Source organism: Salvelinus alpinus, chromosome 4 (assembly GCF_045679555.1).
Source record: "Salvelinus alpinus chromosome 4, SLU_Salpinus.1, whole genome shotgun sequence".
Classification (NCBI taxonomy): Eukaryota; Metazoa; Chordata; class Actinopteri; order Salmoniformes; family Salmonidae; genus Salvelinus; species Salvelinus alpinus.
The window spans coordinates 83,306,463-83,378,551 of NC_092089.1; the positions used below are offsets into that span (position 1 = coordinate 83,306,463).

At 40.4% G+C, this 72,089-nt stretch overlaps 1 protein-coding gene and 1 pseudogene across 1 annotated transcript; one reads left to right on the forward strand and one right to left on the reverse strand.

Annotated features, from left to right (window-relative positions):
• The first annotated feature begins 25,549 nt into the window (after positions 1 to 25,549).
• LOC139574561 (NXPE family member 3-like) lies at positions 25,550 to 58,913 on the forward strand (annotated as a pseudogene).
• Positions 58,914 to 63,386: 4,473 nt separating this feature from the next.
• LOC139572654 (integrin alpha-6-like) lies at positions 63,387 to 65,547 on the reverse strand. The gene is made up of 5 exons (XM_071395332.1): positions 65,496 to 65,547; positions 64,949 to 65,216; positions 64,417 to 64,536; positions 63,730 to 63,946; positions 63,387 to 63,426 (listed from the first exon to the last, which is right to left on the reverse strand). The coding sequence occupies exons 1-5, from the start codon at positions 65,538 to 65,540 to the stop codon at positions 63,387 to 63,389; spliced, it is 690 nt and encodes a 229-aa protein (XP_071251433.1). The 5' UTR covers positions 65,541 to 65,547.
• Between the last annotated feature and the right edge of the window lie 6,542 nt (positions 65,548 to 72,089).

The window sequence follows — 72,089 nt, forward strand, 5'->3', positions numbered from 1 at the left end:
TTCAGGTTATCAGTGGTAACAGACATAAAATATTCAGACTTGGCCTTCCTGAGAAGAAAAGAACACTTGTTTCTTAACTGCCTAAAAATAAGCCAATCAGCATCAGAACAAGATTTCCTTGCTTTAGCCCAGGCTAGATTACGGTTGTGAATAATACAAGACAGCTCAGAAGAAAACCATGGATTATCCCACCCTTTAACCCTGAACCTGCGGAATGGTGCATGTTTGTTTACTATTTGGAAAAAACCATCATGAAAGAATATCCAGGCAGTTTCCACATCAGGGATAAGCTCAATCTTGCTCCAGTCAAAATAAAACAAATCATGAAAGAAAGCCTGCTCATTAAAACACTTCAAATTTCTCTTACGAATAAAACGTGGATTTGTCTTTGGAACCTTAGTATTTCTAACAGCAACAACAGCACAATGGTCACTTAAATCATTACAAAAAACACCAACCGCAGAATATTTATGTGGAACATTTGTCAATATCAAATCAATCAGGGTAGATTTATCTGGGCATTTAAGATTTGGGCGAGTGGGTGAATTAATCAACTGGGTAAGATTCATAGAATTACAAAACATGTTTAAATCATCAGACACCGGCTTTAACCAACACCAGTTGAGATCACCAATCAAGATCATTTCACTGTAAAGAAGTTTAGACATAAGGTGCGTCAAAGAAGAAAATGCATCACCGAGAGCAGAGGGGGGTCTATAACAGCCAATCACAGTTATAGAGAGAGCCTTTGAAACCTCAATATTCAAAGCAAGAAATTCCAACTGTCTACAAATAGTTTCAGACTTTGCCACACTTACATGGAATTTAGATTTTACATATATAGCCACACCCCCACCTTTCTTAACCCGATCAGTGCGATAAACATTGTAACCACTTATACAAATATCCTTATCAAAAACAGACTTGCTGAGCCAGGTTTCAGAAAACATAATTACATCAGCATCAGTTGATTTAGCCCAAATCCTAACCCCATCAATTTTTGACAACAGGCTGCGTACATTTAAATGAAAAATACCAAAACCAGATCTTGATTTAAAATCAGAGGGGGTTTGGAGACATTGCATATCAGGGCCAGGGTTAAGTTGCACGTTACCTGATATCAACAACAGAAGAATAACTAGGCACCTCTGTTTAATAACCTTGCACGGCTTCTCTTTTTTAAGAGACCTACTGCAAGGGAATTCTACAAGTGAGTTTCCAGACAATACAAAACAGTCATTTAAAACCATTAGACTTTGGTAGTGACACAAATTCGTACTGTTCACATCATGCCACAAATGCATCAGCACTTGGACGAGTGGACCGAGTGAAAAAGAGCGAGTTCCTGCAGACAAAATGTCTAATGGACGCGAGAGTACATTGTCAGATGTACTCACCCTGCGACAATGTTCGTTTTCTCCAGAGTTCAGTAAAGTCAGTGCACAAAGCAATACCACGTAAATTGTCAGTTTCTCTGACAAAAAAAACAAGAGGCCAACGAAGGTAAGTGGAGAGAGGGACAGCGTGTATGTGAATCAATGTGAGTGTTTGCGCGTGTGAGTAGAGGGGTGGGGATGGGCGGGTGAGCTGCCACGCAGCCAGGCGAAGAGCAAAGAGCAGCTTGGCAAGACACTGGGACGAGAGAGTGGAGTTAGGGCTGACTACCGAGTGCACACAACAGAAGTTACGCAACCATAAATAAATAGATTATTAGTAGGTTAAAATGTACTAGTCACAAACAAACGACTTGACATGCTGCCATCTTGGATTTTGGAATCCTTGTTCTCACTTAGATATGTACTAAGTGAGAACAAGACTCACTCCAAGATTTATTCTATGTCCGTGAAGCTGGCCCTACAACTCTCAAGTTATTAACAGGTTTGCTATAATTGTCTTGTTTGTCAAAGTCTCTAACAGCCATGACATAGCTGTGCGTCTTGTGGCTACCCACACAGGCAGCGAAGACAGGCCTGTAGTGAGTAAACAGCTCAGAGGTCTGTCCAAAGTGCAGAGATGGCCCGCCACAACCTACGCCAACGAGCTAAACCACTGTGAACCGGCTCACCACTTGTCAAGCGTGGGCGTGCAAAACATGCCAGCAACACTGCTGCAACACAGAAGAGCAAAAGTATAATGTAATGGCCAGCAAGGTTTGACTCATATTGACTGGTCCTTATGACTGTTGATGAACACATGCATGCAGGTATACACACATTCGTACAAATGCACACATTCTTTTATTTAGATAAATAACAAAGGAAATGTTACAAAGCCCTACAGATCATTACAGATGCTTGGTCATACAGTCCACATGAGTCAAGTTCATGTTCTCTTCTGTACAGGGTTGGGGAGTAACTGATTACATGTCAAAATGGGTAAATGTAATCGGTTATGTTACAACCAAAAATATTGTAATCAGATTACAGATACTTTTAAAAACAAGATGATTACTTCTTGGATTACTTTAAAATTCATAAATGTTCAGATTTTTGCGAAAAATTAATTACACCTTTCTGTTTTCTCAATAACATTCAATTCAGCATTGAAAAAAGTTAATATTTGTTCCAACTGAGTGAGTCTGACCACAAGTCAGAGACCAATATGATGACACACTAAGTACGTTTGATGGATCCGTTTTGCCTTCTTTTCAAAGCCTCCTAAAGGGGAAAGTAATCCAAAAGTGAAGGAAAGTAATTCGATTAAATTACTGAGATTAGAAATGTAATTAATAAAATATTTAATCAGTTGTCTTCCTCAAATGAAGGGGATGATGACAAACTCTTTGCAAGAGGGAGATAATCTCATTTAATTTGTCCTCAACTCGCAGCACAGTCATTACATACAGGGTAAGTGGAGTTCACCGTGAGTTAGCCTGACCCCGAGCAAGTTAGTTCTGAAGGATTTGTTGCAATAGAAATTTACCTGGATAAAAGGTGAGCAATTTCGTTTGACTGGCTATCCTGAGATGAACTCAGAGTTGACCAAAGATACCCCGCTAACTCCTCAAACCTGCTTCGTAAGATACCCCTCAGTGGTGGTGTGACCCCTTTGTTACTGTTTTAACTGCATATTTACACTTTAAACAAAACGTACAACCTTGGAACATGCTTGGCACGCACACACGCTTACACACAAACACACAGGTCTACACACCAACAGCAAACATACAGACACGCACATGCATGATCAGTCTCACTCATACCAATGTGTACCTACTTTCACAAAAATACCAGCACATGGGTACACACACAGAGAGACACTTATTTCCATCCTGCACACTCCATCACTTACTCCCATACTGTCACACCCTGATCGGTTTCACCAGTCTTTGTGATTGTCTCCACCTCCCTCCAGGTGTCGCCCATCTTCCCCATTATCGTCTGTGTATTTATACCTGTGTTCTCGGTTCGTCTGTTGCCAGTTAGTTTTGTTTCGTCAAGCCTACCAGCGTTTTCCCTCTTTTCCTATCTCTCGATTTGTTTCTGTTTTCTAGTTTTTTTAGGGCTACTCTAGTCATATAGGGACTAACTATAGTAATATAGGGCTAAATGTAGTCATATAGGGCTAACTGTAGTCATATAGGGTGTCGTGGAAAATTTCAAGATTATGTTATAATGCTTGTATTGCATTATAATGGTTGTTTTATTCGACAGAATAGAGTATTCTGTTAACTATTGTGTGTGTGTTCCACTGAGGATGGGCCTCTATGAGATAGCACTGACAGAGGAGATTTACGATGTCTTTGGGTGATAAAATCTAAAGAGCATTCCAGATAACATGAGGTAATGTTTTTGTGCTATGAAGTACCAGGAATGAGATTAGAACCTCGTTTTAGGGACCAAACTGAACGATAATTTATAGCGAATGCTATCTGGCTATGGGATACTCCTCTCTCTCAAGTAAAAGTCTTTCTTTGTGAACAGTTCCTAAGATCTGTGGTTCGTCATGAAAGTTGAGAGGGGTGTATCTTGGCTATAAAAGATCTTTGTACTTTTCTGTTGACACTTTCAATGGTTCATTAGAGATAGCGCATCATTGAAAGTCAAAGGCTATTGCAAAGCTCTTATTATTAAAGATGTAGTTTAAGTATAACTCTGACTGGTGTGTGAAGTTTGTAACTCTCCTCATTTGGTAAAGCAGAAATATGCCACCACAAGGGCTAACTGTAGTCATATAGGGCTAATCTAGTCATATAAGGACTAACTATAGTTGTATAGGACTAACTATGGTCATATAGGGCTACTCTAGTCATATAAGTCTAACTATAGTCATATAAGGGCTACCGAATGGCGCAGCGGTCTAAGGCACAGCACCTTAGTGCTTGAGGCATCACTACAGACACCCTGGTTCGATTCCAGGCCGTTTCACAGCCGGCAGTGATTGGGAGTCCCATAGGGCGGTGCATAATTGGCCCAGCGTCGTCGGAAAATAATTTGTTCTCAACTGACTTTCCTAGTTAAACAAAGGTTAAATAAAAGAAATTATACAAAAATTATTATTAGGTCTGCTGTTCTCTAGTGGGGAGGTTAAACAGGCCTGGGTAGTACATCTGATGGTCTCTAGTGGGGAGGTCAAACAGGTCTGGGTAATAGATCTGATGGTCTCTAGTGGGGAGGTCAAACAGGCCTGGGTAATAGATCTGCTGGTCTCTAGTGGGGAGGTCAAACAGGCCTGGGTAATAGATCTGCTGGTCTCTAGTGGGGAGGTTAAACAGGCCTTGGTAATAGATCTGCTGGTTTCTAGTGGGGAGGTCAAACAGGCCTGGGTAATAGATCTGCTGGTCTCTAGTGAGGAGGTCAAGCAGGCCTGGGTAATAGATCTGCTGGTCTCTAGTGAGGAGGTCAAGCAGGCCTGGGTAATAGATCTGCTGGTCTCTAGTGGGGAGGTCAAACAGGCCTGGGTAATAGATCTGCTGGTCTCTAGTGAGGAGGTCAAGCAGGCCTGGGTAATAGACCTGCTGCTCCTAAACATTATATAACATGTTAATGTATATACAGAACATACGGTACCACCTAGTTATATACAGGGCATATGGTACCACCTAGTTAATGTATATACAGGACATACGGAACCACCCAGTTAATGTATATACAGGACATATGGTACCACCTAGTTAATGTATATACAGGAAATACGGTAACACCTAGGTAATGTATATACAGGACATACGGTACCACCTAGTTAATGTATATACAGGACATACGGTACCACCTAGTTAATGTATACACAGGGCATACGGTACCACCTAGTTAATGTATACACAGGGCATACTACCACAGGAGGTTGCTGGCAACTTCATTGTGGAGGACGGGCTCGTGGTAATGGCTGGAGTAGAATGAGTGGAACGGTATCAAATACAAGGAAACCTGGAACCATGTGTTTGATGCCATTCCACTCACTCCGTTCCAGCCATTATTATTAGCCATCCTCCCCTCAGCAGCCTCCTGTGGAAACACTGCATGTGATGTTGTCTTTGTGGCCTCAGATACAAACTCTTTAATTAAACAACTTATTCACATTTGAATCAATATTGTAGTCTACCTGTGTGCATTACCAGATAAGTACTAGGCATATCTTGAACTACAGCAGAAGAGTTTAACGATAGCTAGTAACAAACACCCACTCCATCATGTTGGGACTAATACTACTTGTTCTACTGAGTACAACAAACCATTTTATGTTTCACCTGTTCAATTTAAGTATTCATATTCAGATGAAACCTGAGAATAATCTCTCTGTACGGCAGATGACTGATTGACTAGTCTATTTTTTGCTACACTAGTTTGGAGCATTACTGGTACCTCCTCCCCTTGATGGGCGGAGCTAAAGACTGACATTAATAAGACTTTGCCAACTTCATTTAGGGGTGGGTCAGGACTCTCTCACTCCGTTTGTGACTGACTATCAGTATGGATTCTTTCTTGTATACTGTAACCCTTTTCCATTCCCCTACACTGAGGGGAGGTGATTGAGTTGAGGCTAGTTCGGGGTTGAGATTCTGTGAAATAAAGGCAGGGCTTTAGTGTTTTGACCTAGTTGGTTACTTATTTTTAAATTCACAAAAAAATATATAATTATTATATGTTTTGATAAATATATCAATATATTCACTTCTTTGGACCTTTTTTATACATATTGGTTTAATACCAGCTGTGTTTCATGTTGGGTTAATACCAGTTGTGTTTCACGTTGGGTTAATACCAGTTGTGTTTCACGTTGGGATAATACCAGTTGTGTTTCACGTTGGGTTAATACCAGTTGTGTTTCATATTGGGTTAACACCAGTTGTGTTTCATGTTGGGTTAATACCAGTTGTGTTTCACGTTGGGATAATACCAGTTGTGTTTCACGTTGGGTTAATACCAGTTGTGTTTCATATTGGGTTAATACCAGTTGTGTTTCACGTTGGGATAATACCAGTTGTGTTTCACGTTGGGATAATACCAGTTGTGTTTTTCATGTTTTTAAATGTTTTTCATATTACATTTTCAAATCCATTAAAGGTTATGTTCACAGAAATACTAAAAGTTTCTATGAGACAGTAGGACACATATTGGTTGGAAAATACTTAATAATAATTACTGGCTCGTTATTAATCACATAGAGTTGTTTTCAAGGGTTATCATGAGCTATGTAGTAGAGTCATTGACAAATTTCACCCTCAAATTGGAATTGATCCATTTCACAATGTAAATATACCTGTTCTCCCCTTAATCCATTATGTCTTCCTCCCCGACAGGCATCTACTGCTTCAAAAGAAAACAAACAATAAATCAAACAAAGCTTCGCTGTCTAAAGAAAACCTCTTATCTCCAAAACAGAAACTTGTCAGGAAACGGGAAAAATTACCATGTTTCAAGAAGTGTAAAATAATTTACATTGGCAAAAATGGAGTTACAAGGTTTTCATCAGACAGGGATGAAAGACAAGATACATCTCCATAGCAATTCAAAACTACTGTATCTTCAGGGTAGCAAAAGTTATCTTGCATATTTTCGTAATTGTATTGCTTACTTTTGCAATTGTCGCAGACTTGCTCTTTACTTCTGGTGCAGGCAAGGAAGATGATCCCAATCCCACACAACACCAACGCCACTGCCAAACCAACAACAACCGCTACCATAGCCTTTTCTGAAACAAAGATAAATATGAATGTCATGAAGTATCTATCATCATTTTTATCCAAGAAAAATGTATTGGCTTAGGTTAATGTATTGGCACTATAAATGAATGATTAGGCCTACAGATGTAAGATCTTAATTTGATCACACTTATGTTAATAAGAATTTTACTGTACATCAGGAAATGCGACTTGTAGTGCTTTGAGTTTTCTGAAGGATTCTAAAGTTTGTAATTTACACTTTGAAATTTCAGACTTAATTTGCCCTGACCAAAAAATGTATCAACCCCCACAAAAACGTCCATTAATTATATCCACAGTTCATGCTGCTGAAGGATTATTTTCCTGTTTTAGAAAAATGGCTCAAATGAAGATCCTACATCTGTACACTTTAATTCAAATGATTCTACCTGACTCATTGCATTTCGTGTCAGTGGCCATGTCCAATTTTGTTCCATTGCCCAACAGGATCTCACCACATGTGGCCACAGCACAGTAGTAAGTCCCAGCATCAGAGGGGCCGAGGTTGTTCTTAGAGAGGCTGTAGACACAGCTCTGTGTAGGAGAGGGAGTCTCAGGGCTCTTCTCACACTCATCACTCCTGTTCCCAGGGGTGTAAATGACTCCTGGATGGGATTCTCCTGATCCGGCTCTGAACCAGTACACACTGTGTTCTCCTGTACAGGTCTCAGAGAGTACTGTACACTGCAGAGTCACATTTTCTCCTGGGTGGAATGGGTCAGACATTGGCCGCTGTACCACGGTCTTGTAATCAGACTTCTGGTGATTCTTACCTAAATGGAACATTTATTGTTTCATATAAATCAATCTGAAACAAAACTTTCAAAAATGAACATGAATGTTAAACCACACAGACACATAGAAAACATATGAAGACGTAAGAACCCTGAACAAAAAATAATGGGCATTAATATCTTCTCATTACCTTTTAATACTAAAAAAGTCCCATTGATCAAGTTTACTTCATAGTCTGTCCTACTTGCGCAATAGTAAATAGCTTCATCCATTGGTTCCATCTTTGGGATTGTAAGACGATATATCCCGTCAGCTTCAGCCCTCTCCACATTGAGATGTGAATTGTTAAATTCCTTGTACAGTTCAGGCCTGGGCTGAAATTTCTGCATCCTTGCAACAACTTGAGGGATTTCCCCTGTTATTTGCTTAAACCAGAACATGTTTCCTTCATTGTATACTTGCTTTGAGAAAACACAGTAGAGAGTCACTGGGTCACCAATTTGAACCCCCTGAACTTGAATATGCTGCTGCACATTGTTGCATTTTGTCACATCTAAAATTGCAAAACAGATAGAAAAGTTTAGGTTAATCAGAAGAACTAGGACTGAAGGACTGACGAAAGCTCAACAGTATCAGAAACCCCATAAAGACAATTTCCCCCTCCAATTCTTACATTGTGAACAGAATCACATTACGGTTAGACAAGTCAAGGTAGGACTTACAAAACTTACATATTGTACTGAATAATACCACAACAACCCCGATTCTGATCATCGTTGTGTGTAGCTCCAACTTCAGGTTAGTCCTCTGACCGGATAAACACTTGAAATAAGTATGTACCAATATGCAGGTCTGAAGTCAAAGACCAACCTGATAGGCTGGTGTAAAAAACACAATACTTCCTGTTACATTTCCGAACTAGCAACAGTGTTTTTGGTTACCCAAACCCCTGCAGTTTTTCATTTAGGCCACTATTCTGTTATTTGCTAAAGTTGTGTCACTTTTCAATGTTTCTATTATATAGACGCCTGCAACTCTTTCCTGAAGTGCTTTACAAGAGGGTAATGTCAAATAGGCTTCATTGCTATTTGTACAGCTTTCAGATAATGTTATGCCAAAGGTAGTCACTGCCAATAGTTATGTGAAGGGGAATAGCCAACAAACAGTTCTCAAAGTTCTGAGCTCATTGTACCTTTATTGTACAGGTAATATAATAATCATGATGGCACAACATCAACTCTAATGTTATCTTTTGTTAGAAATTACACCTAGTTAAAGGTAATTGTCTACCAACGATACCTATGTATTAACCTGGTGGTTACATAGACAGGTAGAGTGTAAGTACAGCAATGGTACACATGTTACAGAGATCCTACCCTACAAACAGGATAGCATAGGACAGTGCTATTCTACTCCAGACCTTTAGGGTCAAGGAATAGCTGCATTAGCTGCTTTAGGACCAGGTCAAGGAAAGATTAAGGCCACAATTCAATTATCATATAAAAGGGCTCCACTCAGAATATTTATTAATAACTGCAGTATATACTGAGGATATAGTGGCCCAACAACATAACAAACCAAGACCTGTGAATGAAGAAGAAAGAGGTCATCATCAGTCTGAGGAGAAGAAAATGGAGATCACTCAGGATCACTCAGGAACGACATAATACACATAACAAGACAAGCGCTGGGCTACAACCCACAAGGAGAAATAAACAGACCAAAAACCAACTAGAGATGCTCCACTCTACATGAACTGAATAAAACAGGGGTCACCTGACAAGAGGCAAAAGCCCTCGCAGAGAAAAGAGGGAGGTGGAGAGCCATGGTGGATGCCTTAGCTTAAGACCCTGGGACTGAACACCTCCCTTTGCAACTGGATCCTGGACTTCCTGACGGGCCAACCCCAGCTGGTGAGGGTATGTATCATCTCCTCTGCCACGCTGACCCTCAACACGGGGGCCCCACAGTGGGGTCGGTGCATTGTCCCCTCCTGTACTCCCTGTTCACCAACAACTGCATGACCACTCACAACTCCAACACCATCATCAAGTTTGCTGACGACACGACGGTGGTAGGTCTGATCACAGACGACGATGAGGCAGCCTATAAGGAGGAGGTCAGAGACCTGGCAGTGTGGTGCCAGGACAACAACCTATCCCTCAACGTCAGCAAGACTAAGGAGCTGATCGTGGACTCCAGGAAACGGAGGGCCGAGCACTCACACATCCACTTTGACAGGGCTGTAGTGGAGCGGGTCGAGAGGTTCATGTTCCTCGGTGTCCACATCACTAAGGAATTAACCTGGTCCACACACACCAACGTCATCTGAGCGCAACGTATGTTTGTTGTTGAACGATGTTGAAACGCCAAAAGTTGAAAGCTGGACGAGAGACCTTGGTTTATTGTTTTAGTAAAGCTGTGTGTTTTTATATACTTTTTCTACTCTTTGCAAGTAGCAAACCTACACAAACTACTGGGGAATCCACGCCTACTAACTTTTTATTTTTCTTCCACCCCAGTAGCGGGACACCGATCTGGTCTGGTGGAAGTGTCGCTGCCGTGTCGGCTCTCCATTGCCGACTGGCCAGTGCTCAGCAGGGTTCCATCCTTGAAGGGGTCTCCCCCTTCCCTGGAGATCGGAGCTATTCTCGACCCAACCAACCAGCCATGGAGATACGTCACTCGCCGTGGAAGTCGAAGAAAGTGTTCTCTGGCAACGGGAGTCTCCTTGGAGATGTTGAGGCTGGACCTGACACAGACCAGAAATGGCTTTGCTTCCCTGGATCCAGAGGTTCTGGCGCCTTCTTCCTTGGGGGCTTCCGATTCAAGATCGGATCCGGAGGTACCTGTGTCTTCGTCTCCGGTTCTGTCTCCCTCTCTGGTGGCTTGTACCTCAGGTTCAGATCAATCAATCAATCAAATGTATTTATAAAGCCCTTCTTACATCAGCTGTTGTCACAAAGTGCTGTACAGAAACCCAGCCTAAAACCCCAAACAGCAAGCAATGCAGGTGTAGAAGCACGGTGGCTTGGAAAAACTTCCTAGAAAGGCCAGAACCTAGGAATAAACCTAGAGAGGAACCAGGCTATGAGGGGTGGCCAGTCCTCTTCTGGCTGTGCCGGGTGGAGATTATAACAGAACATGGCCAAGATGTTCAAATGTTCATAGATGACCAGCAGGGTCAAATAATAATAATCACTGTGTTGTCGAGGGTGCAACAGGTCAGCACCTCAAGAGTAAATGTCAGTTGGCTTTTCATAGCCGATCTTTCAGAGTATCTCAGGTTGCATGTCAGGTAGCATGACAGGTAGCATGTCCGGTGAACAGGTCAGGGTTCCGTAGCCGCAGGCAGAACAGTTGAAACTGGAGCAGCAGCACAGCCAGGTGAACTGGGGACAGCAAGGAATCATCAGGCCAGGTAGTCCTGAGGCATGGTCCGAGGGCTCAGGTCCTCCTCCGAGAGAGAAAGAAAGATCCTCGGAGCTCCCACCTTCATCAGACCACGAGGCTGCCTGAGAGACCGGCCCATTCAACATCACCAGCTGTCATCATAGGCAACTCTATGGTGAGAAACATTTCCTTCCCAAGGCAAAAACCCAGTGCTACCGAGAAGCACGAGTACAGGACGTCACAATGCTACAACAATTGACGGGAGCTGACACTGTCGTAGTCCATGTGGGGTCATACGACATCAGGAAGGCTAGCTCAGAACATCTGAAAATGGATTTTAAAGAACTGATTTTAGCATTGAAAGACAATCATTTCAGGTACCATCGTTGGGCCGTGGGTGTGAAAGATTCAGCAGGCTACTGACATTACACATCTGGCTACAAGATTACTGTACCTCTGCTGAAGTCACTTTTATAGATAACTTTGACACCTTCTGGAAACAGAAGATACTCTACAGGAATGACAGAGACCATCCAAATCATCTTGGCTCCTGGTCTCTGTCCACGCATTTCAGGGCTGCATTGAAACAATGACTTATCAATGACCCAAGACCAGCTCAGTTAATCCCTACCATTGTGACAATGAGTCATCATAATGTTGCATCAAATGTATATTATCCTAGGGGCGTTGGCAGACACAATGTAAGTAACTTAATTTATGTCTCCCGAATTGCCCTTAATTCCTTTGATCCTACAGCTATTGTATGCAGTAATCATGAGTAATCATGAGCCTATGAACCAGAGTTATACTGTTAACACTGAGGCGGTGTGAAGGAAGACCAATTTGTGCAGCTCACCCTGCACTATCAGCTCCAATACAAATGACATGAGCAAGTCTACTTCTGATAAGCTTCCCAGTAAAGCATTCAAAACAATCAAGCCACCCACAAGTGCTAAAAAAATTGCCCACATTAACATATGCAGGCTGAGAAACAAGGTCCACGAAATCACATGCATGTAACAGATGACATTCATATTCTGACTATCTCTGAAACTCACCTTCATAATACCTTTGATGATACAGTGATAGCAATACATGGTTTTAACATCTACCGAAAATACAGAAATGCCAACGGGGGCGGTGTTGTGGTCTATATATATTCAGAACCACATTCCTGTAAAGCTTAGAGTCGATCTAATGTTAAATACTGTTGGAGTAATATGGCTACAGGTTCATCTGCCTCACCTAAAGCCCATTCTTGTGGGAAGCTACTATAGACCACCAAGTGTTGACAGTCAGTATCTGGATAATATGTGTGAAATGCTTGATAATGTATGTGATATCAACATAGAAGTATATTTTCTGGTGGATTTAAATTTTGACTGGCTCTCATCAAGCTGCCCACTCAAGAAAAAACTTCAAACTGTAACCATTGCCTGCAACCTGGTTCAGGTTGTCAGTTAACCTACTAGGGTATTTACAAACAGCACAGGAATGAAATCACCGACATGTATTGATCACATCTTCACTAATGCTGTAGAAATTTGCTTTAAAGCAGTATCCAAATCCATAGGATGTAGTGATCACAATATAATAGCCATATCTAGAAAAACCAAAGTTCCAAAGGTTGGGCCTAATATAATGTATAAGAGGTCATACAATACGTTTTGTAGTGAATATTTTGATTCATATGTTGATGATGGTCTGTGGTGTGTAATGAAGAGCAACCAGATGCAGCACTTTACACATTTATGAAATTGCTTATTACAGTTACTAATAAGCACAAACCCATTAAGAAAATGACTGTAAAAACTGTTAAATCTCCTTGGATTGATAAGGAATTGATGGTTGAGAGGGATGAGACAAAAGGTATGGCAAATAAGTCTGGCAGTCCAACTGATTGGCAAACGTACAGCAAATTAAGAAATCATGTGACTAAACTAAATAAAAACAAAGATAAACTATGAAACAAAAATAAAGGATATAAAGAATGATAGTTAGAAGCTTTGGTGCACCATAAATGACATTTTCGGAACAAAAGCCAACTCGGCTTCATCATTCATTGAATCAGATGGCTCATTCATCACAAAACCAACTAATATTGCCAACTACTTTGATGACTTTTTCATTGGCAAGATAAGCAAACTTAGCGATGCCATGCCAGCAACAAACGCTGACACTACACATCCAAGTATATCTGACCTAATTATGAAAGACAAGATTTGTTCTTTTGAATTCCATAAAGTTAGTGTGGAAGAGGTGAAAAAAACATTGTTGTCTTTCAACAATGACAAGCCACCGGGGTTTGACAATCTGGATGGAAAATTACTGAAGATAATAGTGGACGATATTGCCACTCCAATTTGCCACATCTTCAATCTAAGCCTACTAGAATGTGTGTGCCCTCAGGCCTGGAGGGAAGCTAAAGTAATTTAGCTACTCAAGAATAGTAAAGCCCCCTTTACTGGCTCAAATAGCCGACCAATCAGCCTGTTACCAACCCTTAGTAAACTTCTGGGACAAAATGGTGTTTGACCAGATACAATGCTCTTTCACAGTTAACAAATTGACAACAGACTTTGAGCACGCTTATAGGGAAGGACACTTAACAAGCACAGTACTTACACAAATGACTGATGATTGGCTGAGAGAAATTGATGATAAAATTATTGTGGGGGCTGTCTTAGACTTCAGTGCAGCTTTTGACAATATCGATCATAGTCTGCTGCTGGAAAAACGTATGTGTTATGGCTTTACACCCCCTGCTATAATGTGGATAAATAGTTACTTGTCTAACAGAACACAGAGGGTGTTCTTTAATGGAAGCCTCCCAAACATATTCCAGGTAGAATCAGGAATTCCCCAGGGTAGCTATTTAGGCCCCTTACCTTTTTCAATCTTTACTAACAAAATTCCACTGGCTTTGAGTAAGGCCAGTGTGCCTATGTATGCGGATGACTCAACACTATACACGTCAGCTACTACAGCGACTGAAATGACTGCAACACTTAACAAAGAGCTGCAGTTAGTTTCGGAATGGGTAGCAAGGAATAAGCTAGTCTTAAATATTTCCAAAAATAAAAGCATTGTATTTGGGACAAATAATTCACTAAACCCTAAACCTCAACTACGTCTCGTATTGAATAATGTGGAAATTGAGCAAGTTGAGGTGACTAAACTGCTTGTAGTAACCCTGGATTGTAAACTGTCATGGTCAAAACATAATGATACAACAGTAGCTAAGATGGGGAGAAGTCTGTCCATAATAAAGCGCTGCTCTGCCTTCTTAACAACACTATCAACAAGACAGGTCCTACAGGCACTAGTTTTGACTTACTTAGACTGCTGTTCAGTTGTGTGGTCAGGTGCCACAAGGAGGGACTTGGAAAAATTGCAGTTGGCTCAGAACATTGCAGCACGGCTGCATTGCAAAATGCAATGCAGCATATTTCAACATACAGGCATCTTGATACTGTGAATAATCACACTACTTTTACTCAAGTAGTATTTTACCGGGTGACTTTCACTTGAGTCATTTTCTATTAAGGTATCTTTACTTAAGTATGACAATTGTGTACTTTTTCGACCACTGTACGAATGTAATGCCATGCCACATTTCTGGACAATATTTATGAGACAACTTTACTGTGTTTACCTGGCTGCTTGATTCTCTAGTTGAGTTGTCATGTCCGATATATGTCCAAGAAGCACCCTCTGTTTCCATGGATGACTAAAGACTCCCAAAGGGAAATTTGCCTAACAATTGTAGATACTCCTGAACAATTTCCAATGCTAAACAGTTCACCTTTACAATGCAGATGACACAACAGTGGTAGGCCTGATCACCGACAACAATGAAACAGCCTATAGGGAGGAGGTCAGAGACCTGGCCATAGACCTGGCCATAGACCTGGCCATGTGATGTCAGGACAACAACCTCTCCCTCAATGTGATCAAGACAAATGAGATGATTGTGGACTACAGGAAAAGGAGGACAGAGCACGCCCCCATTCTCATCGACGGGGCTGCAGTGGAGCAGGTTGAGAGCTTCAAGTTCCTTGGTGTCCACATCACCAACAAACTATCATGGTCCAAACACACTAAGACAGTTGTGAAGAGGGCACAACAAAGCCTATTCCCCTTCAGGAGAGTGAAAAGATTTGGCATAGGTCCTCAGATCCTCAAAAGTTTCTACAGCTGCACCATTGAGAGCATCCTGACTGGTTGCATCACTACCTGGTATGGCAACTGCTTGGCCTCCGACCGCTTGGCACTACAGTGTATGGCCCAGTACCTCACTGGGGCCAATCTTCCTGCCATCCAGGACCTCTATACCAGGCGGAGGAAGGCCCTAAAAATTGGTCATGGACTGTTCTCTCTCCTACCGCACGGCAGGCAGTACTGGAGCGCCAAGTCTAGGTCCAAAAGGCTTCTTAACAGCTTATTTAGAAAGTCTTTAGGGGCTCCGGAGTGGTGCAGGGGTCTAAGACTCATCACTGCAGTACCTGGTTCAAATACAGGCTGCATCACATCCAGGAATCACGTAGGGCGGTGCGCAGTTGGTTGGGGTAGGCCGTAATTGCAAATACAAATTTTTCTTAACTGACATGCCTAGTTAAATAAAATACACTGCTCAAAAAAAATAAAGGGAACACTTAAACAACACAATGTAACTCCAAGTCAATCACACTTCTGTAAAATCAAACTGTCCACTTAGGAAGCAACACTGATTGACAATAAATTTCACATGCTGTTGTGCAAATGGAATAGACAAAAGGTGGAAATTATAGGCAATTAGCAAGACACCCCCAATAAAGGAGTGGTTCTGCAGGTGGTGACCACAGACCACTTCTCAGTTCCTATGCTTCCTGGCTGATGTTTTGGTCACTTTTGAATGCTGGCGGTGCTTTCACTCTAGTGGTAGCATGAGACGGAGTCTACAACCCACACAAGTGGCTCAGATAGTGCAGCTCATCCAGGATGGCATATCAATGCGAGCTGTGGCAAGAAGGTTTGCTGTGTCTGTCAGCGTAGTGTCCAGTTCATGGAGGCGCTACCAGGAGACAGGCCAGTACATCAGGAGATGTGGAGGAGGCCGTAGGAGGGCAACAACCCAGCAGCAGGACCGCTACCTCCGCCTTTGTGCAAGGAGGAGCACTGCCAGAGCCCTGCAAAATGACCTCCAGCAGGCCACAAATGTGCATGTGTCTGCTCAAACGGTCAGAAACAGACTCCATGAGGGTGGTATGAGGTCCCGACGTCCACAGGTGGGGGTTGTGCTTAAAGCCCAACACCATGCAGGACGTTTGGCATTTGCCAGAGAACACCAAGATTGGAAAATTCGCCACTGGCGCCCTGTGCTCTTCACAGATGAAAGCAGGTTCACACTGAGCACATGTGACAGACGTGACAGAGTCTGGAGACGCAGTGGAGAACGTTCTGCTGCCTGCAACATCCTCCAGCATGACTGGTTTGGTGGTGGGTCAGTCATGGTGTGGGGTGGCATTTCTTTGGGGGGCCGCACAGCCCTCCATGTGCTCGCCAGAGGTAGCCTGACTGCCATTAGGTACCGAGATGAGATCCTCAGACCCCTTGTGAGACCATATGCTGGTGCGGTTGGCCCTGGGTTCCTCCTAATGCAAGACAATGCTAGACCTCATGTGGCTGGAGTGTGTCAGCAGTTCCTGCAAGAGGAAGGCATTGATGCTATGGACTGGCCCGCCCGTTCCCCAGACCTGAATCCAATTGAGCACATCTGGGACATCATGTCTCGCTCCATCCACCAATGCCATGTTGCACCACAGACTGTCCAGGAGTTGGCGGATGCTTTAGTCCAGGTCTGGGAGGAGATCCCTCAGGAGACCATCCGCCACCTCATCAGGAGCATGCCCAGGCGTTGTAGGGAGGTCATACAGGCACGTGGAGGCCACACACACTACTGAGCCTCATTTTGACTTGTTTTAAGGACATTACATCAAAGTTGGATCAGCCTGTAGTGTGGTTTTCCACTTTAATTTTGAGTGTGACTCCAAATCCAGACCTCCATGGGTTGATAAATTTGATTTCCATTGATAATTTTTGTGTGATTTTGTTGTCAGCACATTCAACTATGTAAAGAAAAAAGTATTTAATAAGAATATTTCATTCATTCAGATCTAGGATGTGTTATTTTAGTGTTCCCTTTATTTTTTTGAGCAGTGTATATATATATATATATATATATTTTTAAAGCAACTGTACTTGTCAATGTGTCAATTATGTAGGTTACATGACCTAAATGTTTACGGAGTTACTTGACAATATGACCAAGGCCAGTACACTACCAAGATAGATGCACAATATTTTGTGACCTACCGGCTCGATTCGGTCTTATGTAGCAACATTTGAAATTGTGTTTTTTACATTGGATAAAAGTAGAGACAGAGTTAGAAAATTGCAGAGGTGTGGACTCGAGTCACATGACTTGGACTCGAGTCAGACTCGAGTCACAAATATGATGACTTGCAACTCAACTTTGACTTTAACACCAATGACTCATGACTTGACTTGGATTTGAGCCTTATGACTCGACCTGACTTGATACCCTCCCCAAGCCCAAATATGAAAAATTATGCTATTAAAAAGTGTGCAGCACATCAACTCTCATTTAACGGATTACAGTTTGAATCGAACAGCAGCCAATCAAATTGTGCCAGCTGTAACGCTCGTCGGAAGAAGACCAAGGTGCAGCATGGTACTTGTTCATGCTTCTTTTATAAAAAAACGAACACCAAACAAATCAACAAAAGCCCAACGAATGTAACGTCTTGAAGGCTACACAGAGCTAACAAAAACAACATCCCACAACCTAAGGTGGCAAAACATGCTGCCTAAGTATGATCCCCAATCAGAGACAACGATAGACAGCTGTCCCTGATTGAGAACCATACCCGGCCAAAACATAGAAACACAAATCATAGAAATAAAGAACATAGAATGCCCACCCAAATCACACCCTGACCAAACCAAATAGAGACATAAAAAGGCTCTCTAAGGTCAGGGCGTGACAGTACCCCCTCCAAAGGTGCGGACTCCGGCCAGAAAACCTGAACCTATAGGGGAGGGTCTGGGTGGGCATCTATCTGCGGTGGCGGCTCTGGAGCGGGACGTAGACCCTGCTCCACCTCTGGCTCACCCCACTTTGGTGGCGCCTCTGGTGCGGGAACCCTCGCACCAGAGGCGCCAAATAAAGGGAAGGTAATCAAGGTGATGATGAAGTCCAGGTGTGGGTAATGATGGGGAGCAGGTGTGCATAATAATGGCTGCCAGGGCCAATAACATTGTGGATAATGTTCAGATTTACACAATCTCATGTGTACAACATCTAAAGATCTGCATCCCTATACTGAGAGCTTTGACATTTTTAAAATGACAGAAACTCAGCAAAAAAAGAAACGTCCCTTTTTCAGGACCATGTCTTTCAAAGATAATTCGTAAAAATTCAAATAATTTCACAGATCATTGTAAAGGTTTTAAACACTGTTTCCCATGCTTGTTCAATGAAACATAAACAAATAATGAACATGCACCTGTGGAACGGTCGTTAAGACACTAAAAACTTACAGACGGTAGGCAATTAAGGTCACAGTTATGAAAACTTAGGACACTAAAGAGGCCTTTCTACTGACTCTGAAAAACACCAAAAGAAAGATGCCCAGGGTCCCTGCTCATCTGCATGAACGTGCCTTAGGCATGCTGCAAGGAGGCATGAGGACTGCAGATGTGGCCATGGCAATAAATTGCAATGTCAGTACTGTGAGACCCCAAAGACAGTGCTACAGGGAGACAGGACAGACAGCTGAACGTCCTCGCAGTGGCAGACCATGTGTAAAAACACCTGCACAGGATCGGTACATCCGAACATCACACCTGCGGGACAGGCACAGGATGGCAACAACAACTGCCCGAGTCACACCAGGAACGCATAATCCCTCCATCAGTGCTCAGACTGTCCACAATAGGCTGAGAGAGGCTGGACTGAGGGCTTATAGGTCTGTTGTAAGGCAGGCCCTCACCAGACATCTCCGGCAACAACATCGCCTATGGGCACAAACCCACCGTCGTTTATCGTCGAAGGAATGAGCGTTACACCGAGGCCTGTACTCTGGAGCGGGATCGATTTGGAGGTGGAGGGTCCGTCATGGTCTGGGGCGGTGTGTCACAGCATCATCGGACTGAGCTTGTTGTCATTGCAGGCAATCTCAACTCTGTGTGTTACAGGGAAGACATCCTCCTCCCTCATGTGGTACCCTTCCTACAGGCTCATCCTGACATGACCCTCCAGCATGACAATGCCACCAGTCATACTGCTCGTTCTGTGCGTGATTTCCTGCAATACAGGAATGTCAGTGTTCTGCCATGGCCAGCAAAGAGCCTGGATCTCAATTGCATTGAGCACGTCTGGGACCTGTGTGATCGGAGGGTGAGGGCTAGGGTCAATGTCCGGGAACTTGCAGGTGCTTTGGTGGAAGAGTGGGGTAACACCTCACAGCAAGAACTGGCAAATCTGGTGCAGTCCATGAGGAGGAGATGCACTGCAGTACTTACTTCTTATGGCTGCAAGCCCTAAGTCGGGCTCAATATGACAAAAGCCAGTCCAAGTGCAGGGCGCGAAATTCAAAAGATATTTTTTATAAATATTTAACTTTCACACATTACACATTAACAAGTCCAATACAGCAAATGAAAGATAAACATCTTGTGAATCCAGCCAACATGTCCGATTTTTTAAATGTTTTACAGCGAAAACACCACGTATATTTATGTTAGCTCACCACCAAATACAAAAAAGCACAGACATTTCTTTCACAGCACAGGTAGCTTGCACAAAACCGACCAAATAGAGATAGAATTAGTCACTAACCAAGAAACAACTTCATCAGATGACAGTCTTATAACATGTTATACAATAAATCTATGTTTTGTTTGAAATATTTCAGGTATAAATCATAGTTTTACATTGCAGCTACAATCAGAAATAGCACCGAAGCAGCTAGAACAATTACAGAGACCAACGTGAAATACCTAAATACTCATCATAAAACATTTATGAAAAATACATGGTGTACAGCAAATGAAAGACAAACATCTTGTGAATCCAGCCAATATTTCAGATTTTTTAAGTGTTTTACAGCTAAAACACAATATAGCATTATATTAGCTTACCACAATAGCCAAAAACACAACCCATTTATCAGCAAAAGTTAGCGATCGCAAAAAAACAGCAAAAGATATATAATTTTTCACTAACCTGGACAAACTTCATCAGATGACAGTCCTATAACATCAGGTTATACAATACACTTATGTTTTGTTCGAAAATGTGCTTATTTAGAGCTGAAATCCGTGGTTATACATTGTGAAAACGTAGCACCTTTTTTCCAGAATCTCCGGATATATTTCTGACACTCACCTATTCTGACCAAATAACTTATCATAAACTTTACTAAAAAATACTTGTTGTACAGCAAATGATAGATACACTAGTTCTTAATGCAATCGCCGTGTTAGAATTCTAAAAATAACTTTAGTACGACATACAGCTTACGTTATAGCGAGACAGCGCCCAAAATCTGGGCGGAATATACGTCTAAACATTTTCGACAGAAATATGAAATAACATCATAAATGGGTCCTACTTTTGGTGAGCTTCCATCAGAATCTTGTACAAGGGGTCCTTTGTCCAGAACAATCGTTGTTTGGATTTAGAATGTCCTCTTCGTCTGTAGATTTAGCAACCAAAGCTAGCAAAGTGGCGCGAAGCTGTCCATCATCACCAAACGCAGAGAACGGAACACGCCAAAACTCCCGAAAAAATGTCAATAATCTGATAAAACTATATTGAAAAAACATACTTTACGATGATATTGTCCCATTTATCAAATAAAATCAAAGCCGGAGATAGTAGCCGTCTATAACGAAAGCTTTTCAGAAGTCAATGCTGATGTCCTACCCGCGCCTTCCTGAACAAAGGAAATTGGGGTCATGTCATTCCAAGACCTCTCTTTTGACCTCAGATCAAGCTATACACTCCATTTCTTCTCTCACTGCCTATTGACATCTAGTGGAAGGCGTATGAAGTGCATGTATACTAATAGATTTCAAGTAAATTAATAGGGAGGCCCTGGAAGAGAGCCTCGATTTCAGATTTTTCACTTTCTGACAGGAAGTTTGCTGCAAAATGAGTTCTGTTTTACTCACAGATATAATTCAAACGGTTTTAGAAACTTGAGAGTGTTTTCTATCCAATAGTAATAATAATATGCATATTGTACGAGCAAGAATTGAGTAGGAGGCCGTTTGAAATGGGCACCTTTCATCCAAGCTACTCAATACTGCCCCTGCAGCCATAAGAAGTTAATGCAGCTGGTGGCCACACCAGATACTGACGGTTACTTTTGATGTTAACCCCCCCTTTGTTCAGGGACACATTATTCCATTTCTGATAGTCACATGTCTGTGGAATTGGTTCAGTTTATGTCTCAGTTGTTGAATCTTGTTATGTTCATACAAATATTTACATATGTTAAGTTTCCTGAAAATAAATGCAGTTGACAGTTAGAGGACATTTCTTTTTTTGCTGAGTTTATAATTTGATTGCAAAAAACCTGAAACTGTTATCTGTTATGTTAGCAAAAATATTGTAATCAGATTTCAGATACTTTTGAAAAACAAGATGATTACTTATTGGATTATTTTAAAGGCCCAACTCAGTCAAAAACGTGATTGTCTGTGTTTTATATTTATTTCCACACTATGAGGTTGGAATAATACTGTGAAATTGTGAAAACTATGATAATACTCTTTTAGTGTAAGAGCTGTTTGAAAGGACCACCTGAAATGTCAGCCTGTTGTGGTGGGATGGAGTGTTGGCCTGTCTGGTGACGTCACCAGGCAAGAAGAAAGAGAGCTCCTAACCCCTCTACCAATAACAGCTAGTTTTCCCACTCAGATCACTCCCAGACAGTCCTAGCAAAACTCTAACTTGAGAAAGTTCTCTTTGCTAAGAAGCTATTTTTGTATTTTTTTTTCTCGATGATTTTAATTGAAAACAATCATAGTAAGGTACTTAATTGTTACCCAGAAATCATTTGATAATGAGATTAAAACGGCTGCATTGGACCTTTTTAAATTCAGCTATAGTCATAGGGTGGATAGCTGTAGGCTGGTACACTCTTTTTGGGTGGGGAGAGTTGGGTGAAAGCCATTATAGGAGACAATCATAAATGACTGACCATTCAGCACCGTCTACGAGTGCGTCAAGAGGGTAGTTCTGTGGAGTTGCGCTTGTTGTAAGGTGGCCTATGACCTTTACGTCAGTAAGTACAATATATTTTCAAAATAATACCTGGTGAGTAAATGAGACTTTGGAGAGTGTATGGAGAATATTATTTCATATCCGTTTTGTAGGTTAGGCTACTAGACTTAATGAAAAATTGTAACATTTAACGTATTGTCTGGAGAGTTTTTCCTAAAATTAATTCGATTATTTACACTCTGCTTATTCATTGAAGAAGGTATTATAACGGTTTCGGCTTATTATTAACCACCCAGATGAATCAATTATCAAAATACGCATTAGCCTAATTTTACATGGAATAATATAAATCAGTAGGCCTACCTCGTATATATTTTTGATACCTACAATTTTCATTATTTGTTGGTCTTATTAATCTAAAAATTTAAAATAGTCTATATTAGACATGTTTCCATTGACACAAGTTTATTCGACAAAAGCAATGTCGCAAAAAAAAATATTACGACGTCTAATAGAAGCGGCAGATACAGGAGAAACCTTCTAAAGATCGGAAACCTTTTTATTCGTTCCACAGGGGTGGATATTTGTTTTGTAGAACTTTCTTTATTGCGACAAATGATGGTGGAAACGGTGTTTTTCGAAAAAATGGTCATTGCCGAATCATTTTGAAGGTAGCTACAGTGGGCACGTTATGTCACCGTGTAACTGTAACGTTCCACTTCACATGTAATCTTAAATGCATACTGCTTGCAAAATAAACATTCAACTATACAAATAATGTTAATTTGCAGGACAATGATTGTCCTAACTTTCAATAATGCCTGAATTGCTTCGCCTTACTTTTGTGGTTGGCTGGCAAGTTTAACCATCCAATTGTTTCGATCTACAGGAGTGCACGTTTCACCATGGCACGGACCGTGGCGATACGTTGGCACATTATAATTATTAGAATATGGCAAACATGACTAAATTCTTGCATTATATCCGTTCGGGCTTTTACGGGCTACCGGAGACATAAAACTGCGCAATTGGCCTAAATGGGTAATGGAAACACTTCAATCACCTCATTATTTTTCGACACTATAGTTTTTGCTAATATAAGGGCTCTGAAAGTGTTACAATTGTAATCAATCAAGAGCGTTGAAATCCTACCTTGAAAGAACTGTCTCGTCTGTAATGATATCAGAGCTGTACAGAGCACATCAATCAATCAGCCACTGAAATAGCCGCCTAGCTAACATTTCAATTATTTTCAATCACCATATTTGTCACTTTGGTCCTACATAGGCCTATATGTTCACCTGCAATTTAATTGATGAATGAATTATCTGTCTTTTATTGAACCGATAAAAGATAGCTATTGCGACACACGATGTTTAAACGGAAATGTACCATAGCTGGCTGGCAATTGTCGAATTTATTTTCTCTATGCAGCTTTTCTAAATGTCGTCAAAACAAATCACTGGACAAGTTCATGGAAACTTAGCAAATTACTTTCCTTTTCCGAGTATGTAGACTACTCGGTCCTTTCCTTTTTATGTACCAGATTGTCGAGATGTGTTCCCCTCATTTTGTTTCCCATGCAGGAAATAGTATGTTTTGAGTAATTTAAGTACATTATTGTAAAATAACAATTATGGTGGTTTAGTCTTCACTAAAGCCGTGTCATTATCAGACCTATATGAATATTAGGTTAATGTATCTAATGCATCATTATGTTTTTATTATTATTATTGTAATTATAATTATTTACTTCAGTAGGCCTATATGGATTATCAATCATAGTTGTTCAGCCCATATACAAAAGAGCATAAGAGCCTACAGTGACAGTTTTGAAGTTATTTCGTACACTTTGTATTTTGGTCATCAATAAGGAGAAACACCACTCTTGGATTGAAAACTCATTTTAATAAGAACAAACTCTCTGATCGCACTAAACACCTTTTGATTATTTGCTGACTATTTATGATGCTCTAGTTTGATTTAAGGACAGCTTTTGACTGTCAGAAGTAGGAAGCATTGGCTGTAACAAACTTCAAAGCGTCACGTGCTATTCACACAGCTGTTAAACGTCCCATAGTTGTTGCAAGATTGCAGTCTTCAGAGGGACCTACTGCTCTGTTTACTGTATTTTACAGGAAAGTTTAATTATGTTTAGATATAATCCATATAGCCGGTTTTCAAGCAAATCCAGCATAAAGTGTTTGAACATCATCTGTCATTATGACATGGTGGTTGCCTACTAGAAAGCAAGTTTGAATGAGTCTTTTTGAAGCAAATGCATTACAGCTATGCTGGAGTGGCAAGGACATATCCCAACATGCACCAGCTGCAGCACAGCCTGCCCAAGAGGCTACATTTACAGAGGCTTCATTCTTTGCTACAGGTAGAAGTGACTGAGTATTTATTCCTGTCAACAATGTTGGGGAGTAACTGATTACACGTACGTATAATAAGATAGCAAAAAACCTGAAACTGTAATCACTTACTATACCAGCAAAAATATTGTAATCAGGTGACGGATACTTTTGAAAAAATAGATTATTACTTTTTGGATTATTTTAAAGGCCCAGTGCAGTCAAAAACGTGATTTGTCTGTGTGTTAATTTTATTTCCACACTATGAGGTTGGAATAATACTGTGAAATTGTGAAAATTATGATAATAATACCCTTTTAGTGTAAGAGCTGTTTGAAAGGACCACCTGAAATGTCAGCCTGTTGTGGTGGGATGGAGTGTTGGCCTGCCTGGTGACGTCACCAGGCAATAAGAAAGAGCGCTCCAAACCTCTCTGCCAATAACAGCTAGTTTCCCCACTCAGACCACTCACAGACAGTCCGAGCAACATTTTAACTTGAGAAATTGCTCTTTGCTAAGAAGCTGTTTTTATGTTTTTTTATCGACGATTTTAATTTGAAAAGAATCACAGTATGGTACTTAACAATTTAATTTTTACCCAGAATTGATTTGATAATGAGATTAAAACGGCTGCATTGGACCTTTTTAAATTCAGCTACAGTCATAGGGTGGATAGCTGTAGGCTGGTACACTCTTTTTGGGTGGGGAGAGATGGTCGAAAGCCATTATAGGAGACAATCATAAATGTCTGACCATTCAGCACCGTCTACGAGTGCGTCAAGAGGGTAGTTCTGTGGAGTTGCGCTTGTTGTAAGGTAGCCTATGACCTTTACGTCAGTAAGTACAATATATTTTCAAAATAATACCTGGTGAGTAAATGAGACTTTGGAGAGTGTATGGAGAATATTATTTCATATCCGTTTTGTAGGTTAGGCTACTAGACTTAATGAAAAATTGTAACATTTAACGTATTGTCTGGAGAGTTTTTCCTAAAATTAATTCGATTATTTACACTCTGCTTATTCATTGAAGAAGGTATTGTAACGGTTTCGGCTTATTATTAACCACCCAGATGAATCAATTATCAAAATACGCATTAGCCTAATTTTACATGGAATAATATAAATCAGTAGGCCTACCTCGTATATATTTTTGATACCTACAATTTTCATTATTTGTTGGTCTTATTAATCTAAAAATTGAAAATAGTCTATATTAGACATGTTTCCATTGACACAAGTTTATTCGACAAAAGCAATGTCGCAAAAAAATGTATTACGACGTCTAATTGAAGCGGCAGATACAGGAGAAACCTTCTAAAGATAGGAAACCTTTTTATTCGTTCCACAGGGGTGGATATTTGTTTTGTAGAACTTTCTTTATTGCGACAAATGATGGTGGAAACGGTGTTTTTCGAATAAATGGTCATTGCCGAATCATTTTGAAGGTAGCTACGTTGGGCATGTTATTTCCCCGTTTAACTGTAACGTTCCACTTAACATTTAATTTTAAACGCCTACTGCTTGCAAAATAAACATTCAACTATACAAATAATGTTTATTTGCAGGACAATGATTGTCCTAACTTTCAATACTGCCTGAATTGCTTCGCCTTACTTTTGTGGTTGGCTGGCAAGTTTAACCATCCAATTGTTTCGATCTACAGGAGTGCACGTTTCACCATGGCACGGACCGTGGCGATACGTTGGCACATTATAATTATTAGAATATGGCAAACATGACTAAATTCTTGCATTATATCCGTTCGGGCTTTTACGGGCTACCGGAGACATAAAACTGCGCAATTGGCCTAAATGAGTAATGGAAACACTTCAATCACCTCATTATTTTTCGACACTATAGTTTTTGCTAATATAAGGGCTCTGAAAGTGTTACAATTGTAATCAATCAAGAGCGTTGAAATCCTACCTTGAAAGAACTGTCTCGTCTGTAATGATATCAGAGCTGTACAGAGCACATCAATCAATCAGCCACTGAAATAGCCGCCTAGCTAACATTTCAATTATTTTCAATCACCATATTTGTCACTTTGGTCCTACATAGGCCTATATGTTCACCTGCAATTTAATTGATGAATGAATTATCTGTCTTTTATTGAACCGATAAAAGATAGCTATTGCGACACACGATGTTTAAACGGAAATGTACCATAGCTGGCTGGCAATTGTCGAATTTATTTTCTCTATGCTGCTTTTCTAAATGTCGTCAAAACAAATCACTGGACAAGTTCATGGAAACTTAGCAAATTACTTTCCTTTTCCGAGTATGTAGACTACTCGGTCCTTTCCTTTTTATGTACCAGATTGTCGAGATGTGTTCCCCTCATCTTGTTTCCCATGCAGGAAATAGTATGTTTTGAGTAATTTAAGTACATTATTGTAAAATAACAATTATGGTGGTTTAGTCTTCACTAAAGCCGTGTCATTATCAGACCTATATGAATATTAGGTTAATGTATCTAATGCATCATGTTTTCATTATTATTATTGTAATTATAATTATTTACTTCAGTAGGCCTATATGGATTATCAATCATAGTTGTTCAGCCCATATACAAAAGAGCATAAGAGCCTACAGTGACAGTTTTGAAGTTATTTCGTACACTTTGTATTTTGGTCATCAATAAGGAGAAACACCACTCTTGGATTGAAAACTCATTTTAATAAGAACAAACTCTCTGATCGCACTAAACACCTTTTGATTATTTGCTGACTATTTATGATGCTCTAGTTTGATTTAAGGACAGCTTTTGACTGTCAGAAGTAGGAAGCATTGGCTCTAACAAATGTCAAAGCGTCATGTGCTATTCATGCTGTTGTTAAAGCCCCATAGTTGTTGCAAGATTGCAGTCTTCAGAGGGACCTACTGCTCTGTTTACTGTATTTTACAGGAACGTTTAATTATGTTTAGATACAATCCATATAGCCTGTATTCAAGCACATCAAGCATAAAGTGTTTGAACATCATCTGTCATTATGACATGGTGGCTGCCTACTAGAAAGCAAGTTTGAACGAGTCTTTTTGAAGTGAAAATGCATTACAGCTATGCTGGAGTGGCAAGGACATATCCCAACATGCACCAGCTGCAGCACAGCCTGCCCAATAGGCTACATTTACAGAGACCTCATTACTTGCTTCAGGTAGAAGTGTCTGAGTATTTATTCCTGTCAACAGTGTTGGGGAGTAACTGATTTCACTTACGTATAATTTGATTGCAAAAAAACAGAAACTGTAATCAAGTACTTTACCAACAAAAAGATTGTAATCAGGTGACGTATACTTTTGAAAAAATAGATGATTAATTCTTGGATTACTTTAAAAGCCCAGTGCATCAAAAACTTGATTTGTCTGTGTTATGTACACCACTGTCAGGACCCGGTGCGAGAAACAGTCACTAATAATCGTCAGAACCCAGAAGATGAGGCAGACACAGCAGTACTAGAGATGGTGGTTTAATTAAAGAACAAAATCTTCAGGCAGAGAAACTAAATCCACAATGTCCAAAAATAAAGCCAAGAGGCACAAAATGGAAATCCTCCAAAATACAAAAGAAACTCCACAAAGTGGTAAAAAACAGCAGGGAAAAACAAACCTCAAAAGACTACTCAAATAATACACAAGAACTAAACCAGAGAACCTCTGGAAAATCCAACAAGAGAAATATCTGTATAAAACAAGGCTCGGGCTGGGGCTGGGTGCTAACTTACAAACACTGAGCAAGGAACTGAGGAACACACAGGGTTTAAATACTAACAAGGGAATGACCTACAGGTGCAAACAATAATTAGAGCAAGAAAAACAAACGGTACAAAAAAGGTGCAATGGGGACATCTAGTGACCAAAACCCGAACAGTCTTGGCCAAAACCTGACACACCACCATTCAAAAGTTTTGGGTCACTTAGAAATGTCCTTGTTTTTGAAAGAAAATAACGTTTTTTGTCCATTAAAATAACATCAAATTGATTGGAAATACAGTGTAGACATTGTTAATGTTGTAAATGACTATTGTAGCTGGAAACAACAGATTTTTTATGGAATATCTACATAGGCGTACAGAGGCCCATTATCAACAAACATCAATCACTCCTGTGTTCCAATGGCACATTGTGTTAGCTAATCCAAGTTTATCATTTTAAAAGGCTAATTGATCATTAGAAAACCCTTTTTGAAATTATGTTATCACAGCTGAAAACTGTTATCCTGATTAAAGAAGCAATACAACTGGCCTTCTTTAGACTAGTTGAGTATCTGGAGCATCAGCATTTGTGGGTTCGATTACAGGCTCAAAATAGCCAGAAACAAAGAACTTTCTTCTGAAACTCGTCAGTCTACTCTTGTTCTGAGAAATGAAGGCTATTCCATGCGAGAAATTGCCAAAAAACTGAAGATCTCGTACAATGCTGTGTACTACTCCCTTCACAGATCTATGACATATCTATAACTCACATTTCTATGTGCATTTTGTTGGGTCGCCCAAAAATGTACATATCGCAGCTTTAACGTATATAGTTTGATAACAAATGCCTCACAAGTCCTCAACTGGCAGCTTCATTAAATAGTACCCGAAAAACACTAGTCTCAACATCAACAGTGAAGAGGCGACTCCGGGATGCTGGCCTTCTAGGCAGAGTTGCAAAGATAAAGCAATATCTTAGACTGGCCAATAAAAATAAAATATTAAGATGGGCAAAAGAACACAGACACTGGACAGAGGAACTCTGCCTAGATTTGCTTGTTGTAGTCAGTGAATTGAAAATGTGCTTAGAGTTTTAAGGAAGAGGCATTTTGATGATCTGTTTAGTTTTTTTGTGCTTATGTAAAAGATGTCACCCTGCTTGCTTAGCGAGTACCGCTTCCTCCTTATTTGGCTCACACCGAGGCTCAACCCAGGACCTCTGGCTTGCTGGCACATGTGACCGCGTCTTACCAGTCGGCGCCACCGTAAAGTTCACAATTTATTTGTCACATGTGCCGAACACCTACAGGTGTAGGTAGTGTCATGACGTTGGCCTGTGGGTAAGGTTTATGACCCCCCCCATAAATACCTTTCTCCCTTCCCTCTCTCTTGACTCTAGGGGGACTCTTGAATAGCCTTTGTTAAACAGAGAGTCTGGGAACATCAAACAAGTAGAGGGAAAGGAACCTTATTTCGGTTATAGAACCAGTTGAAAATATGCATTGGTACTTAGTGAATATGTCAGTTCGGTTGTCATCTGAGACATTATGACTGATGACAGGACGACCTAAACTGTATCTGGGAAAGTCTACACATTATAGTTATCAGATTTACATGGAATTGTTGTGCAATTCAAATGTTTAAATATAAAATTATTGATGAAAAGATGAAATGTAATTTTAGCTTCCAAATGAGAGATTTTGGTTTTCATAAGGTTAGGGCTCTGCTCAATCAGTGGCCCGCCCCTGTGAAGAGACATGGGTTATAAAGTATGAAACACACCCTTCTCCCTCCACTATATAAGCCCTTGACGAAAATGAACCTCCTGTTCTGGGTACATTAGGATGACGATCCGATGTCAGAAGGATTCAGATAATAACAACAGAACGAAGCCAACCTCGGCGTGAGCTTTGGTTGCGAATGGTATGAACTTTGAACTCTTATTCGCTACAGAATGGATACCTCCTAGCCGTTGAGTTAGCAGCGGCCGCTGTAAATGTGGGCTAGGAAAGGACGGACAGAGTATCCCGTCTACCACACAACGACGACACTACAACGTTTCCCGTTCACCACCAGAGACACTCTTCAAAGGACAAAGGACTCTGTTGAGCAACACGGCCTTCCATCTACCACCAACCTATTGAAGCGCAGCTCAGAGTAAATATTTATTGCATTTTCATTTTCCAAATGGGCGGTAATTTAGAATGCATAAGATTCTGTATTTACGATAGAGTAGCTGCCTACGGCCCGATAGAGACATCGCTTCTCCCTTTGTTCTTCAGTCTTCCCGCTCTTTCACTCAAACCCAGGGCCCTTTTCTTTGTGTAACCAGCTGTCATATCTGTTCCGTCCGCTAGGGACGTTTTCCTTTATGACATAATTTGTAGTCAAGGTTTGATTCATTCTGTGTATACTGTATGTAATTCTGTGTGATTAGTTAGGTATTTAGTAAATAAATATTTAAACCCAATTTTGTATTGCTGATTCAACTTGTTAGCCAGGGTTCGTGAAGAAGAACTTTCAGATGAGACTGAAATAAGGTGACGATTAATATTGACTGCTATTGATGTAAAATATTACTAGGTAATACTAATATTACTACATGTTCTACTACATTGTTCACACTGCGTGCCTTAATGCTCAAATCAGTTTGGTTTTTCAAAACCGTTTTGGAATACTGACTGTCTAAACAGCAAGTTACGTGACCAAGTCAGACTTGTGTGTGTTCAGATAGTCATTTGCTAACATGGCTACGCTATTTGTCATAGTAACGACTGGTGTGTGTTCGGTAGTGTAGGCTGATTGGTGGTGGTGCTTGTGCTTCCTATCACTCAGAAGTTATGTAGCAAGCTAAGGTGACAACAATGCCAGCCATGGACGTTTCCCAGTTGCTTTGAATGTTCAAAATCATAGTGTAAGAACGCTTTTAAAGACTCAAACGATAAGATAATCCAACTTTCCAAATGTGTTCTTTTTTGGCTAGCCACAGCAGTCAACTAGCCAGCTTTCTAAATGTTTAGCTCATATCAAATTTGATTGGTTGCATACACATATTTTGCAGATGTTATCGCAGGTGCAGCGAAATGCTTATGTTTCTGGCCCCAACTGTGCAGTAATACCTAAAAACACTAAATGCATAAATACCAAATAAAGAAATTAAAAAATATCAGAACGAGCAATGTCAGAATCCACCACATTCACAAAAATGGATCGTTCCTACAGACAGTGAGTCATGTGGCCGTGGCTTTCTATATAAAGCAGGCAGACAGGCATCGAGGCATTAAGTTACTGTTCGATTGAACGTTAGAATGGGCAAAACAAGTGACCTAAGCGACTGAGTCTGGTATGATCATTGGTGCCAGGCGCACCAGATCCAGTATCTCAGAAACGTCCGCCCTCCTGGGCTTATCACGCAGGGCAGTGTTCAGTCAGTGGCAGTCCTATGGGCAAAAACAGCTCATTGATGAGAGAGGTCAAAGCAGAATGGCAAGAATCATGCAAGCTAACAGACGGGCCACAAACAGACAAATAACAGCGCAGTGCAACAGTGGTGTGTAGAACGGCAACTCGGAACGCATAACTCGTCGATCCTTGTCATTGATGGGCAATTGCAGCAGACGACCACGACAGGTTCCACTCCTATCAGCTAAAAACCAAAAGAAGCGGCTCCATTGGGCACGCGATCACCAACACTTGACAATTGAGGAGTGGAAAAACATTGCCTTGAACATGCCAGCTAGTTAAATTTACTTGAGTGGCCTGCAAGTCCCCAGACCTCAACTCAATCTAACATCTTTGGGATGAGATGGAACGGGCTGTTCTCAGCATGAATGTACCGCTGTCCAATCTGGACCAACATCCCTGTGGAATGCTTACGAACGCTTCCTGTGGAACACCTTGTAGAATGCCCCTAAGAGTTCAGGCTGTTCTGGAGGCAAAGGGGTGTCCTGGTACCAAATAAACTGGCCACTGAGTGTATATGTACTGTATATAATGGTGTGAAATAGACAGTACAGACAGTATATGAATAAAAAAAGGTGTGTACAGCAGTAGTTATATAGGACGAGCCTTTATGAGCCTACATAAAGCTCTCCCCCTAAAGCAGAGTCCCAACACTTTACCACTGCTACACATGGCAATCAGCGGAGCCTTGTCTGGCAGTGAAACAGTTCATTCAGCCTCATTTACTGCCTTTTAAAAACATAGCTGATTTTTTTTTTGCTTAACTAGGCAAGCCAGTTAATTTAGAACAAATTCTTAATTACAATGGCTGCCTACCCTGGCCAAACCCGGACGACGCTGGGCCAATTGTGCACCACCCTATGGAACTCCCAATCACGGCCGGTTGTGATTAAGCCTGGAATCGAACCAGGGTCTGTAGTGTCTTTACTATCAAATGAGGAGAGACAAACTTATCACACAAGTCAGAGTTATACTTAAACTACATCTTTAATAATAAGTGCTTTGCAATAGCAATGACTCACCATTTTCTAATGATCCGTTGAGAGTGACAGCACACTGGCTACTGAGATCTTTTATAGCAAAGATCCACCCCCTAGTCAACATAACACACCACAGATATTAGGAACAGTTCACAAAGTGAGACTTTATAAATGAGAAAGGAGTATCCCGTAGGCAGATAGCATTCGCTATAAACTATCGTTCAGTTTGGCCCCCGAAGACGAGGTTACTATCTCGTTCCTGGTACTTCATAGCACAAAAACACCAACTCATCCAATGGCATAAATCAATTGTCAACTCTAGATACTCCCATCTCAAGTAAAACCCCTTCTAGACCCCACTCCTGGACAAGCTCACTGAGGGGAGTGAGTCTCTAGGTCATACACCATCCCAGGATAAGTGCAACATCAGAGAGGACATACAATGGTTCCAGACACTGCTATACACCTCCCCCCAATGCCAAAGGAGGGAGTGACATGCGCACAGACATTGTGGAGACAAGTAATTGGTTCCCCATTAATCACGCCATCCCTTCACATGGTCTAAGAATAGGTAAAGACACATTCACATATGAAGACAATGTTCCATCCTGTCCTCTTTCCTTTCTGAAATTCTGCATAGCACCAGGGACATGTGAAAGACAAGCCTGACCTTCCCTCAGCTGGGGCTCAGTCACTTGGGGCCCAGAGAGAGGAGAGAAGTGCAACTGCCAACACCAGAGTCCAAAGGGATACATTCTAATAACAAGTATATCACATAAGCATATTATGCCGATAAGACATCTTAATTATCTATGTTACCCAACTAATTCTGATTCATCCGCCACAGTAGTGATGCCTCTAGAACTGAGATGCTACTCAGGAGCCCAAATATATGAAATGGCTGACTTGCTTAACCTGTCTAGGATTGGGAACCCCTCGCCAACGGCCAATGAAATTGCAGGGCGCCAAATTCAATCAACAGAAATCTCATAATTCAATTTTCTCAAACATACAAGTATTAGACACCATTTTAAAGATAAACTTCTCGTTAATCCAACCACAGTGTCCGATATCAAAAAAGCTTTTCGGCGAAAGCAGAACATATCATTATGTTAGGTCAGCAACTAGTCACAGAAAGCATACAGCGATTTTCCAAGCAAAGAGAGGAGTCACAAAAAGCAGAAATATTGATAAAATGAATCACTAACCTTTGATATTCGTCATCAGATGACACTCCTGGGACAACATGTTACACAATACATGTATGTTTTGTTCGATCAAGTTCATATTTATATCCAAAAACCTCAGTTTACATTTGGCTTTGCCTCCAAAACATCCCGTGAATTTGCACAGAGCCACATCAAATCACAGAAATACTCATAATAAACATTGATAAAAGATACAAGTGTTATTCAGAGATTTAAAGATATGCTTCTCCTTAATGCAACCGCTGTGTCAGATTTGTCTTCAGAAAAGCAAATGGAACGGGAGCTACCTCTCATGTAAATGCACATGGTCTGCTCGTGGCTGCTGGCAGACCTCTGACTCATTCCCCTCTCATTCGGCCCCACTTCACAGTAGAAGCATCAGACAAGGTTCTAAAGACTGTTGACATCTAGTGGAAGCCTTAGGAAGTGCACGATGACCCATATCCCACTGTATATTCAATAAGGGCTGAGTTGAAAAACTACAAACCTCAGATTTCTCACTTCCTCGTTGGATTTTTTCTCAGGTTTTTGCCTGCCATATGAGTTCTGTTATACTCACAGACATCATTCAAACAGTTTTAGAAACTTCAGAGTGTTTTCTATCCAATACTACTAATAATATGCATATATTAGCATCTGGGACTGAGTAGGAGGCAGTTTACTCTGGGCACGATTTTCATCCAAACGTGAAAATTCTGCCCCCTATCCATTAAACAAATGTGGGTTCTACTAACAATTGAGCTGTACAAATTATGGCATAAGGGGACAACGAGCGGACAAGAGGCAATCTATAATTCTGATTAAGAAAATAATGAGCGAGCTAGAATGGACGTAGTCAATATAACTATTTGTTCAGCACTTTTGAAATGTACAGCGACATAATTCTCCCTGTACACCAAGTCAGAACCGTAGGATAAATAAAGGGGGCAAATAGCAGACAATGAAAGCTCATACAATATTCAATGATGACATTTTGGCTATTGGCTAAATGTGCACCACCAAGTCAGAACAGTAGGCTAAGTTATGAGGGGAAAAGGGACCAAATTATTAGGGTGAGGCACATGGGGTACTAACAGCTTACTACACAACATACACTTAGTATTACTTTCTTAGCTACAGTATACATATCTCCCTGGCGTATTACACAATTTATGCAGCAGTGTCAATACATTTTTGTACTCATCTTATTGTGCTGTATTTACTTGAACAGGAAGGTGGAGCGGCGGTCCTTCGTGTGCAAATTTTGTCATCAACCTTAGTCATCAAAGTCTGGCATTCTCTGGATTTACGGTTCTTTCATGACAACTTGGAACTCGAATTCCGAGTTGGATGACCTTTCAAAATGTATTTTCCCAGTCGGAGCTCGTTTTTTTCAGAGTTCCTAGTTGTCTTGAACTTACTAAAGTCTAAGATTTCAGAGTTTCCAGGTGTTTTGAACGCAGCAGAAGTCATGCTGGGTTGACAGAATGGCCAATGTTGAATGTTTATCCTTTTAAAACCTCTCTGGGATATTCGGAACAGTAAAGTCCCACCCAGCCAACAGCCAGTGAAAGTGCAGGGCGCCAAATTCAAAACAACAAAAATCTCATAATTAAAATTCCTCAAGCATACAAGTATTTTACACCATTTTAAAGATAGAATTCTCATTAATCCAGCCACGGCGTGTCTGATTTCAAAAAGGCTTTACAGTGAAAGCACCACAAACGATTATGTTAGGTCACCACCAAATCACAGAAAAACACAGCCGTTTTTCCAGCCGAAGAGAGGAGTCACAAAAAGCAGAAATATAGATAAAATTAATCACTAACCTTTGATGATCTTCATCAGATGACACTCATAGGACTTCATGTTACACAATACATGCATGTTTTGTTCGGTAAAGTTCATATTTATATCCAAAAATCTCATTTTACATTGGCGTGTTATCTTCAGTAGTTCCAAAACATGCAGTGATTTTGCAGAGAGCCACATCAATTCACAGAAATACTCATAATAAACATTGATAAAAGTTCTCCTTAATGCAACCGCTGTGTCAGACTTCAAAAAAACTTTACGGAAAAAGCACCCCATGCAATAATCTGAGTACGGCGCTCAGAGACCAAAACAGCCAAAGAGATGTTGTGTCGTCAACATTAGTCAGAAATAGCATTATAAATATTCACTTACCTTTGATGATCTTCATCAGAATGCACTCCCAGGAATCCCAGTTCCACAGTAAAGGTTTGATTTGTTCGATAAAGTTCATAATTTATGTCAAAATATCTTCCTTTGTTATTGCATTTGGTAAACAAATCCAAACGCGCGTGCAAGTCCAGCCGAAAGGTCGGACGAAAAGTCAAAAAAGTTCCGTTACAGTCCGTAGAAACATGTCAAACTAAGTATAGAATCAATCTTTAGGATGTTTTTAACATAAATCTTCAATAATATTCCAACCCGGAGAATTCCTTTGTCTGTAGAAAAGCAATGCAGCGTGAGCTACCTCTCACATGACCGCGCGTCACGAGCTCAAAGCATTCTGCCAGACCTCTGACTCATTCCCCTCTCATTCGCCCCCACTTCACAGTAGAAGCCTCAAACAAAGTTCTAAAGACTGTTGACATCTAGTGAAAGCATTAGGAAGTGCAACCTGACCAATATCCCACTGTATCTTCAATAGGGAATGAGTTGAAACTCAACCAACCTCAGATTTCCCACTTCCTGGTTGGATTTTTTCTCAGGTTTTCGCTGCCATATGAGTTCTGTTATACTCACAGACATCATTCAAACAGTTTTAAAAACTTCAGAGTGTTTTCTATCCAATACTACTAATAATATGCATGTATTAGCAACTGGGACTGAGTAGCAGGCAGTTTACTATGGGCACCTTATTCATCCAAGCTACTCAATACTGCCCCACTGTCACCAAGAAGTTAAGCTTGGAAAAGAGACCCTTAAACTCAGACTTGGTCCACACACCCACACCACTGAATAGCAGGCTAGTTATTGCTTTTCAATGCTTGCAGTTAGCCACTGATTCCTTCCAAACCACTCATTGTTGAATTTGCAATTTCCAACTTGTTGTGTAATGTTTATGTCCAATGACTGATGAGCACCGATACGTTTTATCTATAATTTCTCTTCATAATTTTTCTTCATATGACAAGGATTGAAAAGGATTTGCCAGTAGATTGTCGAATTGATTCATAATGATGACTGCTACTGTAGCTTGCTAGCTAAGATTTTGAAAATATGATGTTGACATGATCAATGACCTTGAGCCTTCTTGGATGGGCACTTCTAATGTAACTCTATGACAGCATCCAAGGGGTGCAATTTTCAAGCTCTCCAAACTCTCAAGCTTGCAATATGCAATTTTCAATCTTCAAGCTCTCAAGCTTTTCCAGTGACGCAGTGTCCCCGTGAGTGACAGAACACTGAGCCAATCACGGCACAACTAGAGAACATTACTAACCCCTACGCTCAGTATTTTACACTCGCTGCCCCACCACCACAGAAAGCACTGAGCTAGGCTGAAACACCTGCATTTTGGAGCTGCCTTACTCAGGAAAACAAAAGAGACCATGTTTGTATGTGGCTTTATAAACTTTTTTTTGTTCATTGTTTGCAAACTAATATGTGAAACGTATTAATGCCAAAATAAATATTTGTTATTATTATTATTATTTTTTAGCTAAACAGGTGGGGCTCTGCCTGCCCTGAATGACAGGTCGCCACTGGCACTTACCTATTTTAATTACAATGTTATCTACACTGAGTTTCCATGACATGGACTGGCCAGATGAATCCAGTTGAAAGCTATTGTCCCTTACTGATGTCACCTGTTAAATCTTCAGTAACTGTAGAGGAGAGGAGACAGTTTAAAGAAGGATTTTTAAGCCTTGAGACAATTGAGTCATAGATTGTGCATGTGTGCCATTCAGAGTGTGAATGGGCAAGACAAAATATTTTAGTGCCTGTGAAGGGGGTATGGTAGTAGATGCCAAGCGCACCAGTTTGAGTGTGTCAAGACCTGCAATGCTGCTGGGTTTTTCACGCTCAACAGTTTATTGTGTGTATCAAGAATGGTTCACCACCCAAAGGATATCCAGAAAACTGTGGGAAGCATTGGAGTCAACCTGGGATAGCATCCATGTGGAACGCTTTCGACACCTTGTAGAGTTATTGCCCCAACAAATTGAAGCTGTTCTGAAGGCAAAGGGGGGTGCAACTCCATATTAGGAAGGTGTTCCTAATGTTTTGTACACTTAGTGTATGTTTATAATTCTTACCGGTTCAGTGTACCCATTCTTTTCTGTGCCGCCATCTCATCATCAACTGTTTTCTCCCAGAGGATGTCGATGTTGTTGCCAGAATGTTGAATGGGTTTGGTTAAAAAATACAGTTGAAGTCGGAAGTTTACATACATCTTGGCCAAATACATTTAAAATCAGTTTTTCACAATTCATGACATTTAATCCTAGTAAAGATTCCCTGTCTTAGGTCAGTTAATGATCACCACTTTATTTTAAGAATGTGAAATGTCAGAATAATTGTAGAGAGAATGATTTATTTCAGCTTTTATTTCTTTCATCACATTCCCAGTGGGTCAGAAGTTTACATACACTCAATTAGTATTTGGTAGCATTGCCTTTAAATTGTTTAACTTGGGTCAAACGTTTCGGGTAGCCATCCACAAGCTTCCCACAATAAGTTGGGTGAATTTTGGACCATTCCTCCTGACAGAGCTGGTGTAACTGAGTCAGGTTTGTAGGCCTCCTTGCTCACACATGCTTTTTCAATTCTGCCCACAAATTTTCTATAGAATTGAGGTCAGGGCTTTGTGATGGCCACTCCAATACCTTGACTTTGTTGTCCTTGACTTTGTTGTCCACTAGCGGGACGCCTATCCCTAAGAAGTTTTAATTCTGTGTTCCCGGTCCAAAATGACCGCCCCATTATAGCTGATTATAAAACCATAATAATACATATTATATGACCTAATATTGTGTTAGATATTTTCATCAACTTACGTTCTTGTGAACATTGCAAATTTTGAACTTCTATTTGCTATTTATGGCCTGTAGGCCTCATTGACCTGAGCGCATACAACTCGTTTTTGAGTAAAAAAAGCATAATGTATGGATTCATTTGACTTTAACAAATACTCAGATGAAACATATTGTGCTATTTATCACAGACTACTTTGTGTTTAACAAGGACTACAAAGTTTAACAAGGACATTTGTTTTGAAACCATTTCACATTTGTAAATAGTGGCACAAAATAACATCTGTTGTGTTCCCGGTCAAAACTGACAGGTATGATTTTATTAGTAAAGAAAGGACATAGGCCCAAAACTACAGATGAAAACTTTACTATTTTACAAAATGAATGTCTGCACACATTAAAGAACAACAGTAACAATAACAGTATTACTAACAATAACAAAAACATTAACATGTTCCCAATCTGTAAATCAATGGTGGTTACATTTTGTGTGTTCTCATGCACATGTTGAAAAATACGTGGTGATTGTTGCATGTGCCTTGCAAATATATGCACTGCATTTATGGTACATAATGCTCGTTTTGACATCTCTTGGTGCACACAGATTCCACCTCTTCCTTTTGTTTCTTCTGTCTCTTGCGGCCATAGATCTTGCTTCTGGCCCTTGTATATCTCTCACCAATTCAGCAGAGGATGGTGTTGGAGGAAGGTTTTGGCACCTTTGAATGAGGGGTACCACCATGGTTTTCCCCAACTCTTCTAGGAATAGTCTCCCCTTGAAGAATTTCCCCTGCTTCCAGCTTGGATTCACCTCCATCCACACCACAAACGCGTTGTAGACTGACACATCTAGAATGTTGAAGAACACCTCCATGGGCCAACGTGCCGGGATCCTCTTACAAGAGTATGTGCCAGTAACCTGCAAAAGTGCATCAATCAGTAAATTAAAAAATGAGTACGTACAAGTGATACTTCATGTCTTGCATAATAACGTGAAAAATTGCATCAAAGCGTTGTTTAAATTTATCACATCTAAAACATATTTACATATTCAAATTAATAGAATTGACTCCATATTGTTCACAAATTCAATGAGCATTTCACCAAACAACAACATGTCTTATTTTTATGGTGCTGATAAAACATGAAAACATTTTTTTTTACCTTCTCCCTGGTACTCACAGCGGCATCCCTGTGCAGAGTTGTCATCAGGAGCACATTCTTATTTTTCTATGGGCAGTAGGACACAAGAGTGTGTGTATCTGTGAAGGCAAATTTAGAGGAAAAACGATCCCTGTCCTTGGTAGTGAGTAATGCAGGAGGCAACGCAGGCTTGTTCCTTCTGACCGTCCCGAACATGGTCATTTATTTTTGGAGCAGTTCCTGATCAAGAGCATATGAGGTGAAGAAAGTGTCACGTGATGTTGTTCCCCTGGAGATGTGCAGTCATTTCCAGGACCACCCGCTTCGCCTGGTTCCTTTCGGGAACACCGTCAGCAGGTTTCCCGGTGTAAACCTGCATGTTCCAGGCATAACTTGTCCTGGCATCACATGCTGCCCATATCTTTATTCCATATTTAGACGGTTTACTCGGCATGTCCTGTTTGAATGGGCAGCGTCCCCTAAAAGTGATCAGATGCTTTTCCACTGTGATGTCTGGACTTGGGTTATAGATGAGTTGCAGGCTCTCCACCCACTTGTGCCAAACCTCTTTGATCGCTGCCAGCTTGTCTTGTTGACGGCGGCCTGATCTTGTATCACGATTGTCGAAGCGAATGACCCGTGACAACACATGAAATGTCTGGAGTGACATAGTGGCACGAAAAATTGCCCGACCAGACTCTGCATCCCATAAACTGGTGGTAGATTTGTTTCTGGATCTGTACACACCAGCCAAAATCAAGAGACCCAAGTATGCCTGGACGTCTGTCCGGTCTACCTCCTCCAGTTGTCTTTGTAAACGCGACTCCCCTCCAAGTTGGTCATGTTTAGCACTATAGTTTCGATTGACTGTCAGGAACAGTTCGAAGCAGGATTTTATGTCATCATCTCAGGATATGGCGTATCTCGTTGGACCTGGGGTCATCCTGATAACATTTTCAGCCGAGAGCCGACCTCTCCTCTCATGTGGGGATGAAGACCACAGGTGTACAAAAGTGAAAGAAAACACCCAAAATGTAATAAAAATCTGAAACATGTATTTTGTGTGTTCAGATGCCCTGTGTGGACAAAGTCACAGAACTTTATGGGAATCAGATTAAATGAACTACATTTTTCAGAGAGAAAACGTGTAAATCGGTCCATTTCGACCAGGACACAACAGGAGGGTTAAAAGGAGTGTCGTGTCTTTCCTATGCCGGATTAAGTGATATGACATGCTATTCTATAAAGTAATTTCTCTGTAATTAATATTACCTGATTAAACTAATCATGTAAATGTAATTAACTAGAAAGTCGGGGCACCACAAAATAATGTTTATAGAGCTGTTATCTTCCAAATAAACTCTTAAAGACTTGGTAATCTTTTACATCAATAGCAGTCAATTATTAATCGTCACCTTATTCAGTCTCATCTGAACATCGTAACCTCTTGGTTATCTTCCCGAACCCTGGCTAACAAGTTGAATCAGCAATACAACATTTGGTTAATTTATTTATTTATGAAATACCTAAACAATCACACAGAATTACATATACACAGGATGGGTCATACATTGATTACTAATTAGGTCATACAAAACGACGTCTCTAGTGGACGGAACAGATATGACGGCTGGTTACACAAAGAAATGGGGTTGGGTGAAATGAAAGCGCGGGAAGACTGAGGAACAAAGGGTTTGGGGTTCTATCGGACCTTGGGAAGCCATGCTACCGTAATACAGAATCTTATGCATTCTAAATAACCGCCCATTTGGAAAAGGAAAATGCAAGAAATATTTACTCCGAGCTGCGCTTCAATAGGTTGGTCGTAAATGGAAGGCCGGGTTGCCCAGCAGGAATCTCTTGTCCTCTGAAGAATGTCTGGTGGTAGAGTGGATACGTTGTAGTACCGTCGCCGTGTGATAGAACAGATACTTTGTTCGTCCTTTCAAAGGCCACGTTTACAGCTGCTGCTGCTAACTCAACGGCTAGGAGATATCACTTCTTTTTTAATTTTTAATTTTTATTTATTTAGATATTATCCCCTTTTCTCCCCAATTTCCGTGGTATCCAATCGCTAGTAATTACTATCTTGTCTCATCGCTACAACTCCCGTACGGGCTCGGGAGAGACGAAGGTCGAAAGCCATGCGTCCTCCGAAGCACAACCCAACCAAGCTGCACTGCTTCTTAACACAGCGCGCCTCCAACCCGGAAGCCAGCCGCACCAATGTGTCGGAGGAAACACTGTGTACCTGGCCCCCTTGGTTAGCGCGCACTGCGCCCGGCCCGCCACAGGAGTCACTGGAGCGCGATGAGACAAGGATATCCCTACCGGCCAAACCCTCCCTAACCCGGATGACGCTATGCCAATTGTGCGTCGCCCCACGGACCTCCCGGTTGCGGCCGGCTGCGACAGAGCCTGGGCGCGAACCCAGAGACTCTGGTGGCGCAGCTAGCACTGCGATGCAGTGCCCTAGACCACTGCGTCACCCGGGAGGCCCCGAGATATCACTTCTTTAGTGAATAAGATTTAAAAGTTCATACCAAGTTGCCATATTATACTCTCATGCTATATTCTGGCTGGTATAGTCAAAATGAATCTCTTCAACGTGTCGATCGTCACCTCCACGTTGAAATTCACCATTTTTAATGTCTGGACAGCAGCCCTCACGTCGTCTGGAACACGATGCCAATTTCGTAACGTTTTTGTCTTAGTTCTGCAGTTGATATAAGCCCTTTTAATGTCTGGACAGCTGTCCTCACGTCCTCGGGAACACAAATGTTACATTTTTGTAAAGGGCTTATGTAGTCGGGAGAGAAGGGCGTGTTTAATAGTTCACAACCAATGTCTGATCACATGGGCAGGGCCACTGAGTTGAGCCTAGTTCACTTATGAAAACCAATTCTCTCATTTAGAAGCTAAAATTACATTTAATCTGTTCACAAATAGTTTCATATTTAATCATTTAAATTGCACAACAATTCCATGTGAATCTGATAACTATAATGTGTAGACTTTCCAAGATACAGTTTATGTCGTCCTATCATCAGTAATAATGACTCAGATGACAACTGATCTGATATCATGTTCTTTAAGTACCAACGCATATTTTCAACTGGTTGGATTACCGGAATATGGTTCTGTTTACAACCCTTTTGATGTTACCTGACTCTCTCTATGTTAACAAAGAGTGTTTCCAAGAGTCACTCTGTAGAGAGAGAGGAAAGGGAGAAAGGTATTTATGCGGGGTCATAAACTTCACAAACAGGCCAACGTCATGACAGGAGTACGAATTGAGTTATTGCACATGTGCACTTCACAGAGAAGACGTTCCCTGACGGAAATATGCAAATAACATGCTAAAACATGCCAATAGGATCTCGCTAACTCTTGCTTGGCTCTGTCCACCCCTTTGCTTGTTCTGCACACTATGCTTATTTTTCTCCCATTGGAAATGACGCTGATGAGATATCTTGGGTTAGTTACCAGTATCTTTCCTAATGTTCGTGTCACTTGCTAGCTAGCAAGCAAGCAAACTTCAGCTACCACAGTCATGTCAAACATTGCACCTGGAATGACACACTAGCTGCATTTTTGTTTATTTGTGTAACGCTCGTCGGAAGGATGAGAACAAGATGCAGCGTGGTACGTGTTCATGCATCTTTATTAAATCCGAACACCAAACAAAACAACAAAAGAACAACGAACGTCACGTTCTGAAGGCTACACAGAGCTAACAAAAATCAACATCCCACATCCTAAGGTGGCAAAACAGGGTGTCTAAGTATGATTCCCAATCAGAGACAACGATAGACAGCTGTCACTGATTGAGAACCATACCCGGCCAAAACATAGAAACACAAAACCTAGAAATAATGAACATAGAATGCCCACCCAAATCACACCCTGACCAAACCAAATAGGGACATAAAAAGGCTCTCTAAGGTCAGGGCGTGACAATTTGAGCTGTGTTCTATTGGTATTTACTTGGAAATATCCATAATGATGTTGATGAGGTCTGACAGGCAGACAACAAGGCTTATATTAACCCCCTCTGTTACAAAACAAATAGTAGCCTTCAATATAAAGTTGTTTTTGATCAAATAAAAACCTGTCACTTTGTCACTTTTTTGTGTTTTTACCCGTTTTTCGTGATATCCAATTGGTAGTTTCAGTCTTGTCCCATCGTTGCAACTCCCATACAGTCTCGGGAGACGCAAAGGTTGAGAGCCATGCGTCCTCCGAAAAACGACCCTGCCAAGCCACACTGCTTCTTGATAAACTGCTCGCTTAACCCGGAAGTCAGCCACACCAATGTGTCGGAGGAAACACCGTACACCTGGCGACCAAAGTCATCTTGCAGATGCCCGGCCCGCCACAAGGAGTCGCTAGGACAAGGAAATCCGGCCAGACAAACCTTCCCCTAACACGGACGACGCTGGGCCGATCCTAGGCTGTGACACAGCCTAGGATCAAACCCCGGTCGGTAGTGACGCCTCAAGCATTGCGATGCAGTAACTTAGTACCGCTGCACCACTCGGGAGGCCCACTTTGACACTTTCACAAGGTTGTAGTAATTACAGTTTCAGCTATTATGACATTGGCTCAAATCTAGGTTTGCCTTTAGATTTCGAGAAAATTAACAACAATAATGTAATTCAGTTACCATGACCTTTATGAAGTATGAAACCTTTCTGCTCTACGGACCCCCAATCCTGGATCCGGGATCATCCTCATCAAAAAAGCTGACTAGCATAGCCTAGCCTAGCGCCACAGATATCCAGAAGTCCAATACAGCAAATGAAAGATAAACATCTTGTGAATCCAGCCAACATTTCAGATTTTTAAAACGTTTTACAGCGAAAACACAATATATATTTATGTTAGCTCACCACAATAGCCAAACACACAATGCCATTTTTTCACCGCAAACATAGCTTTCACAAAACCCACAAATAGAGATAAAATTAATCACTAACCTTTGAACAAATTCATCAGTTGACAGTCTTATAACATCATGTTATACAATACATTTATGTTTTGTTCGAAAATATGCATATTTATAGCTACAAATCCTGGTTTTACATTGGTGCCATGATCATAAATGGCACCAAAACAGCCAGAATAATTACAGAGAGCAACGTGAAATACATAAATACTCATCATAAAACATTTATGAAAAATACATGTTGTACAGCAAATGAAAGATAAACATCTTGTGAATCCAGCCAATATTTCCGATTTTTTAAGTGTTTTACAGCGAAAACACAATATATATTTATGTTAGCTCACCACAATAGCCAAACACACAACGCCATTTTTTCACCGCAAACATAGCTTTCACAAAACCCACAAATAGAGATAAAATTAATCACTAACCTTTGAACAACTTCATCAGATGACAGTCTTATAACATCATGTTATACAATACATTTATGTTTTGTTCGAAAATGTGCGTATTTATAGCTACAAATCCTGGTTTTACAACGCAGCCGTTGTCACAAATAACACCAAATTGTCCGGAGAAATTTTACACAGCGACGTAATCTAACCAAAAAACTCATTATAAACTTTGCTGAAAAATACATGTTGTACAGCAAATTAAAGATACACTTGTTTTTAAGTGATTTTTGGATTAAATAAATGTGTCAAGATTTACAAAATCTTACGTTAGCTGATAAAGATCTCCAAAGCCTGTGTTTTCCTCAGACCTTATTTTTGGCATTTATCTAAACAATTAATTTCCCTATAGGCGTTGGCTAACGAGCCATGGCGGAGTTAGGGGCTACAATTACTATTGCTCTCTATTGAGCCTCCAGACAGCGTCTCCTCCAGTGCGAGCACGAGCTGCAGTGTATAGCTTCATGCAGGCTAGCAACAACCGTTGAATTAGCAGCTCTCTATTTTCATCAAGAACAAGTGTGGTAGGCTTTACCAAACAGAACTGAAAGTGTGACTAGACAAGCAGCAAGTTGAAAAAACAATGCATGCAGTCAATATCTAGCTATCTAGATAGCTAACTTTAGCGTCCACCATCATCATGTGTTTCTCTCTAGCAGTGAAGTTCAACCAGAGTCCGAGTACAAAGCAAAGCATGTTGTTGATATGCCCCATCAATCCTGCTGAGAAAACTTGATAAATTCAGCTTCCCCTCGGAGAATAAACCTGATCTACATTATAGGTCCATTCTATTCATTTACACATTTTCATTCAGATTGGTATAATTGTGACTGTTTATTATTACTGTGCTGAAGTTCACTTTGACGTTCTCTTTAATTTACCAACAGATATATGGAGGATGGGAAGACTGCTTCAGCTACTGATATTGGCTTTGATACTATTGATCTGCATTTATCTTTTATTTGTAAGTTCTGAAATGGAACCCAAGCCAAATGTATAGACAGAGACAGAGCTTCAGATGTTAAGACTGGCATGCCATCCAGAGGATCATTTTAAACATTTATTTTGTTTTAACCATTTTGAAGCTATACATTGTTTACGACAGCATTATTGATACAAGATTATACAGTGCATTCGGAAAGAATTCAAATCCTTTCCCTTTTTCCACATTTTGTTACGTTACAGCCTTAATCAAAAATTGAGTTAAATAAAATAAAAATCCTCATCAATCCACACACAATGCCTCATAACATTTTAGAAAATTAAAAATAAAACACAGAAACACCTTATTTACATAAGTATTCAGACCCTTTGCTATGAGACTCGAAATTGAGCTCAGGTGCATCCTGTTTCCGTCGATCATCCTTCAGATGTTTCTACAACTTGAATGGAGTCCACCTGTGGTAAATTCAATTGATTGGACATGATTTTGAAAGGCACACACCTGTCTATATAAGGTCCCACAGTTGACAGTGTATGTCAGAGCAAAAACCAAGCCATGTTATCGAAGGAATTGTCTGTAGAGCTCCGAGACAGGATTGTATCGAGGCAAAGATCTGGGGAAGCTTACAAAAATATCTGCAGCATTGAAGGTCCCCAAGAACACAGAGGCCTCCTTCATTCTTAAATGGAAGAAGTTTGGAACCACCAAGACTCTTCCTAGAGCTGTCAGCCCGGCCAAACTGAACAAGAGCCTTGGTCAGGGAGATGACCAACAACCCAATGGTCACTCTGACAGAGCTCCAGTTCTGCTCCAGTTTTGCAGCACACCACCATTCAGGTCCTTATGATAAATTGGCCAGACGGAAGCCACTCCTCAATAAAAGGCACGACAGCCCATTTGGAGTTGGCCAAAAGGCACCTAAAGACTCTCAGACCATGTGAAACAGATTCTCTGGTCTGATGAAACCAAGATTGAACTCTTTGGCCTGAATGCCAAGCATCACGTTTGGAGAAAACTTGGCACCATCCCTACGGCGGCAGGTAGCCTAGTGGTTAGAGCGTTGGGCCAGTAACCGAAAAGTTGCTGGATTGAATTCCCGAGCTGACAAGGTAAAAATCTGTCGTTCTGCCCTTGAAAAGGCAGTTAACCCACTGTTCCCCGGTAGGGCGTCATTGCAAATAAGAAATTGTTCTTAACTGACTTGCCTAGTCAAATAATGGTGGTGGCAGCATCATGGTGTGGGGATGTTTTTCAGCTGCAGGGACTGGGAGACTAGTCAGGATCAAGGGAAAGATGAACGGAGCAAAGTAATGCGAGATCCTTGATGAAAACCTGCTCTAGAGCGCTCAGGACCTCAGACTGGGGTGAAGGTTCACCTTACAACAGGACAATGACCGTAAGCACACAGCCAAGACAACACAGGAGTGGCTTCGGGACAAGTCTCTGAATGTCCTTGAGTAGCCCAGCCAGAGCCCGGACTTGAACCCAATCGAACATCTCTGGAGAGACCTGAAAATAGCTGTGCAGCAACGCTCCCCATACAACCTGACAGAGCTTGAGAGGATCTGCAGAGAAGAAGGGGAGAAACTCCCCAAATACAGGTGTGCCAAGCTTCTAGCGTCATACCCAAGAAGACTCAAGGCTGTAATCCCTGCCAAAGGTGCTTCAACAAAAGTCCTGAGTATAAAGCGTCTGAATACTTATGTAAATGTGATATTTCAGTTTTACATTTTAATACATTTGCTAAAATTTCTAAACCCGTTTTTGCTTTGTCACTATGAGGTATTGTGTGTGTAGATTGATGAGGGGAAAAAACAATTTAATCAATTTTAGAATAAGGCTGTAACTTGTCAAAATGTGGAAAAGGTCAAGACGTCTGAATACTTTCCGAATGCACTGTGTTTGGGCTTTTGATGGGGTAAGACAGCTATACTAAGCTCAAGAGGTATTAAGGTACACTTTCTATGTGCCTCTAGGCTTTAGTCAACATAGTGTTTAGGTCAATAGTTTGTTTGGCGATAAACAGATTCTTTCTTTGTCTCACTTTAGGTATGTCAATTCAACCAGTGCCTACTGAATGTGTCACCATCCAATCATCTCAAATACAACCACACTAGCTTCCCAAGTCATTGTAGTGGAATCACCAACAGGACATTTACACCAACCAATGACTCCTTAATAAGTAAAGAGGAATGGGAATCTCTGCTCACAGAGCTACAATGGTCATTACCGCCTGTTGTCCTCTTATCCACAGATGAGGCCACAAACCCCACTAAGTGCTCATTCTCTGTTGTCAACCCCAATTCAAACCACACAGTTGGAGGGTTTATAGATGTGATTTTGATAGCTAGAGATACTAAAAACAGGATCAAAACCTATGGAGGGGACTTTTTTCAGGCCAAGTTGTTTAACTCAGAACTTAAGGCCAGTACTTATGGAGCTGTAACAGACCACTTTAATGGCACCTACACTGCCCGCTTGGCCCTGCATTGGCCCGGACCTGCCAAGGTGTCCATCCGGCTAGTGCACTCCAGCGAGGCCGTGCAGGTACTGTGTAGGCAAAGGGAACAGGACCCAGATAAGGTCTACTTCCAAGGCTACTTTGAGGAGGGTGGCAAGCAGGAAACGGCGATGTGCAATGCCCAGAGAAGTCCTAGGCTGGTGGGGAACGAGTCACAGTGTTGCTGTGAGTACAGAGAGCCAGTCACTGGGGAGACCTGGTTCTGTCGTCGGCCATCTTCCCTGCCTTGCCATGCTTTGACCTACCACAGCATGGGCGGTTACCAGGCAGTACTCTCCAAGGTGGAGACGACCCTTCTTAAGAGGTAGATACAGTACCTTCAGAAAATATTCATACTCCTTGACTTATTCCAAATTTCTTTGTTACAGCTTGAATTGAAAATGGATTAAATGGATTTGTTTTCTGACCCATCTACACAAAATACCCCATAATGACATAGTGGAAACATGTTTTTAGACTTTTTGCAAATGTATTGAAAATGAAATACAGAAATATAATTTACATAAGATTCACACGCGTTCTGGGTAAGCTTTCCACACCTGCATTGTGCAACATTTGCCCATTATTATTTTCTAATTCTTCAAGCTCTGTCAAATTGGTTGTTGAACATTGCTAGACAACCCTTTTCAAGTCTTGCCATAGATTTTCAAGCAGATTTAAGTCAAAACTGTAACTCGGCCACTCAGGAACATTCACTGTCTTCTTGGTAAGCAACTCCAGTATATATTTGGCCTTGATTTTTACGTTATTGTCCTGCTGAAAGGTGAATTTCCCAGTGTCTGTTGGAAAGGAGACTGAACCATGTTTTCCCCTAGGATTTTCCTGTGCTTAGCTCCATTCTGTTTTGTTAAAGACTCCCCAGCAGTTTTATTTACTATATAGGTTTTTGACAACTGTTACTTTAACTTCACAACATTCCTGAAGAAGATAATGTGCTTTTTACTCCAGACATTTTCCCTGACACCCATAAGTACTCCTTAAATTTTGAATGCTTAGCAGGACAGGAAAAAGGTCAAATTCATGCACTTCTCAAGAGAACATCCCTGGTCATCCCTATTGCCTCTGATCTGGCGGACTCACTAAACACAAATGCTTCATTTGTAAATTATATCTCAGTGTTGGAGTGTGCCCCTGGCTATCCGTAAATTAAAAAAAACAAGAAAATGGTGCCGTCTGGTTTGCTTAATATAAGTTCATTTAAATGATTTATACTTTACCTTTTGATACTTAAATTCATTTTAGCAATTACATTTACTTTTGATATTTAAGTATATTTGAACCAAAATACTTTTAGACTTTTAATCAATTAGGGTTTTACATGTTGAATTTTACTTTTACTTGAGTCATTTTCTATTAAGGTATCTTTACTTTTACTCAAGTATGACATTTAGGTACTTTTTTCACCACTGCTTCCCAGGGCTTAATGATTACGAGCATAACCATAACATGATGCAGCCACCGCTATGCTTGAAAATATGGAGAGTGGTACTCAGTAATGTTTTGTTTTGGATTTTACCTATACATAACACTTTGTATTCAGGACAAAACGTTAATTGCTTTGCAGTATTACTTTAGTACCTTGTTGCAAACAGGATGAATGTTTTGGACTATATTATACTGTACAGGCTTCCTTATTTTCACTCTGTCAATTAGGTTGGTATTGGGTTGGCCACTTATTATGTGACTTGTTAAGTGGATTTTTGCTCCTGAACTTATTAAGACTTGCCATAACAACGGGGTTGAATACTTAATGAATCAAGACATTTTAGCTCTCTGTTTAACTCATTTGTAAAAAAATTGAAAAACATAATTTCACTTTGATATTATGGGGAATTGTGTGTAGGCCAGTGATGAAAAATCTGAATTTAATAAATTTGAAATTCAGGCTGTAAAACAACAAAATATGGAAAAGTCAAACGGTGTGAATTTTTTCTAAAGGCACAGTATGTGCAAATTTCTACGACTCACAGGGTTTATATGCAATTATACACAATACTATCCATATTACAATTATGTTAGCCACAAACTGAGCTGGTAGATTAGTCGGTCAACACATAGAGGGCGAAATATAGCCTTCACTCCAAGCTTAGATGTGTGCAATGCACATCCAGGACCAAAAACAATTAGCTGGCCTTAGGTGTCCTATTGGATAACATGGAACATGGAACTCAAGCCATGATACCACAGGAAATTTAGGACAGAGTTGAGACCATGCAGAGCTGAGGCATATGCAGACCAAAAAGCTAAAGAGAATAAACACAAAAATATATATTTGCAGGGAGGTTATTGAGGTGAAAATTCTGTGGTGGGTTCTTCACTGTCAGTCCTCAAAGATGATGTTGCATTGAATCAAATGTATTAATTCAGATGATTTACCGCCCATAAGGGCAGGGCGTGGCTAGTTTGGATTAATACTGCTAAATTAGAACAGTATGACAAAACTACAGAAGTTTATGTTAAACCCAAACAAAATACCCCCAAATGACAAAAAATTGCTATATTGCATGAAGAAGAATAACTAAAAGACTTATTCAAAGAAAACCTTATTGGTTTAATGCAAATATTTTAATTTATAAGAAAAATGTATGGCATGACAGACCAAACAATTGTTGTTTATTCAAGATTGGATTATCAGCTGATGTGCTGATAATAAGGTTTGCTGGGCAGTGAGGGTCCCTAGGGCAAGGCCAAACAGAAAGAGGTAACAGTAGTAGAATGTCCTGCAAGAGTGAATGATGTTTTATGACATTTAGAGGCCTTCCTCTGGTTTTAAGGAGTGGCCCCACTGTGGAAGGGAGCAGTGGGAAGGAGGATACAGTATTAGTGTGTGTTGCTTTGGGGGTCATTTTCAATTGAGCTGTGAACTACAATACATAGTAGGTCTATATTTATTATTAATAATACGCTCAACTTCTATAGCGCTTTTAAAAAAGAGCAAATGTAGATCATTTCAATTCATTCTTTAGTGAGATTGTACAATGTAGCCAGTAGGATACTACATTGTACAATACCGTTTGGGGTCACTTAGAAATGTACTTGTTTTCCATGAAAACATACATGAAATGAGTTGCAAAATGAATAGGAAATGTAGTCAAGACGTTGACAAGGTTATAAATAATGATTTTTAATTGAAATAATAATTGTGTCCTTCAAACTTTGCTTATGTCAAAGAATCCTCCATTTGCAGCAATTACAGCCTTGCAAACCTTTGGCATTCTAGTTGTCAATTTCTTGAGGTAATCTGAAGAGATTTCACCCCATGCTTCCTGAAACACCTCCCACAAGTTGGATTGGCTGGATGGGCACAGCTCAATAGGGTTGAGATGTGCTGGCCACTCCATTATAGACAGAATACCAGCTGACTGCTTCTTCCATAAATAGTTCTTGCATAGTTTGGAGCTGTGTTTTGGGTCATTGTCCTGTCGTAGGAGGAAATTGTCTCCAAATAAGCACCGTCCACAGGGTATGACATGGCATTGCAAAATGGAGGGATAGCCTTCCTTCTTCAAGATCCCTTTAATCCTGTACAAATCTCCAACTTTACCTCCACCAAAGCACCCTCAGACCATCACATTGCTTGGAGTGCTTGACAGATGGCGTCCAGCACTCCTCCAGCATCTTTTCATTTTTTCTGCGTCTCACGAATGTTCTTCTTTGTGATCCGAACACCTCAGACTCAGATTTGTCTGTCCATGACACTTTTTTACAATCTTCCTGTAACGTTCGTCGTCGGAATGAGACCAAAGCGCAGCGTGGAAAGTGTTCATAATTTAATGTTCACAAAAACACTCAAACAAAATGACAAACGGAGAAAACGAAAGCGCACAGTTCTGTCAGGGAAACAACCTAAACAGAAAACAACACCCCACAAAACCCAAACGGAAAATGACAACTTATATATGATCCCCAATCAGAGACAACGATAGACAGCTGCCTCTGATTGGGAACCACACACGGCAAAACAACAAAGAAATAGAAAACATAGATTTTCCCAACCGAGTCACACCCTGACCTAACCAAACATAGAGAATAAATAAGGATCTCTAAGGTCAGGGCGTGACACTTCCTCTGTCCAGTGTCTCTGTTCTTTTGCCCATCTTAATGTTTTATTTTTATTGGCCAGTCTGAGATATGGCTTTTTATTTGCAACTCTGCCTAGAAGGCCAGCATCCCGGAGTCGCCTCTTCACTGTTGACATTGAGACTGGTATTTTGCGGGTACTATTTAATGACGCTGCCAGTTGAAGACTTGTGAGGTGTCTGTTTCTCAAACTAGACACTCTTATGTACTTGTCCTCTTGCTCTGTTGTGCACCGGGGCCTCCCACTCCTCTTTCTATTCTGGTTAGAGACAGTTTGCGCTGTTCTGTGAAGGGAGTAGTACACAGCATTGTACGAGATCTTCAGTTTCTTGGCAATTTCTCGCATGGAGTAGCCTTAATTTCTCGGAACATGAAAAGACTGATGAGTTTCAGAAGAAAGTACTTTGTTTCTGGCCATTTGGGCCTGTAATCGAACCTACAAATGCTGATGCTCCAGATACTCAACTAGTCTAAAGAAGGCCAGTTTTATTGCTTCTTTAAACAGAACAACATTTTTTCAGCTGTGATAACATAATTGCAAAAGGGTTTTCTAATGATCAATTAGCCTTTTAAAATGATAAACTTGGATTAGCTTTTGAATGGTAGTGTATTACTGTATGTGGACTGATATGAGGTGAATGGAATGTAGTTACCAAGGCCCTTTGGTTAAAAACCTCTTAAGGATCGGCCTCTTTAAAAAAAATGTTTTGCCTAAAATGACATACCCAATGTCATGAGCTCAGGACCTGAAGTAAGGATATGCATATTCTTGATACCATTAAAGGAAACATTTAGCAATTTGTGGAAATGTGAAATGAATGTAGGAGAATATAACACATTAGATTTGGTAAAAGATAATACAAAGAAAAGACCATGCACGTTTTTTTTTTTTTGTACCATCTTTGAAATGCAAAAGAAAGGCGATAGTGTATTATTCCAGCCTAGGAGCAATTTAGATTTTGGTCACTAGATGGCAGCAGTGTGTGTGCAAAGTTTTAGAGTGATCCAATTAACCATTGCATTTCTGTTCAAAATGTTGTATCAAGACTGCCCAAATGTGCCTAATTGGTTTATTAATAACTTTTGAAGTTCATAACTGCACTCTCCGCAAACAATGACATGGCATTATTTCACTGTAATAGCTACTGTAAATTGGACAGTGTGGTTAGATTAACTTCTTTGGGGTAGGGGGCAGTATTTTCACATCCGGATGAAAAGCGTGCCCAGAGTAAACTGCCTGCTACTCAGGCCCAGATGATAGGATATGCATATTAATAGTAGATTCGGATAGAAAACACACTGAAGTTTCTAAAACTGTTTGAATGATGTCTGTGAGTATAACAGAACTCATATGGCAGGCAAAAACCTGAGAAACAATCCAACCAGGAAGTGGGATATCTGAGGTTTTCAGTTTTTCAACTCTTTGCTTATCCAAGATACAGTGGAAATGGGGTCATGTTGCACTTCCTAAGGCTTCCACTAGATGTCAACAGTCTTTAGAACCTTGTATGATGCTTCTACTGTGAGGTGGGGGTGAATGAGATGGGATTGAATAAGGTCTGCCATGAGCTGACCATGCGCTGACCATGCGCGTTCATGTGAGAGTTAGCTTGAGTTACATCGCATTTCTGAAGACAAAGGAATTCTCCGGTTGGAACATTATTGAAGATTTATGTTAAAATCATGCTAAAGATTGATTCTATACTTCGTTTGACATGTTTCTATGGACTGTAATATGACTTTTCGTCAGAACTTTTGCCTGGACCTGCCCGCGCGTCGTGAGTTTAGATTGTGTACTGAACGCGCGAACAACAAGGAGGAATTTTGACATAAATTATGGACATTATCGAACAAAACAAACATTTATTGTGGAACTGGGATTCCTGGGAGTGCATTCTGATGAAGATCATCAAAGGTAAGTGAATATTTATAATGCTATTTCTGACTTCTGTTGACTCCAACATGGCGGATATCTCTTTGGGTTGATTTGTCGTCTGAGCGCCGTACTCAGATTATTGCATGGTTTGCTTTTTCCGTAAAGTTTTTTGAAATTTGATACAGCGGTTGCATTAAGGATAAGTGGATCTAAAATTCCATGTATGACACTTGTATTTTCATCAACATTTATGATGACTATTTCTGTAAATTGATGTGGCTCTCTGCAAAATCACCGGATGTTTTGGAACTACTGAACATAACGCGCCAACGTAAACTGCGATTTTTGGATATAAATATGAACTTTACCGAACAAAACATACATGTATTGTGTAACATGAAGTCCTATGAGTGTCATCTGATGAAGATCATCAAACGTTAGTGATTCATTTTATCTATATTTCTGCTTTTTGTGACTCCTCTCTTTGGCTGGAAAAATGGCTGTGTTTTTCCTGTGACTTGGCTCTGACCTAACATAATCGTATGGTTTGCTTTCGTCGTAAAGCCTTTTTGAAATCGGACACCGTGGCTGGATTTACAACAAGTGTATCTTTAAAATGGTGTAAAATACATGTATGTTTGAGGAATTATAATTATGGGATTTCTGTTGTTTTGAATTTGGCGCCCTGCAGTTTTACTGGCTGTTGACGAGGTGAGACGCTACCGTCCCACATACCCTAGAGAGGTTAACAAGAATTTAAGCTTTCTGCCAATATCAGATATGTCTATGTCCTGGGAAATGTTCTTGTTACTTTCAACCTCATGCTAATTGCATTAGCCTATGTTAGCTCAAGCGATTCGAGTGGGACCAATCAATCCTGTAGAGGTTAATGATAATTTGTAATGTGTAATGTATTACAGTTTGATTTGCTTGGAAGGTTTCCCATTTAATGCCGAAAATAACTCTATGCAGAATTAACTTTTAGTCATCTTAAGAATACAATGTTATGATGTCATTAAATTGTACGTCCTATTTTGCTCACTGCTATACAGTCAGATAAGCGTGACATAAAATGGGAATGTGTAGGAAATACCTAAATACTTATAGCAACAACACAAAATTGTAATTTTGGGGGAAATTTCCCTTATTGGAATTAGGTCAGACCAGCCCACATTCAACCGTTAGTGATTGAAACCATTATAATATATATATATCTGGTGTGAAACATGAAAGTTTCTTGCAGCAAAGATGTTGAAACATATGGCACAGCAGCCACGTAGTAAAAAGTACTAAGAACAAAAACTCAAACACTTTTGGTTACTTGTTAACAACGTTTAAAATAATTGTAAACTAACAGTTCCTTCTTTTCTGCAGTTCGACAAACATTATTGTACCAGGTGACGATTCAGCTATCGATGTCCAGCAACAGGACAATGAAATCCGTAAGTTGTTCCAAATTACTTCTCCTTTGCTTATCTTATGAACCAACAGCCAAGTCTGACATAGGCCTAGCTAATTGACTGTAACTCACAAGACTTTTGCAGAGACATCCGTATGTGTTTCTCACAGCTTTGACTTTCAGAAAAAAACAAAAAAAAACATAGCTACAATGATTGCACATAATGGTTGCTTCAAGGTGATGCAAGGTCATTTGCCAGTACAATTTGTTTTGACGACATTACTCCAAGGTGAAAGCTTGTTTAACAATTATTTGAATTATTTATGTTGATACTAAAAATATTTTAATTAATCACATGATTAGTTGTGGGATTATCACAATGAATGTCAAAATGAGGATATATAAAAACATTTCAAATAAATCACATGCTTTAGCCTAACGCATATGATTAATTATTAACCCACTGTTATCTATTAACCCCATGTTGTTCTAACATAGGCCTGAAAGTATTTTTTCTGTCTCTAGGATCACAAACAAAATGCCGTCCTGGTTTGCACACCTCAGTACCAGCTGGATTCTACCTCCAGGATCACTGGACATCCCTGGTGTGTGACTCAAAATCCTTCCCCTCAGCTAAACTGATATCTGGATGCCTGAAGGACAAACAGATCCTTATGATGGGTGACTCCACTCTCCGTCAGTAGTTCGACTACCTGGAGGAAACTCTGCCAAGTATGATATAGTTTGTAATCAGTTTATTATGTCAATATGTTTGTAGTCAAGTCCATGCATTCAAATGGGTTTACATTAATAAAGCTTTGTCCAGGCAATTATACAACTGGTATTGTTGAATGCAAAGACACCCATGTAAGTCATGGTATTTGGCAAAAGTGTAATAATAACTTTTATAACTTCTTTGTTTAATAAATGCATATCCCAGAGCATTCTTTGTCTGAATTCATATATTTGCATTAAACTTATGATCCTTCTGCAGCATTGAAACGCCTGAACCTTCACACATCAAGCAAATCGGGCCCCTTTGAGGCAGTCGACACCCAGTATAACACCCGTATCATCTGGCGGGCCCATGGGATACCTATACGGACAAGCAAGACCCCCTAGGCTGACCTTCATTACATCGCCAGGGAGGTGGAGGGTTTGGCAGGGGGTGCACACTCTGTAGTCGTCTTCACCATCTGGGCTCATTTCACCACGTACCCACTGGCTATGTACGCACACCGTCTGGTCGTCATCCGTAAGGCTGTGGCGTCTCTCCTAAGACGATCTCCCACTACTCTGGTAGTGATCAAGTCAGCCAACACGGGCTACAAGGATGTGTATGGCAGCGACTGGCTCTCCTGGCAGCTCGACATGGCACTCAGGGAAATATTCAGGGACTTGCCTCTGGTCCTCATCGACGTTTGGCAGATGACTTCCTGCCACTATTCTCCGGACAACATTCACCCGCCCGCTGTGGTGATCCAAAATGAAGTGGATCTCTTCCTGTCCTTTGTTTGTCCGCAGTGAAAAATGTTGTATTCATGCCTGTAATAACAGTGTGCCTTACTGTATACAAAATGCTGTCTCCGAAAGGAATCTACAGTATATGGGAAAAGGGATTTTAATGTTAGGAAGATAATTCCTTTAAAAACTGTTTGCCTTATTCAAAATGAATGTAAAGCTTGTCTAAGTTGCCTTATTTTAAAATAAAAACTATTTTACCTATGAAAACTTTTCAAAACTATGGCAAACCACAGAGCTCAATGTTTTCTTTACAACCAAAATCCCCTCAACCTTAATAATTTCTGTTCTCACACATTTCTGAGAATAGCATAACTATTAATATCCACAGAAAATCGATTCAAGAGAAGTGCTGATACTTAGTGCTCCTGGTTGTAATTTAAGCACTTCATGAGATTTTAATGCTTTTCACCCGATTGTGAAAATGCTGCCCCCTATCCCAAACAGGTTTTAAGGAGTAATGCTTTAAAGTACTACTTAAGTAATTTTTGGGGGTATCTGTACTTTACTATTAATATTTTTGACTACTTTTACTTCACTACATTCCTAAAGAAAATTACTTACTTTTTACTCCATACATTTTCCCTAACATTCAAAAGTACTCGTTACATTTTGAATGATAAGCAGGACCGGAAAATTGTCTAATTCATACACTTATCAAAAGAACATCCCTGGTCATCCCTACTGCCTCTGATCTGATGGACTCACTAAACACATGCCTCGTTTGTAAATGATGCCTGAGACTTGGAGCGTGCCCCTGGCTATCTGTAAATAAATAAAACACCAGAAAATGTGGCCGTCTCCTTTGCTTTGAAATGATTTATACTCTTATATTTACTTTTGATACTTAAATATATAAAAAATTAACACTTTCAGACTTTTACTAAAATTGTTTTTTACTGAGTGACTTTCACTTTTACTTGAATAATTTTCTTTGAAGCTATCTTTTACTCAAGTATGACAATTGGGTACTTTTTCCAACACTGCCATAAAGCAAGTCCTGCAGGCTCTAGTTTTGTCTTATCTTGATTATTGTCCAGTCATGTGGTCGAGTGCTGCAAGGAAAGACCTAGTTAAGGTGGCACAGATCAGAGCGGCACGTCTTTGTAATGCGATGCTACTGGCGGCAGAGAAGTCAGGCGCAGGAGAGCGGAAACTGATTTACAACGGTTGTGTTTAATGTTATCACTGGATCAGATTTTTATCGCTAACATTGTAACGGCCACAATAAATAGGTATGGTGATAAACTTGGTTCCGTTTTTCTGTGCTCCGTTTTATTTACGTAACAAATAAGGAACACTCAAAATGTGCACCTATAAATCATAACAATTTTAATCAAAATTTACTCCCCTGCAGGGCTCTATGTTGATCTTTGAAGTGCTTTCTCACAGACCCCATACAATAATTCACCCATTTCTCAGACCATTTCTTTATAAGAGGCAGAGACTTAGAAAAGATTGTGGAACAATTTAAAAACCTTATAAGGTATATACATATTGTTAATCTGTAGTCTAGAACCCTATAAATGTAGTGGGGGAGGGGTCTTATAACCCTTCCCCTTCTATTAATACAACATAAGCATAATCAATTATTATAATACATCAAACATTTGGTGCAGCCCCTATCATGACCCCAATGGTGGTGCGAAGTTTATTTATATTGATGGGAGCTGGAAAACGCTGTCGTACACGACGACCCAGTTCATCCCAAACATGCTCAATGGGTGACATGTCTAGTGAGTACGCAGGCTTCTAAAACAATGTTGGAGGCGCCTTATGGTAGAGAAATCAACATAAAATTCTCTGGCAACAGTTCAGCTGGACATTCCTGCACTCAGCATGGCAATTGCACGCTCCCTCAAAACTTGACATCTGTGGCATTGTGTTGTGTGACAACACTGCCCATTTTAGAGTGGCCTTTTATTGTCCCCAATACAAGGTGCACCTGTATAATGATCATGCCGTTTAATCAGCTTCTTGATATGCCACACCTGTCAGGTGGATGGATTATCTTGTCAAAGGAGAAATGCTCACTAACAGGGATGCAAACAACATTTGAGACAATGTATCATTTCTGGGATTTTTTATTTCAGCTCATGAAACATGGGAAATACATGTTGCGTTTATATTTTTGTTCAGTATATATACTGTACAAACAAGTAATTAAAACATCATAGTAGTGGATCTTTCAGTAGTTCATAAAAAGTGATGTACAGTATCTTTATTGGATTGAGGCCAGAGGTTTTCTCTGTCTGAAATTAATCAATTGCTAACTGTAGTTCGTCCTGCGTAATTAGGCCGTCACAATATTTTTTGTTTCGCAGATTTTTTTGAAGGAAATCACAAAAGCTATCGTCAAGTGAGTTTGGAAGATCTTGACGAGAGAACATTTGTTAAAAATATTTTACTTCTTCATTCAAAATCTCTTTTGGTGAGATAAGGATTTCTCCATATATATATATATTTTTTTGATTGCGTTTCTAATTTTTGGCCATTCTCCATCCAATTTGCTCTGTTTTTTAGATAAATGAATCCTGATCTTTTCGCGTCTAGATTATTCAGTGTTTCAGTAGTACATTCATCAACATCCATTGATGTGTAATGTTCGTTTTTCTATTTCTGTTTGTTGTAAGTCATTTCTCTGCTGATTTTTTTGGGGGGATGAAAACAGAATTGAGTGGCCTCTAAGCCACATTGAAAGGCATCCCATACAATAAGTAGATCCGCTGAAACTATATTGTGCAGGAAAAATATTTTATGAATTTCTTTGTTTTTTTAAGAAAGTACTGTCAGTCAATAAATCCTGAAGAAAATGTTCAATATTCCCTTCCTTGTGGAAAGCCTGTCATAGTTATCTGGAGGGATATAAGTTGTCACATTCAATCCTAAAATCAATACTTTTTTCCACTTTTGGCACCATAGAAATGGATACCAGAAAATAATAAATCCAGCTAGCTTGATTAAGCCTCCTCCAAGTATATCTCACAAGATCCAGTTTTGTTTAAGCCTACAAATATCAGTCAATTCCAAGGTGTCCATAATATTTGTTATTTCTTTGAGCACCAGGGGTGATAGTTAGTAGTATGATTGCCTTTACGGTCTATTTGTAACGAACGTCGTCGGGAGAAGGAGAAGAGGACCATGGTGCAGCGTGGTAAGTATTCATAATACATTATTTTAATAAAATGAACACTTTAACAAAACAACAACACGACAAACGAACAGTTCTGAAAGGTGACGAAAAACACTAAACAGAAAATAATCACCCACAACTCAAAGTGGGCAAACAGGCTACCTAAATGTGGTTCTCAATCAGAGACAACGATAGACAACTGCCTCTGATTGAGAACCACACTCGTTCTTTTCACTCTGTCATTTAGGTTAGTATTGTGGAGTAACTACAATGTTGTTGATTCATCCTCAGTTGTGTCCTATCACTGCCATTAAACTCTGTAACTGTTTTAAAGTCACCATTGGCCTTATGGTGAAGTCCTTGAGCGGTTTCATTCTTCTCCGGCAACTGAGTTAGGAGGGACGCCTGTGTCTTTGTAGTGACTGGTTGTATTGATACACCATCCAAAGTGTAATAAATAACTTCACCATGCTCAAATGGCTATTCAGTATCTGTTTTTGTTACCAATAGGTGCCCTTTGTGAGCCATTGGAAAAGCTACCTGTCTTTGTGGTTGAATCTTTGTTTGAAATTCACTGCTCGACTTAGAGATAATTGTATGTGTGGGGTTATCTAGTTGTCATTCAAGAATTCTGTTAAACCCTATTATATGACTTGTTAAGCAAATGTGTAACAAAGTGGTTGAATACTTATTGACTCAAGACATTTCAACTTTTCATTAAAAAAAATATAATTCCACTTTGACATTATGGGTTATTGTGTGTAGGCCAGTGACAATTTAAAAAAAAATCTAAAATGAACCAAATCAAATTGTATTGGTCACATACACATGGTTAGCAGATGTTATTGCGAGTGTAGCGAAATGCTTGTGCTTCTAGTTCTGACAGTGCAGCAATATCTAACAAGTAATCTAACAATTCCACAACAACTACCTAATACACACGATCCAAGTAAAGGAATGGAATAAGACTATATACATATAAATATATGGATGAGCAATGACCGAGCGGCATTGGCAAGATGCAGTAGATGGTATAAAATACAGTATATACATATGAGATGAGTAATGCAAGATATGTAAACATTATTAAAGTAGCATTATTAAAGTGACTAGTGATCCATTTATTAAAGTGGCCAATGATTTTAAGTCTGTATGTAGGCAGCAGCCTCACTGTGTTAGTGATAGCTGTTTAACAGTCTTTTGGCCTTGAGATAGAAGCTATTTTCAGTCTCTTTAACAGGATAGGGAGATATTGAATATGTCCGTAGACACACCAGCCAGCTGGTCTGCGCATGCTCTGAGGACGCGGCTAGGGATGCCGTCTGGGCTGGCAGCCTTGCGAGGGTTAACACGTTTAAATGTCTTACTCACGTCGGCCACGGAGAAGGAGAGCCCACAGTCCTTGGTAGCGGGTCGTGTCGGTGGCACTTTATTATCCTCAGAGCGGGCAAAGAAGGTGTTTGGTCTGGAAGCATTTTAAATTCAGCCCCTTGTACACAACACAATGTGGAAAAAGTGAATGGCTGTGAATACACTTTCTGAAGGAACTATAAGTATCTTACTGTGATTGTTTTCTATTAAAATGGGTTAAAAGAAACAAAAATAGCTTCTTAGCAAAGAGCAATTTCTCAATCAAGAATTTGCTAAGACTGAGTGGTCTGAGTGGGAAGGTAAATCTGAAAACTAGCTGTTATTGGCAGAGAGGTTTGGAACTATCTTTCTTAATGGTCTATCAACCAATTTACCCCCTGGTGATGTCAGGTGACGTCACTAAGCAGGCCAAAACTCCATCCCAGGAAAACAGCCTGAAATTTCAGGTTGTCTTTTCAAACAGCTCTTATACTAAAAGGGCATTATCATAATTTTCACAATATTATTCCAACCTCGTAGTGTGGAAAAATATTGTATATTAAACACAGAAAAATCTAATTTTTGACTGAACTGGGCCTTTAACAAGACCTATACAAAGCGTACATCACAATAATATCTCCTCTCTTCTGAAATGTGCACTGAAATGTGCACAAACTCCCTAGTTTGAAAACAACAGTTTTTTTGGAAGCTGTGCGGCGCCATTTCCCCAACATTTTCCCCCACATGGCCCAGCCCTCTAGCAATTCTAGCCATTGAGCTTCAGCCCCTCATCATTTGAGTGACAGCTAGCAAGATGCACAAACAGCAGAGCTAGAGAGAGCGCAATGATGTGGTGCACATCATTGCAGATATGTGACTTAGTAGGCAATTTACAGGGACCACTTTTGGCTCTTGAGCACTACTTTCAGAACTATGTACCGGAGAATCTCTTTAAAGCATTGAATTGGTGGAGGCATGGGATAGTGAGAGTTTCCACCATATTTCGTATACCAGTAACTTCCTTTCAAATCATTGAAAGGAGGTGAACAATGGACACTTTGGGAGGAAGGGGAGATAATTGTGACAAAGCTACTGGCTGAAATCTGTACCAATCAGCATCGAGGTCCACCACGGCTATGTCGTAGCCAAAGGATGAGGCCAGGCCTGGGCCTTTATTAAGAATGTTTTCCACAGATAGACTTCTTTCAGCCAATGGGTCTCTCTTCAGAAATGCCACCTCCCCACTGAAACCACCTCGTGGTGCCCCAGACACTATAGTCAGCTGGCCCTTCTTGGTGAGGGCCATTCCAGAGTCGATTGAGAACCCTGGAAAAAAGACAGCAATTACTCAATGTTAGCAACTGCAGTGCTACCACGATGAACAGGGGGTTTCGTTTTGCTCAGTTGTTAGAGCATGGTGCTTGCAACACCAGGGTTGTGGGTTTGATGCTCACAAGGAAACAGTATGAAAATGGATGCACTCACTACTGTAAGTCGCTCTGGATAAGAGCGTCTCCTAAATTACTCAAATGTAAATTGTGCACAAGGGTCCAAGTCTATGGGAAAGGGAGATGTAATTCACAAAATGTGTAAATAAATAGTATGAATAAATACGAAACATGCCATTCTTTACATTTTTAAGAGAGTAAAGCATCATTACTGCATTACTTACACCAACAGTATAAAAAGAGTATTGATGAAATTTACCACCACGCCAAGCACTTCTGTGTTTTCCTTTCAGTGTGATTGAATGGATTGAATAGAGGATGAAGAAAGCTCTATCCATCTAAACTGACCTAGATAACTGTTGTTAAGGAGAGGGATGAGGTCACGGTCAAGTCTGTCCACATCCCCAGTTTCACGGGGCTCTTCATTTGACACTTCAAGGTTGTCTAGGGACTCCATTCTCACAATTCCTGTGACATGCAGATGGACAAGAGAATTATGTGAATAATTGACCCTTGGGAATAAATGAAGTTGTTTTGAATTAATTTTAAATGCTGTGGACACCAGGGTCCTTAAACAGGCTTAAATCCGGGGTAAAAATGAAAAGAAATAATCTATAATAGAGATTGTCAAAATGTTTCAACCTGTCGGGGCTTTTCAAGACAAAACTAGGTCTGATCTCAGTTGCATTGACATCGACAGCTCATTCCAATATCAGTGCAGTGTGTACTGACTGCAAGTGTGCTTGAATGTCCCAAACATACAGTATATGAATACCATGTCTCATACATATCAGATACATATCATAATTCAGTGCATCATATTTTTCCATTAACAAGATGAAACCCATTCTAAAAGTATCTCCCAATTCAAAACATGTACCTTTCCACTGGTAAGCTCCGGGGCCCCCAAACAGCAGAGATGTGTTGTCCTTGGCGAAGGCGGCAGAATGACCTTGTTGACAGTATCCGAACCAATCAGGATTCTTAGGCTTATCCTTGATGTGTTTTCTGTCATCACAGATCACCCTCCTCCAGATTCTATGGGCATCACTCTTGTGGAGATCCTCCCCCAGGATATAGCACTGACCGAATACGAGGTTAGGGGTGTCAGGATTGGTGCTCCACTCCTGGTATCGATGTGCGCAGGTCTGTGGTGGGGAGAATGATAGAAATTCTCTCAGATGTAAGGAATTCTAAGTCATAAACAAAGAGGTTTGATTTATAATGAAAATGTGCTCTTTTGCTAACTTCACTGAAACCCTGAAATGTTGTCCTGTCCGAGTCAATTAAATTCCTTGAATTAAAAACAAAACAAAAAACAATATACGTTCATTACAAAACAAAACAAACAAAACAAAAAACAATATAAGTTTATTATTGTCAACAAATGGCAATTCAAAGATTAAAGTTCACAATATTTACCATACCATCACGCTTTGACCAGGGCCTTGGCTTGTCACTCGTACACCCATCCATTGATCTTTGACATCACTGCTTTAAACAAACTCTGGGGAACATTCGTTTTCAAACACAAAATTTGTTGTTATGTTAAACACACATTGTTAAACACACATTAACAAAATCACACATATTTTCTTAACAGCAATCAAACACACAAAACCTGTTACACGTGAGTGTAAGCAAACAAACCATTGTTGTCAAGCTTGACACGCTCACAGCTCTTAGAATCAGTGGTGAGCTCACACTGGTAGATTCCTCCCGTAACTTCAGCTTTGGTCAATGACTTGGCGCGTGGTGCTCCAACCAGCAATCTAGGAAAAATAAATCAGAGTGTTGTGCATTGATGTAAAATTCACATGCAGCTCTACAATAAAATATTCAAACTAAATACAACTTCGTCACTGCTGGTCTGAGTTGTATCAATCAATCAATCAATCAATCAATCAATCAATCAATCAATCAATCAATCAATCAATCAATCAATGTTATTTTATAAAACCCTTTTTACATCAGCAGTTGTCACAAAGTTCTTTACAGTTATCCGGCCTAGACCCCAAAGAGCAAGCAAAGCAGACGTGAAAACAGAGAGGCCAAGAAAAACTCCCTAGAAGGACGGAACTGAGGATGAAACCTAGAGAGGAACCAGGCTCAGAGAGGTGGCCCATTCTCTTCTGGCTGTACCGGCTAGAGATTAAGAGTATTAAGGCTAGATCGTTTCTCAGTTCATAGTGTGTACTTATATCAGACTGATGGCTAATCAGACAGGATAGAGGACACACAAATAAGTTCATATATGACCAGCAAGGTCAGATAATAGTATGTATGGGACACTGTTAATTATTTCCTCTAAGAGGTCAACTCATAGTTTCTTATTGACAGGATTCAGTTGTTGGTGCAGTGCCAGGGAGAATCCAAACAGGCTTCCCGGATCACCATTTTTCCTCAGAACATGCTTTGTGTCCGTGTCCAGATTGAAAGCTGAGATGTGAAATGGTAGGCAGGACAAAAGAAAACACACGTCAAGTAGAAGGCCCCACCATTGAATTGTCATGTTGGTGTTGTTGGTACAACTCTCTGTTCTAGTTAACCCAATAGCTTCTTCTGTGGTGTCCTCGTGTTGTGAAGCAGAATGGGAGGGCAACACTACAGAAATGGGATGTGACTCGGCACTGGCTGCAGTATACAGTGTTTGCTGCAGGAGTTGATAGACGACAGGGTGTGGTGCAAGGGAAATTTATCTCAAAGAACTCAAGCATTTCACATGTTTATGGTTTGATTGCTTTTGTTAATATTTACCTTGTTCCATTCTAAGGACATGAGGAACTTCACACCCTTGGATCTAAAGTCTGGTGGGTTTGTTCACAGTGGCAAATTAGTGATACTGTACTGTACAGTGTTGATCACTTGATAATACTAAAGGGAAAAGTGTGCAAAACCATGAGAAATGTCTAAAAGGAGAACCTGCACAATATGTAGCCGCTCACTGTCATGATCACTGTCATGATAACAGCTGTTTTTTGTCTAAAGTAGTGAAACTTGATCTTGACAGTAGATGTGTTTTTGTAGTTATTCAAGGAGTAAGGAACGATACAAAGCACATGTTACAATGTAAGACATAACAGAGTGGTGTAACGTGAACATGGTCACATTTCTGTCAATGACATTACAATTGATACAGCATCAGGAAGGAACATTTTACATGATGATGTAGTCTCACCAGATGGCAATGTTGCACTATTTTAGAACATAATTATCTTACCAGTCTCACAGTCAAAACGTAGGTCAATGTGGTGAATCTTACAATTATGAACCACGTCGATGTTCCCTCTCAGTTGTAATCTAGTCATACTGCTAAAACGCTGTAGTCTATTGGTCATGGTTTATGCAACAAATTTAATGTATCTTGTTAGTGTTCACTGTTGTATCTCATTAAACAATTAAATCATCAAATATGCATTCTGTTTTAGCAATCAGCTGGAAAAGCAGTGAGAGACTTGACCCCTCAAAATTCAAATAAATTAAAACTTGAAAAGAAAGGTACAAGTGAATCCAGTTAACCATATTATTCATGCATATTGCATTTTGTGCATGCAACTCAAATTACTATGTGGCCGAAACTGTACTCAGTACTGTCAAAACTAACAGTAGAGTGGACTAGTGGGGAGGGAGGGCTTCCAGAACGACAGGGCCATGACATTTTCCACTGCGGTCTTTTAGCCATCCGCAATGAAACCAACAAACACAAAACATGTCCAGAGACAAACAATCACGCCTGGAAACTTGAGCATCAGTGTGGTTTGGGTGTTAGAGGTGTGAATTCTACAGAGGCTACTCTTCCTGTAACAGACCTGCTCTCACACCAAGTGCACTGTGGGTGGAAAATATCATAGAAACATTCTCACATGAGTTTGAGTCCAGCTAACAAACAACAATTATGTGCCATTGTATATCATTTGCTGGATTTTTATTTTGTTGAGCGCTCCACATGATGTTGACTGTACTTGTGTGTTTCTATGAGGCAAAACACTGCATGTCATTCAGATATTCTATAGAGTAGCACCAAGACTTTTGAAACCTATTGGGGGATTTTTTGGGGCTCAACAAAGACATTCAGGTTCACCCACTGGATCAGTTCAACCAGTAGTTTTGATTTACATTTGGTTGAGTTGTCAACTAACTGTGAATTCAACGTGAAATCGACAACAAATGTCACCATGTCATGAATGTCACCATGAAAAAATTACGAAATGCCCCCCCCCCCATATTAGCATAAACTATGAGTGCCTTTAACGGTGTTTGCAATAATGACTTGATTTCAGAAAAATATGTTTTTTCACAGCATATTCTATGTTAATTCATCATCATCATTATGATCATCGTCATCATCATCAGTATCATCAGTATCATCATGATCCTAATCCTCATCATCATCACTAGCATCATGATCATCCAAAAAGCCTCTGCTCTCTGTGCTTCAATATTTTCAACATGAAGATGAACCACAAGCCAGTGTTCAGTGCTTCTGTAACATCCTGGCCAAGCAGCTGAAACTAAGTGGGGCTTTTCAGTGTTCAGTGCTTCTGTAACAGCCTCCCTGTATAAATGTTTCCATATGTAGGCCAATCACACTGCAGATATCAGTTGAAAAGCACATCTTGAGTGTAAGACATGTCATGACAATGTCATATACATCAGCAAACAGGTATGTATAGGTACCTCATGACCAGTTTTTCATATGTTGCATTGAACACTGCATTAACAACATGTTCTAGATGTACTCCTAGAGGACTTTTACTAACGGTCAATATAAGTATGCCTTCAAGTAAATACATCAGACTTACATTAGATCAGGACTTGTTGAGGGTAAAAGTTAGAGATTTACAAAGTGAGAACAAGGCTCACTCCAAGCTTTATTCTATGTCTGGGAAGCTGGCCCTATCTATAACTCTCAAACTAACAGGTTTGATATACTTAGCTTGTTTGTCAAAGTCTCTAACAGCCATAACATAGCTGTGCATCTTGTGGCTACCCACACAGGCCTGTAGTGAGTTAACAGCTCAGAGGTCCGTCTAAAGTGCAGAGATGGCCCGCCACAACCTACGCCTACGAGCTAAACCACTGTGAACCGGCTCACCACTTGTCAAGCGTGGGCGTGCAAAACATGCCAGCAAAACTGTGGAAAAACAAAAGAGCAAAAGTATATTGTAAAGACCAACAAGGTTTGACTCATATTGACTGGTCCTTATGACTGTTGATGAACACATGCATGCAGGTATACACACATTCGTACAAATGCACACATTCTTTTATTTAGATAAATAACAAAGGAAATGTTACAAAGCCCTACAGATCATTACAGATGCTTGGTCATACAGTCCACATGGGTCAAGTTCGTGTTCACTTCTGTACAGGGTTGGGGAGTAACTGATTACATGTCAAAACAGGTAAATGTAATCGGTTATGTTACAACCCAAAATGTTGTAATCAGATTACAGATACTTTTAAAACGAGATGATTACTTCTTTAATTACTTTTAAATTCATAAATGTTCAGATGTTTGCGAAAAACTTAATTACACCTTTCTGTTTTCTCAATAACATTCAATTCAGCATTGAAAAAAGTTAATATTTGTTCCAACTGAGCGAGTCTGACCACAAGTCAAAGACCAATATGATGACACACGTGCATTTGATGGATCGGTTTTGTCTTCTTCTCAAAGCCTCCTAAATGGGAAAGTAATCCAAAAGTGAAGGAAAGTAATCCGATTAAATTACTGAGATTAGAAATGTCATTAATAAAATATTTAATCAGTTGTCTTCCTCAAATGAAGGGGATGATGACGAACTCTTTGCAAGAGGGAGATAATCTCATTTAATTTGTCCTCAACTCGCAGCACAGTCATTACATACAGGGTAAGTGGAGTTCACCGTGAGTTAGCTTGACCCTGAGCAAGTTAGTTCTGAAGGATTTGTTGCAATAGAAATTTACCTGGATAAAAGGTGAGCAATTTCGTTTGACTGGCTATCCTGAGATGAACTCAGAGTTGACCAAAGTTACCTCGCTAACTCCTCAAACCTGCTTTGTAGGATACCCCTCAGTGGTGGTGTGACCCCTTTGTTACTGTTTTAACTGCATATTTACACTTTAAACAAAACGTACAACCTTGGAACATGCTTGACACGCACACCCTTACACACAAACACACAGGTCTACACACCAACAGAAAACATACAGAGACACGCACATGCATGATCAGTCTCACTCATACCAATGTGTACCTACTTTCACAAAAATACCAGCACATGGGTACACACACAGAGAGACACTTATTTCCATCCTGCACACTCCATCACTTACTTCCATACTGTCACACCCTGATCGGTTTCACCAGTCTTTGTGATTGTCTCCACCGCCCTCCAGGTGTCCCCCATCTTCCCCATTATCCCCTGTGTATTTATACCTGTGTTCTCTGTTTGTCTGTTGCCAGTTAGTTTTGTTTCGTCAAGCCTACCAGCGTTTTCCCCTCTTTTCCTATCTTTCAATTTGTTCCTGTTTTTTAGTTTTCCCGGTGTTGACCTTTCCTGCCTGCCCTGACCCTGAGCCTGCCTGCCATTCTGTACCTTTGCCCCACCTATCTGGATTACTGACCTCTGCCAACCCTGACCCTGAGCATGCCTGCTGTCCTGTTCCTTTTCCCCACCTATCTGGATTACTGACCCCTGCCTGCATTTGACCTGTTTTTTGCCTGCCCCTGTTGGAATAATAAACTGCTGTTACTTCGACGTTGTCTGCTTCTGGGTCTTACCTGAAACGTGTTGCATACACAGTCTCACAAACAGCCTGACACATGACAGTGACATTATAGGGCTCCTGGGTGGCGCAGCGGTCTAAGGCACTGCATCTCAGTGCAAGAGGCGTCACTGTAGTTCCTGGTTCGAATCCAGGCTGCATCACATATGGTAGTGATTGGGAGTCCCATAGGGTGATGCACAATTGGTTATGCTGTCATTGTTAGGCTGTCATTGTATATAAGAATTTGTTCTAAACTAACTTGCCTGGTTAAATAAATAATTTGGGCTGTGCACATTTGGCCCATTAGGGTTTGACCAGGGTAGACCATCACTGTAAATGGCTAACTCTAGTCATACAGGGCTAACTATAATCATACAGTGCTATCTTTAGTCATATAGGGCTAACTATAGTCATATAGGGCTAACTGTAGTCATATAAGGCTACTCTAGTTGTATAGGGCTAACTCTAGTCATATAGTACTACTGTAGTCATTTATGGCAACTCTAGTCATATAGGGACTAACTATAGTCATATAGGATTAACTATAGTCATGTAAGGGTTACTGAATGGCGCAGCGGTCTAAGGCACTGCACCTCTGTGCTTGAGGTGTCACTACAGACACCCTGGTTCGATTCCAGGCTGTATCACAGCCGGCTGTCATTGGGAGTGCCATAGGGCGGTGCATAATTGGCCCAGCGTCATCCGGGTTAGGGTTTGGCCGGGGTAGACCGTCATTGTAAAAAAAAAAATGTGTTCTTAACTGACTTCTAAGCCTAAGTTAGTTAAAGCTTAGTTCATTAAGGCTAATTTAGTTACTAAGGGGAACGGCTTTATGTTTATATTTTTTTGAGAATTGCGTAATTTTTCAACATGGTTCTATTTCGAGCTGAACACGTACATTTTCACACCTTGACTGGCTTTGCCTAGGAGTTCACACATTTGCTTTGAAGTGGTAAGTCCCTCTGCAGGCTCAGAGTGGAGGGTTTGTCTTGTCAATGCACGTGTCTGCCTGTTCTTTTAAGTGTGACCTCAACTGCAGGTCAGTGTGGGTCTCGCTCTCTCGCTCGCTCGGTCGAAAACCAAGTGGAAAATTACAGGGTGATTATCTTCACACATGAAACTGGTCACTAACAGCAGCCCTTTACCGCTACAAATTAACATTGTGCAAAGCTGTCATCAAGGCAAAGGGTGGCCACTGAAGAATCTCAAATATAAAATATATTTTGATTTATTTAACACTTTTTTGCTAGCTACGTGATTCCATATGT

Bases quoted from the DNA above. Each gene is read 5' to 3' on its own strand.
- LOC139572654 (XM_071395332.1), bottom strand. From the start codon at position 65,540: ATGGGTGTACGAGTGACAAGCCAAGGCCCTGGTCAAAGCGTGATG. The intron at 63,947-64,416 runs GTCAGTTTAGAT...TCTTTTTTCCAG, and splicing joins CCTTAACAACAGTTATCTAG to GGTTCTCAATCGACTCTGGA. The intron at 63,427-63,729 runs GTACAGATTTCA...GCATCTTGCTAG, and splicing joins GTGGACCTCGATGCTGATTG to CTGTCACTCAAATGATGAGG.